The following is a 72,089-nucleotide window of genomic DNA, read 5'->3' on the forward strand; positions in this document are numbered from 1 at the left end:
GTCCCCCCATCACTGAGAAACAATGGAAATACTATTGTTCTCAGACTGAAGCCCTATCACCTAATTATATACTGCATCTTATTCACATCAAATTAGATCCTACTGCATGCTGGTATTGCTCTTAAGATGGACCTCACTGATGATGCCAGCTGCATGAGATACTGAAAGGCAGATCCAGAATTTTTACATCTCACCTGGGAGTGCACATGGATAGCGGCCTTCTGGACTTATGTATTTAATTCTATCCAATGCATTACTGCTTTTCAATTCTTAGGTCACCTACAGTCACATTGCTGGACTGGGTTCACAATGTTACTGTCATCTCCCACTGGCTTTTAGAAATGTTGCTTCTTTTAGCCGAATGTAAAGTTGTGGTCTACTGGGGGACAACCACAATCCCTAAGGTGCACAACTGGATAACCAACGTTGCATACCGTGGTGAACAGCTGGAATGCTATTGGGACCTTATGCCCAGCGGATCCTGATCGGAGTCCTTATGGGGCCTGGTCGTCAAATGCATTGCCTCAATGGGACGGCCCAAAGACCCAGCGGGATAAACACTGTACCACTAACACCTCCCCCTGCCCATATGCTTGCATCCAAAGCGTGGCCAACTCTTCCTTCAGAACACACCTGGGAACCCCAAGACATTGAGATGAAGATTCTGCCCCCATCTGGTACATCACTCTGACACAAATGCATGACACTCTGTGCTACTTACATACTTATCAATGCACCTTTCTTGCCACAAAACGTCTGAGAATAGATGGTTGAGGTCCGCCCATGTGATGTTAGGGCTCACTTGAATCTAATACCTTTACGATACAAGTGTTGATGTATATGTATTACTAATGATAACTAGAATGGACTTATCAAAATGCTTGTATGTTTGTGAAACGCATAAAAAAAGTTTTACAAAAATGAACAGGCCATGCTGAAAGACACTGCAAGAGCAAAGTTTAGCTGAATTAAGGAACAGTACTTGGGTGGCACTGTCTTTTGGATCTGCACCATAAAAGATCTGATGGCGTTGTTCAGGGAAGGTCAAGAGTTTGACAGTGGACCTTTTTTGTTTTTAGTTTCCCTTTTTTGTGAGCACATGCAAAAAAAAGGTTCCCCCAAGATCATCTGAAAGAATAGGCAAGTTTGAATTCCAGGCAATAGCAACAGAATCGCATTTTGACTTTGGGACTGAGAATGTACAAAGAATTGTTGAAAAGTATAAGGCAGTTGTGAAACACCAGATGATTTTGTTTGACAATACAGAGAATACAAATATGTGGTGGCAGAACTTGAAAAGGGTGGGTTGCTTACCACGTTTCAAGATATGGTGAATTTCACTATGCACAATGCTGCTCAGTGTGGTGCAATGTCTTAGCTTGTTGATGTCTGTGTAACATTTCAAGAATCAAGAGCAGGTTGTGAATGAGGATTCCGCTTCATTAACTCTAACAAGAGTAAACCCGATAACTAGACTAGAGGCGAAGCATTTGAACATACCAATGAGGATAACGGCCTACCTCCTGAATGGGAAAGTGGAACTTTTTTTTTATAACTTTATTTTTCATTTTGATCACAATAAAAGCATCACAATTAACAATTCTCACAGTCTGATGAAATACATAAGTTGCTAAGTTACATTCCCAATATGGTATCTGAGGTTTGCCAGCAATCAGAAACAGTATTGTATATCATGTCCAGCCTGCAGTGGATATCCGAGCCAATCAAGTTCAGGTCTCACTTTCCATATTATAAATCCGTTGAGTATGAAACACCATAACTAGGTCAGGGTTCTGTATGATATACATAAACAATTCAAACAGTTTCTCAACCTTAGTTATCAATATAAACAGCAATGGTGAGGTGCATTGAAGGAAAGGGAATCTTCACCCCACTCCAGCTGGCACTATGCCACTAACCAGTTGCATGGGTAAGTCATTTTGTTGTGAGGCAAGATAAGTTTTCAGTGGCCCCCATATGTCCCTGGGTCTTGAAGAAGATAGGATAGTCGTGGAGTACATGTCGCTGAGCGTGTTGCATGTAACCATGCTTCTTAGCCAATTCTGAGTTGTAGGGACTGTCTTACTGCCCCAGTGGAGCGTAATCTCCTAATAGGAAGCTATGGGCTGTACATTTCCAAATTTTTTGGGGGAAATTAACCATGTAGCCTAAGACTTCAATTTCAGGGACCGGGTCAAGTGGTATACGGATAATGTCACCAAGCTCCTTATGAATCACCTTCCAGAATGGTTGCAAGCGAGCGCAAGTCCATGCCAGATGGGCAAAGTCGGTGTATGGCGAACCGCATTTGAGGCAGTTATGGGGTTTGGTCCAATCTAATCTGTGTACTTTGGCGGGTGTGCTGTATACCCTGCATAGTAACTTGAAGTGTAGCAGCTTGTGTCTGCTGTTGAGGGAAATGTCTTTAGTGAGGGTGCAACAAGTGGTCCATTGGCCGTATGTAATCGGTCCGCCCAGGTCTCCCTCCCAATTTTTTCGGAGCTTGTCATCGTCTACAGGGGCAAGCTGTGCGCAGAGCTTATACAGTTTGGAAATGAGATGTGTGCCCTGTTCACTCTCAATGACCAGGGATAAGGGAGCAAATGAGTCGGGTTCTAAAGGATAACTGGGCAGTGAGGCTTTTAGTGCAGAACTGTAGGTGCCGGAGTATAAACCGGTCCACAAAAGTGGCTTCAGGGAAGTGGACTTCGTCATATCTGGCAAAAACATGACCATTGGGAAATAGGTCTCCCGCTTTCGTGATCTCGAATTTAGTCAATGTGCCCTGTACTATTGTTTCATTTGTAAGTGGAAGCCAGCGGGCATTAGGAAGTGGAAGTGCAGCCGAGTACAGGACAGTTGTGTGAGTGTAGCGCCACAGTCGTTCCCAAGCACAACTGGGTGTGGAGACTGTTTGGATGTCTGTTGGGTCTCTAGGGAAGCCTTTGGGAAGGATGGTGGACAATTGCTCAGGGAAAACAAGGTCTGATTTGGGGTGGAGATATGGAATCCTGGTGTCGGGATGATATCCTGTGTAGGCATAACAGCATTGAGCTGCTGAATGATATAAATGGAAATGGGAACTCCGTAGCCTCCTCTGTCGTAGTGGAGAGCTAGGGCCTGCCAGCGTACTCGGGCCCATGTATTTCCCCACACCAGGCGAATTAAGTGAGAATGTAGTGTCGCAAAAAAACAGTTTGGAAGGGGGATGGGCATATTGTTGAAGAGGTATAGGAATTTGGGGAGCACTACCATTTTAATTATAGAGACTCTTCCCGCAATTGATAAAAATAATTTGAGCCAAAGGTCTATTCTCTAGTGCGGAAATTGCTTGCCCATAGTTAAGGCCCATTATCATTTCCATGTCTAAGTGTATCTATATATGCCAAGATATTTAGCACAGTCAGCACACCACTCAAGTGGGAACTGAAGCTGCCAGGGGGTCGCACTATGTGTGAGGGGAAATATGACAGATTTGTGCCAATTAATCCCCAATGCAGAGTGCTGGCCGAATCAGAGTATCTCGCGAATGAGGGGGTCTAGATTAGCTTGCGGTTCTCGGACGTATAGTATAGTGTTGTCTGCGTATAGGGAGACTAGAAGGGGGCCCGTATTAAACTGTAAGCCTCTCCGCAGGTGATTTTCCTTAAAGTGTCTTATTAATGAGCCCATTGCAAGGATGAAAAGCAAGGGTGAGAGCCGACAGCCCTGTCTGGTGCCCTGTGATAGTGAAAACTGCTGTGAAAGTGTACCGTTTAATCTGAGATGAGCCGTCAGCAAGCGATAAAGCAAGGCCGTGGTGGCTAAGAGGCCCATCAGCATGCCCATGCGATGCATGACAGACATGAAAAAGGGCCACTCGAGCGAATCAAAAGCTTTTTCCATGTCGAGAAGGACTGCAGCCGCCGGTATATCTGGGTTGATTGTATGTAATACTGAGAAAAGTGTTCTAAGGTTCAGGGATGTGGAGCGGCGAGGGACAAATCTCGATTGAGCAGGGGCAATAATGAAATTCCATTAATTGTGACAGGCGCCCAGCAATAATCTTAGCAAGGATTTTGTAATCTGAGTTTAATAAGGACAGGGGCCCGTAGGAGCTGCGTAGCTGTGCATCTTTGACACGTTTTGGGAGGGGGATAATGACTGCTTCTCGCAGGGGGGAAAGTGGAAGCACTGAAGAAATAACAAGGACAGACAAGAGAAGTAAACATATCACCCATCTAATGACGGTATTTGAGTTGTCTGAATTGGCCTCTCTCACAGTCCATGTTTGCCTAAATGTCACACATTCCAAAAAATATCTCTCAGCAGGGATATATTGACATTACTCTGTAGTTTGTACAACAACTTGTAAATATGTTACGTTATCATGCAACTTACAATGTGTGTGTGATGTTGTATTGACTCCCAACATTACCCTTACCCGATGAGCAGTGCTTCAATTGATAATATTCAGTAAAATCCTATAGTGCACAACCATTGGGGCCCTGTGTCTTTCTTAATCCGAAGTGTACTTGCCTGTGTAAGCAATTCATATCAGACATGCATATCTAAATTGCTAACCTGTCTTAAGACCCCTTACATGGTGCTGGTTGCGTGAAAATGTACCCTCTTTTCACTTTTCTAAACAGATGTTTGAAGTAATATTTGACACTGTTTTTTGTCGCTGCGCTCACACGCATGGTCAGTTTCTTGGTGCACACAGCCTTCCCTGCAGAGCAGATGGACCTTACACTGACACACACAGAGTGAGAAAATTAGAGGGAACATTGCATGTTGCCTAAATTTGCTGTGAGGATGATATAGATAAGTGGTTTGAGTCCTATGAGATTACCATAGAGATGCACAGGGTACCCGAGGAGGATTAGGGGGGCAATCTCTGGAGGAACATACCCAATGAGGGGACAGATAGTCTGTCAGCCATAGGGAATGGAGACAGGATGAGCTATCCACTTAGGAGAGACACAGTTTTCAGAAACTATAGCCCCACACATGAGACGTACAGGCAGAAGCTTAGGGACAGCCAGAAGTTGCCCCAACAGTCCGGGGGTGGATTTTGCGGAGTACTTTTGCAAGGCACTGGATAGTTGAGTGAAGAGCACTGACATGAGCAATTACCAAGAGCTGTTGGATTTGTTGGCCAGAGAGCACATGTTCGGCAATTGTTTTCCAGAGCTGTGCCATTATCTAGAGGACAGTAAGCTCACTGACCCCAGGTCCCCAGGTTACTGTCAACTTCATGAGCGCAAAACAGCTTTAAGTCTTTGGTAAATAAGACAGTGAAAAGGCTGTCAGTAGTAGAGGACAAAGAAATGGTCAGGGGAAGGGCCCATGGATGGTGCGTGCTGCAGAGCTACGCAAGAACCTTCCAGCAAAATTATTTAGGCGCTGGCTTCAATTTGAATACAAAAGAGAAATATCAACCGAATGAGTATCCTTCCTGTCCTGCTGCACCTTCCACCATGTGGAAGCGATCTTTGGAAATAACTAGGGGCCATATGCATCAACACATTTTCCCATAGACACAGAATGGGTAAAACCCTTTGATGCATTTGGCCCTAAGTGCAGTCTTTATGGGAAAGCAGAAGAGAGCATCATGCATCTCTTATGCGCCTGTCGAACACTGGATCCTGTACGACGACTGCTTCTGAAAACAATCTTCAACACCAAGTGCATAAGATACTGCAGACAAGCAGTGAAGGCTTGCCTTGGAGGAGGAGATCTACAGCTGGCGTGCTGATTCGTACAATTCATGGGGATGGCAGAGGCAAAAATGAAGAGTTCCGGTGCACAATAACCAGCTTTTGAACGCGGGCTTACTATTTCCCGGAACGGGCACTCTTTGTCAGGATACGCACGATGCAAAAAGCCTTCCTTTTAATACATTAAAATAACCTCTTGTTAAATATTGGGCACTTGACACTTTATGGACCAGCAGCATCCTTATTATAAAATCTAATGACTAGGCTGCTATATGATGTCAATATCCTTTTATAAAATAGTTTATTTTTAAACATGCATAACACAAAGGCAACTTTTACTCACGTATATTTGTCACAGGGGCTTTACAAGACTGTTGTAAGAGGAAATTAAGGACTGCTCAAAGCATATCAGACAAACTGTTACTTTGTCGGAGCACGGCATAAGCCAGCTGAACGGAATACGCTGTGTAGTCAACATTAACTGTACCACAGCTCTTTTTAGTGTTGGACTCTCTAAATGATGTAACTACGGTTTTTATTTTGATGATCTTTCACCGTTGAGCGATTTTGTAAAGGTTTTAATTAACGCATACAATGAATTACTCACTGACCCCAGGTAGCATGCTACGGAGGTGGAACACTGGCATAGCAGCAGAGTCCACAAGAAGGTACTTGAGAGTGACCCCAAGAAAGGGGGTTCAGTAAGAGTGAGAGGAAGGTCCAGGCTCACAACAACAAGTGCTAGACTAAGGTGGGGGCAAAAGGGGAGGTAGATCCTGTCCACAGTGGAAGGGCCAGTAGGTCAGGGGTTGGCAGCTATCAGAACAGAGCACCCCAAAACTAACCCTGGTGAGGCCACTTCTGACCTGGAGGTACTCCCTGTGCTGTCATAGAGACGGAAGTGTTGTATGGCATTTTAGATTCCGAATGGATTTTCCTGATTCATGTCCTTATATAGGTACAATTCACGTTGCCCTTATATAGGCATAAGAAATCAAGCCCTTATTTAGGCATAGACCATGCTACCCAAATACAGGCATGGCTACTTCCATCCGTTCACCAAACGCCACAACGATTTCTTGGAAAACCAGCTTAAGCCATCATGGACTTCCCCTTGCTTGAATATTGATTTCTCCAAGAACTCAGTTAGTTTTACAATGAACATCTATTCCTTAGGGGTTCATTCATGACATTCATATGCCTGACTTTACGTCAAACATGGTATTTCTGAACACCTTCAAGGTATAAATATACCTTCACTTGCTATAGCAAAGCACGGTGGTTCAGAGCAGTTCGACAACCTACTTGCTCGACACAGCTCGCTACAGCAAGTGCCGAAGGAAGCCAATTCTCCAGTTGACGCACTGATCAGGAAGCTGCCCTCCTCTGCCGAGAATGCAGCTTCAGTGTTTCTGACTCCCCTTGCGGGGTGTTGGGAAATCGAGTCCCCAAGACAGAGATACCAGACCTCCTTCATTCTAACAAGGTATGGAGCTGATTAGTACCTAGAGAAACCTTTGGTAGATTGTTGGCAAGAACTAAAACTTATGCTAAACAATAGTTACTTCTTCCCTGGTACAGACCTAGGTTAGGTACATTGGGGAAGGCGTATTTTAGAAGCACCAGTTGAGTATTTTAGTCTATGTTATTTATGTATGTATTTTAATACGGCTTAGAAACCATACAATGCTCTTACGTAATTATTTCATAGTACTATTCTTGCTGTACGCATTATACTTTGAATTCTGTCTAATGATTGTAGCATTTCACCTCTCTTGCATGAGAAAGAAGACTGTTCAATAAACCTTTTAATGAAAACGCCCGTCTCTCTATTTCTCTGCAACTCTGTAGAAACGAAGCATGCACGATTGACTGAGTGAACTAGTTATCTATTGTTTCCATAACTCTGAGAGATATGTTCTTATTCTTGGGGAAACAAAGTTGTCATGTTTATGCGGTTGTCAGAAACAATTCCCTTCTTTTATATTCGAGAAAGTTTCTAGTGACCTCTGAGCTAGCCGTCAGGGGCCAATCCGTACTATACTGGTATTTTGCAATATATAGGTTTTGAACATGTGGTTCAATATTGGTCGGGTTTCTTGAGAGAATTTCCATGAAGTATGGAGTTCCTGACATTTCTGGATTTAAAATATGGGATTATGAATATGAGACACCTATCTGTCTTTTCGTTTCTTTCTGTGTCTCTTTCCTTTTTTGTTTAGATTGATTACGTGGACTCTGTGCCTTTTTCCGTCTGTTTCCCTTCTCTTTTGTTTTTCTTTTTGTTTTTCAGTTTGCTCTTCTTTTTAATTTTCTTGCTCCATTCTATTGATTATTATTATTATTCTGGTGCTCTTGTCTTTCCATCCTGCTTTCATACTGGGCCAAAATGATGTATATGCAAGCAATGTATTGTGTATATACATATAATAATGTGGATTTTAGTGTCCAAGGCAAGGAAAGAGAATAGTTTGTGCTTCCTGATTTCCCTTGTTCCGTATTCTCTGTTTACCCCACTCGCCTGTTTGTTTTTGCTGACTAATCACGTTTGTATATACACTATGGATGATCTGATGTGTTCTCACATGATCAGTTTTTGGATTTATTGTATGTATTTATAATTGTTGTTTTTGTATATATTTTTGTATATATATCTGTAGTGTCTATTTATGTATTTAGTGTTGTTTTTTTATCTGTGCTTTTTCAGCCCTGATGAAGTTCCGCAAGGAACGAAACGCGTTGGCTGAGGCCTTTTAAAGATTGAAATAATAAAGGACTTTTCATAAAACTACATACTTGTTGGACTTCTAACTTTGGTGCACCATCCTTAATCTCAAAACCTCTAGCTAGCTGGCACTCACTATTAAGTTTAGTATATTCGATAGAGACCTATTGACTTAAGTCCTACGTCAAATCTATAGGATATATTATTCCAATGCGCAGAGCCTATTGGGAATATAGGAACTACACTACATGGTGCCCAACGTTTGGTAAGGCACTCATTTAACGCTGGATACTAAAGTAACTCAGTCGTGCTTTTCTCAGAGACCCCTTTTACTGTAAATTCTCCAATAGACGTCTGGAGTGGGTAAAGGATAATATCTCCCATAGCTGAGTAGGATGAAAAATCCTATGAATTAGCTTTTTGGTTTGTTCAACGTTGAAGGATACTGTGTTCCGAAATATTGTGCACCTTATCTTTGTTTCCTTGAAACTTGCTTTGCAAACTTTCAGTCAACAAAATGGCAGACGATGAACTACCCGGGGCCAGAGGAACTACAGCTGATCAAGCCGATGCAGCTCTTAACTATTCAGGTTTCCAAGAAACCGACAAGGATGCCATAAGCATTCCTACAAATTTTAAGAGAGCCATCACTATGAAACTTATTAAAAAAATGGCCTACCAGTAAGAGGTGGTAGGGTAGTTTTTGTGATAGAGGCCCATGAATATCACCAGACAAAGGTGTTCTATTCTTTGATAGACTTCCCTGAAGCAAATCCAGTAACAAATGTGTTTCACTTCTACAAAGAAGATGAACCACCAACGGAATACATTCCTTTCGAGGATATAGAAATTCCACTAAATTACCAGGAGCATGAGCTCTGGTTTAAAGGCGCCCTAAAACATATAAATCACATTACCAGGCTCGGTCCACTAGGTAGACCAGGAGCAACATGGCGAGCTTTAGCCAACTACAGACCTGACCCTGACATTCAAGCAATTTCAGACGATGAATTACTAAATAATATACAGAATTTTGTAGAATTACACTCCTACTACTTCTAAAAAGAAGTGGGAGAACACCAAGCAAACTTCTTAAGAGAAGTGTTCTCAATCCCGAGGTAGGTCTCCTCACAAGGAGCTCTCTGAAAGGAGGTACAACCTCAGGAATAGGGATAATTTGAGAAAACCTGATACATATCAAAATACTGATACATGTTCCTCTCGTACCTTTCAGACTTCGTCACAGAAATCAGAAAGAAGAAGACGGTCAGAACACAAGGAAGAATGTGTGAAGTCCAAAGACGATCAACACGTTCAGAAAAACAAGAAAACTCAATTCACCAAAAAGAAAGTAGTAGGTCTAAAAATCGGACATGCCAAGGATCTTGAGGACACAACTCAAGAATAGGAAATGGGCTCAGAAAATGTTGGACAGCGCAGCAGAAGTCACCATAGCTCACAAGAACTTGAAGGATCATCTGGAGACAGTGGACTTGAATGAATTCATTCAAGTTGAAACTGTAGAACCAGGTGAGTGACTTTCTAAGAGTTATGACATTCTTCTAGCTGAACAAGACTGGCCACCAGAATTTGTCAGTGAGTGCCCACTTGGCGAAGACATCATTATGCCAGCCTTCTCCAACCACATTCCAATTCATTTAAAATATACCTATGCCAGGAAATGGGCAGTATCCCAGGCTCCTGTATTATACAAAAACCATGTAGAATGGGATGAGGATTCTCCTCACTGTAAAATCTAGTTGAAAAATCAAACAACTACACAAAGGTAGTACTCAGTTAAGCAAGAAGCTAAAAAACAGGTCAGGGAGATATTAGATCAACTTGAATACCAAGGGGTGATTGAAACATGCACCTCATCAATGAACAATCCTTTGTTTCCTGTCTCCAAACCAGAAAATAAATATCGCCTAGTATTGGATAACAGACATCTAAACTCTTGTTGCAAAACTTTTGCAGTACAAAATGCACACAGTGCAGCATTAATGAACAATGTGCGTAAAAAATATAAAACCACATTAGATATTTATAACGGTTTCTTGTGTCAAAACATTGCACCAGAAAGTAGGTATTTGACCGCTTTCTCAATTATGGGGACACAGGGTCACTTCTGTCGTCTCCCTCAGGGATTCAAGAATAGTCAGGGGTTATTTTCAGCGAGAGTAACAGAGTTACTACAAACGTATGATGACGAAGCATTTCTTTTATTTTTAAACTCTTTATTCTCGACTGCACAGTAATAATTGCATCATATCAAACTTATTTTCAATACATCACAGTCATTTTCCCGTTTTTCTCCCCATCTGAACGTATTGACCATTTGCATAATCATCATGTCACATCATGTATCTAAGAAGTACTATAATGTCCAAAACGTCTCTCTGGTAGGCTACTCCGGGACACCACATGCAGGTACAACTTTATTCATTACATTACGTCGTGTAAGAACCAAAGAAAAAACAGTAACCGCCTCCCCTCCCTCCCTCCCTACATCTCCACCCCCCACCCCACCCGTCTCCTGGTCATAGTAAACTCCAGTATGTGTCACTCCCCAACGTTGATGTCGACCTATCACATTACAATACAAGGGTTACGAATAGCCTGCGCGCTTGTGGGCTCCTGCTCCTCCCAACAACACATCCATACACACAATCTATTTTTTACGGCCTATCTGCCTGTGACGGTACCAGTGCCATCCCATCCAGCTCCATCAGCATGACCTCCCAGTCCTGTGCTATGGGATGCTTCCACTTGCCTCTCTCTTCCTCCCTTCTAAGGGCTGCACCCTCTGCTCGACCCCACCTAACTAGGTCAGTCTGCCACAGAGATGTTCTGGGTGGCCTGGGGTACTTCCATCTCATCGTCAATGCCCTGACTGCTAATAGCAGGGCCAAATCCAGAAACTTCAGTTTAGCCTTCAGTGTTTTAGAGCGTTTACGGGATCCCACTAGTCAGTACAAAGCCTCCGGCAGGTTAGTAACGTTACGTAGTACCTGACAGATCTCCGCCCAATAACTCCACAAGTGTGGACAGGCCCATAACATGTGGAGGGATCCAGCCTCATCCTCCCTACAGCGTGGGCAATGGTGGAAGGCGTCCGGTAACATTCTGTGTAACCTCTGGGGAGTTAGGTACGCCCTGTGAAGTACCATTACCTGCATGAATTTAAATTTAACATTCCGCGACACCCTCTTGGGATGCTCAAGGATAATCTGCCATGCCTTATCAGTCAGTACCACGCCCGTGTCCTGAACCCAGGTTTCCCTAATTGTAGTAAGTGGGATAGCTGCATGTTCTCTGATCCCCGTGTAGAGCCATCACACCAAATAACCTTCTGCTCCCGTATAATATAACAAGTGAACCAATTCGTGTTGCGTGGGTTTAAGTCATTGTGGAGCCCAGGTATGCCGAATATAATGGGACACTGTGGCGTGCAACAAGTATAACCTCTGGGGGGCACCCGTGACCTGCAAAAAGGAATCATGATCCATCAAAGTATCGTCCCCGAAAAAGGCACCCACCTCGTCTACCCCAGCCTCTGCCCAGGGATGCAGTTTATGCTGTGTGGGTCTACCCTGTGGTGTCTGGATACCCAGCAGGGGGATGTTCTCCTCATATGGCACTGTCGATGAGGTATATGATAGCGCCTTCTTTCAGCACAATAGGGCCGTGCGCAGAGGAGGGTGGCAATCCGGAGGGAGATTACTTCTGGGTAACAACTGGGAATGCAGTTCCCCCCATGCCAGCCTGTCTGCCGTGAAGTCAATCTCGTGTAGATTCTTGCCTGCTACCCAATGTGCAAGCCACTGGAGTTGACTGGCATAGTAATACCCTACGGAAATCCGGTGCTCCCAGGCCTCCCAATCTGGTCCCTAATTGGAGCTTATGGAGACTAATGCCTCTCCGGCCGGAGCCCCATCAAGATCGTGTTTAGTGTATTAAAAATCTGCTGAGGGATGATGACAGGCAGATTTACAGAGTAATATAGCAGGCGAGGGAGCATGACCATCTTTGAAATAGCGATTCTGCCCATAACGGACAGAGGTAAGGAAGTCCAGAACCCTACACTGCTACGAAGGCGCGTAATGGCTCTTCTGATGTTACCATCAATCTGGTCCTCTGGCAATCTAAACACCTGTATGCCCAGGTATCTGAACGTGGTCTGGGCTACCAGGATCGGATGTCTCCCAAAGCTAATGAAGGGGGGATGGAGCGACTCTCTCTGAAATAGAAACCAGTGGACTTTTCAGGGTTGATGGCCAGACCTGACACCTGCTCAAATCGGCTAAAAATGTCATAGAGTGCCGAGTGATCATCCTCAAGGTCAGGAAAATACAATAAAATGTCATCCGCGTAGATGGATATCAGGTTGTGTGTCCCTCTGATTGAGATACCCATCTGGACTTCGTGGGCCCGAAGGGCTATGGCCAGGGGCTCTAAGGCTAAGACAAACAAGATTGGCAATAGGGGGCAACCCTGTCGAGTGCCTCTGTACACTGAGTAGCTATCCGATATATAAGGGTCTGTGTATAATAGTCTGATCCATTTCAATAAGGAGTCCGGGAAGCCAAAGCGCTTTAGGGATTCGAACATAAATGTCCACGACAGGGAATCAAACGCCTGTTTGAGGTCCAGTGCTATACAGCCCGCCTGAGAGTATTCCTGAGGCGTGGCCGTCAGTAGTGCATGTAGTCTCCGTATATTCTGTGACGTACTCCTTCCTGGGAGGAACCCGCATTGGTCTTGATGCACAAGAGCGGGGAGATGAGATTGTATCCGCAAGGCAATAACCTTACTAAGGATCTTGTACTCTGTGGAGAGCATTGACAGAGGCCTATAATTCGTCAGTTCTAGTATATCCCTTACAGGCTTGGGTATGGATGTGACCAGGGCCTGCATCGTTGATGCAGGTAAGTGACCCTTCTCAAATGCCGCCTTATACACCTTGTCTAGGATGGGCACTAGGATTTCAGAATAAGTCAAGTAAAACTCTACTGAAAGCCCATCCAAGCCCAGCGTCTTCTTTCGATTAAGTGACCGGATGGCAGCGCGTATCTCGTGTTGTGTAATGGGACCGTCTATTTCCCTCTGTATGTCATCCGTCAGGACTGGAAAGGGGAGACCGTGTAGGAACTCAGCCACACGGTCTGGGTCTTCTAGTGGAAAGGGAGCATATAATGTTTTCAAGTGATCATGGAACGCCTTATTAATTCCAGACTGCATGCGGACCAGGGTGCGCGACATGTCACGTATCTGGGTGATCACCGGAGGGTCCGGACGATCTTGCACCAGGCGGGCCAGTAAAGTGCCCGATTTATCAGCCTCAGCATGTTGACGGCGTAAGTATTCTTTGTGATCAATGGTCCTCAGTGTTTCCAGTACTTCTGCGTGATCAATGTTCCCTGCCTGCAGGTCTCCCCTCTTCCCAGGGTCCACTCCACGCTCGCCTCCCTCTACAGCGTTTTCAATCGGTCCTCAAATTCGCAAAGTTTCTTATGGATTTCTTGCCTAGCTTCACTAACTGACCAATGGCTACGCCCCGCACCACAACTTTCATGGCATCCCATACCACCAATTAGACGTAGCAGAGTCCCAGTTTTCTGTGAAGTAATTATTCAAAGTGTCAGACAGTGATGCACGGAAGGGGCCATCCTCCAAGAGGAGTGGGTTAAGCCTCCAGGTGGGCACCGTGGTTGGCACCCTACCCCAAAGGAGGCCAAGCATCAGGGGTCTATGATCAGAGAACGTTTTGGCTAAGTACTACGAGTTACCTATCTTTGCCACTAGTGATCTTGAACACAGAAATCTATTGATCCTAGTGTGTAGGTTGTGTACGGGGGCATAATAGGAATACTCTTTATGATTCGGGTATAATTCTCGCCATGTATCCACCAATCCCCAGCCCTCAGTCCAAGCCGTAAAAACCTCAGTCATCTTTGATACCCCAGCCATCTGAAGGGGGGGATGTGATCTGTCCAGGCCCAGGTCCAATACAATGTTCCAGTCTCCGCCTAAGATCCAAAGGATATCCACACAATCTGATAATGCCAGACCCACTGTGCATAGAAATTTATCTTGATCAAAGTTCGGGGCATATATACTGCCAATCACTATCAATGTACCATGTAAGGTGCCCTTCACCATAATATACCGGCCCTGATCATCTACCCTCCTCTCTATTTCTACAAAAGGCGTCCCATGACGAACCCAGATAGTCGCCCCCCTGGAAAAGGCGGAATAGGACATGGAATAAATAGTACCCCTCTACTTCTTTCTCAACGTCTGAGCTACTGATACCGTGAGGTGGGACTCTTGAAGGAATGTAATCTGTGTGTGTAGTCGTAATAAGAACGAGTGGATCCGGTGCCTTTTCTGTAGTGCCCCAAGCCCATGCACATTTCAGGTAGCAAATCTATAGGACCCTACAGTTTCAGCCATAATCTCCTTCTGTCAAACATCGGAGTGACAGTAGGTCCTTCTCAGGACTTCATGTGGTTATCGACCAGGAGACATCTTTCCCTAAACTTCCCACTAAAAACTGAACAAACTTGGCACAGCTAGACAACACCGCTGAGCCAAACAGTAGAACAATGAACAAAGAAATCCAAATACAAGTGCATATGCCAATGGGGGGGTGGCCAAGCACCATGCTAGTCGTCTTAACAGTCATACCGGGTGCAGCTGGCTCAACGGTGTACCAACCCGGGGTCATGTCTATTAGGAGCACACTCTTAGTTACTGACTGGAGATATCCCTGTAATAGTTCTGTGGGGGTGCATCAAACCACGGCGTGCCCTCCTCGGAGCCCCGCCCCACGGGATAACGAGCCCTCCCGAGTCCCACCCCATGAAACCACGATAAATACAGTTCGCCTGCCCCCCAGATACTCCACTTCATATCAAAACCATGAAACAATAACCAATTATCACTCTGAAAAGGATACCATGAGTCACTGTGTAATCAGTCCGCTCCAAACGGAGCTATCCGCCACCTCAATTGTCCAGCATGTCATCTGCCGCTCTGGGTGTGACGGTTGGGAACAGGACCATGCTGTGGTCCGAGTCAGAGTGGACCGTGCTATCATCCGAGTCCATTACAATCTTCTCCGGGTCCTCCCAAAATGTGCCCACCATCCCCAGCGCTCCCAGTTGGTCTTCTTTCCGTTGCTCTCGTGACGGGCGACATCGTCCCGGTCTCCTCCCTGTTCCTAAGGGGTCTCCATCGTCCTGTCCTGAACCCCCTCTCGAGTCATCGGCAGTTGTCTCCTGGGTAGCATCCTGACTGCCATCTATGGCCATCACTTCTAACCATTCTTCGACATCCGAGGGGCTCTCGAAAAAGTGTGTCTTCTTCTCATTTACAATCTTTAGGCGGGCAGGGAACAGAAGTGCGTATTTCAACTTGGTCTTTTGCAACTTCTTTTTCACCTGCAGATATGAAGAACGTTGCTTCTGGACCACATTGGTGTAGTCCGGGTATAGGGATACCCGTTGGTTCTCATACTGTATGAGGGATTTCTCTCGGGCCTTCTGTAGAAGGACATCCCTATCTCGGTAATTAATAATAATAATAATAATAAAACCATTTTTAGAGCGCCTGGTTACACTCAAGACGGTGTGTCCCCGCGCAAAAAATTACTGCTGCTCCAAGAGAGGCAGAAATCCAGAAGCGAATGGCCTAGAAAAGAACAACACGAAGGCTTTATTTACGTGGAAAGAGATGGGTTTTAAGTCTCAATCTGAATCTAGATTAAGTATCCATACAGATAAGTATCCATACGATCAGGGGGCGAGGTGGGTGGCCCGGTCTAGGCCTACCGGTGGGGATCCGATGCGCCCGCTCCACACAGAAATGTGTCGACAGGCCATCCGCAGTGACCTGGTCTCTGAACCATTGTTCCATAAAGTCCGCTGCATGGCTCCCCTCACAGCGCTCTGGAAGGCCAATGACGCTGATGTTACTACGGCGATTGCGGCCTTCCGTATCCTCCACGCGATCCATCAGGGAAGTATCTTGCTATTGTAGTTGTTGGATAGAGTTGGTGTGGTCACTGTCGGTGTAAGGTCTGCGACAGGGAGGCCCTGATCTTTAACTCTATCGGCCAATTTACTGTGGTCAGCCTTTAGCAAAGATACGTTCGTGGTGAGGACCCCCAGCTGTAGTTCCATCGCCGACCTGGAGTCTCTTATCTCTTTCAAAATTAAATCGGCGGAGCCTGACCATCCCCAGCACTCAGCGTCTGGTGTGTGGCTGCTGGTCCTTCCTGACTCTCCGGTGCCTTAGCTCCCTTACGGACCATGATGGGTAGGAGCAGGGTCTGTCCGACCCTTAATGTGCAGGAGCTGCTCAAGCAAGGTGCTATGGTATAGAATATTCAGTTGGGATGGGGTCACCTCTCTCTGCACCACCCTGAGAATTCCTCCCGATTAATAGTAGGCCTCACAACGCAGCACGTAGGGGCAGGAGCATTAGCAATCCGTTGAACTGAAGGGAGGGGGGCGCACCCACCTCAGCATTCATAATGGTGAGAGTTTGCCAGTCATCCCATCACCATCCGCCACTCCACAAAGTCTCCCACGGCCACCCAGGGTTCTCAACTCCCTATATCCCGGGCCGGTATGGACACTATAGCCTGAGAGAAGGTCGCGGTGACCAAGGCACAGCACCTCCCGCCTATAGCCAGCTCGTGCAGCAGATGTCCGTCTCTCTCTAGTCTTTACACGAGAGTTACCAGCATATGCCCCAAGCAAGGGTCCGGTAGCAGGTTGAACTCCCAGGCCAGCGGGAAGCGCTGAGGGGGAAATAATCGGCCTCAGAGCATGGCCTTCACCGTCACCAGTTTCTGTCCCCTCTCCCTGGTAGAACTACGGTGTCACCATTCCGCAATCCCCAGGCCAGTACCAAAGCCTCTTCAGTAGCAGGAGGGGGGGCCCACACACCATCAAGTCATATTACCGCGCCGCCGTCCTCCAGGCGTGGGTCTGTGGACAGAGTAGCATGGGGGGGCGGGGCCCCTCCGGTGTACTTGGTGTCTCCCCCCTCTCGGAGTCTGTGGTCGCCTACCTCAATACTGTCCCGCACGGTGGCCCGGCCCTCCGCCGCCCAAGAAACACAGGCAGCACAGGCCGGGTCTCGCCCACGCGACGGGGCCCAGATGGAGCAAGCAATCCAATATCTGCGGTCTTCACCCTTACCTCGGGGCCAGGCAAACACTCTCCAGGATAACCAGCAGCAGCCGCCGGGGGACATCCACTCAGCAGGGCCACAGACGAGCGAAGCACCAGTAGGAGCCCGAAGGCCCGAAAGCCGATCTCTTCCGGCGTAGTGCGTTCCAGCCGTCTCGGGCTCCACTCCTACCACAGCCCCGGGCTGTTCTCAGGAAAAGGCCGCGGCAGGCCCGAGCCCCCGCAGCTGGCGTCTCGAGGCTCACTGTTCCCGCAGGCGGCACACAGGTTCTCCCGGCGGTCCGGCTAGATTCCCCCCACCACCGCAGCAAACAGGCGGACCCAGAGCTCTAACAGCAGCCGACCACCATCGTTGCTGGCTAGCCGCACCCCCCCTATGATGATGAAGCATTATCATACGTAGATGACATCTATCTAACAGACGATGACTTGGACAGGCACTTGAACAGGGTGAACACTATCATACTTGGCTTTGCCTCTGAAGAGTATAAATTCAATTATAAGAAATCAAGAATTGCCCATTTAAATGTCCTGTTTTTAGGATATGAACTTTCAAGTGAAGGCTAAAGCCTGCAGCAAACTTTCTAGAGAAATGTGTGCTGCTCCAACCTCCAAAACGCTGAAAAACTTACAGACGATTCTAGGTTTTCTGAATTTCGGAAGAACATACATTATAAATTATGCAGAAAGGGTTAAACCTCTCTACAAACTAATAAAGCCTGATTTCAAAACAGTTAATTGGACTCCAAAACACACAGAAATTTTGCATTCACTCCAAACAGACATGTTAGCAACAAAACATTTGCAAACACGTGTAAACGTATGCAACTTAGTAATCCGAATCATTCCAGGACCATACAGATTCGCGTACTTAACTTTCAATGAAGGTGAAAAAGTACCAATAACTTACAAATCACATTTGTACACACAAGCTGAAATGAAATTCACTTCAACCGAAAAAATTCTGACAGCGGTTCAAACTGCAGCAGCAAAACAGAGAGCCTTCGCACAGGGTAAGCGCATTATGGTCATTACACCTGTACGTTCCTTAGAGGCAGTGACAAAAGCGAGAATTCCGAATGTAAAAGCTTTACATCCGAGATGGATACAATGGGTTAATTCTCTTGCTGCAACAGACGTTGAATACGTTTTTGACCCTTATTTGAAAACACAAGCATTTCTACAATATGAACAAGAATGTCCTCTGCCTGCTGAAATTCTGCCTCTAGAGCAGTATGAATGTATCATTTATACTGACAAATCAGCTCAACCCGCTATGATGGGTAAACAAGCCTATAGTGCGGCGTGCGCGATCGTTAAAGGTCGTTGGCGCGATGGCAACTTCCGACCAATGGTCACTAAAACTCAATCTCTAGGAGATTGTACAGCTCGGCGAGCTGAACTACAAGCATTCAAGATGGCGCTTGAGAATACGGACCGTGAATTCCCCACACTCATAGTGTGCGATTCGTATTATTGTGTTCAATCTTACAATGAATACTTGCAAAACTGGATTCAAAACAGTTACAAAGATACAAAAGGTGGCACAATCAAGGATAAATTGCTTTGGAAACAAGTAGTTCAGTTACAACAAGGACTACAAAACACTCACGTGATACATACGCTGAGCCATCAACGTGATGGCGTTCACGTTGAAGGGAATTCATTGACTGATGAAGCCGCGAAGGCAGCTGTGCAAACGGCTTCCGTAGCTGCAATAACTCCTTCAAAAACTATAATAGACAGCGAAATAATGCAAGCTGTCAATGCCACAAGCAAAGGCAGCGGTGCAACGTTACCTAATAAGTTTCCACTCAAATACTCATACATAATTGATGCAAACTCCGTTCCTTTTACTCGGATCCCTGGAGTGGGCGACAGAGTAATTCCAAACAGGAAACGTAGAGTGGCTTTAATATACGAAGCACATTTGGGAGAGGGTCTGATACATCAGGGGATCTCTAAGACTATACTAGAACTAAAAGATATGTACACATTCACACATTCATACTTAACTGTAATTACTGTAATAGAGATTGCAGCACAGAACGCCACCAGATTCCTGACTATAGCATAGCCAGCCCAGCACAGAAATCATTGTTAAACAACATTAGCCTTTCTACGTGCAGCCGTCCCTATGGGCAAATGCAGTCCCACAAATATTAAGACAAGGTTCATTTGGATGTGGCCTCAGAGCTCAGCTGATGCTCGAACTGTTATAAAAGATTTGCAAGTCTTTATCGGCACATACGCAGTCGGCAGGCTACATTCTGACCAGGGTCCTGTATTTAGCTCTCGAGCTTACAAGGAGGCCATGGCCAAATTGGGCGTTGCATTGCGGTACTCTAGTCCATTGCATCCTGAGGGAACTTCGGTAGTGGAGAGAAAAAACCGAGACATAAAGCAATCTATAACAGCAAGGGTATTAGGCTCGGGTGACGGGTGGGTCAAACATCTAATAAGTGTCCAACGTAGTCTTAACATTCTGCCAAGAAGTTCTCTAGGGGTTATCATTCCATATGAAGTCCTTTTTGGGACCAGAATGTTAATATCGGACCCCAATTGTCAGACTTCAGTGGTAGACCAAAAAACCTTTGATGTCAAAGACCGTTTGGCTGTTTTACAGTACTTAAATGAAATAAGAGCGAAACAAAGTAGCGCGTTCCTGAACCCAACAATCACTGAAGAGAAACCGACTGTCCCAGCAAGGCCTGTCTGGATTCCTAAGCTTGAGGATCTAGTCAGAGAGAAGATCGCGGACAAAAAGGAATTTGGGCCTTCTTATAGACAACCAGTACCTGTCCTAGCAATCCACGGATCCAGAACAGTATTACTGCTGCCCCTTGCTGGTAAAAAGGAGAACAGATTTGTGTTCATCAACCTGGTCAAACCACATCATGTGGCCGATCATAAACAGTAGACCGAGTGTACTCCGACAATGTAGCAGACACCCTAATCTGGCTACTATCCAAAAGGTTCAAACTGAGAGACTCATCACCTTTAAAGAATCTGCAGTGTGAAAAGAAGGACTATGAAACAAAGCTATGGAGCTTGTACCTCTTGATACCCAAATAACAGTTCATCAAGAAACACCTGTCTACACCGAAGTAACAAGTGAGCAAGAGGTTCCAGCGATTTCGACTAATCCTGATCCAATCCCAACAATTGACTGAACTGTCTCTGGCTATTTCATTAACTTTGATACGTTTTCTGAGGATCCCAGTGAACCTGAAACTACGCCAGTAAAAAGAACTTTTAAAGAACAATCAACAGACCTTTTTCAACACCTGGAAAAGACTTATCTGGTTTCACCATGGATTAAACTTTGGATTATGTTGGGTGTGCTTTTTCTTCTACTTTGGTTGCCTCTGGTAATAACTTTGGGATTGCTGATAAATGGAAGATATGTTAAAAAGGACACAGCAAGTAAGAACATCAACTTACTACTCAAGCCACACAAATCATCTCATCATGAACAAAGAGACTTATCATCAGTGAACATCACAGCTGTTCCTATACCTGGTGGTATAGCTTGGGACAGAACTGACTATGACATTTTTGGCCCGGCAAAGCTGTTGAAGATTCCACACCAGTTCAAGATTTCCTTGAATGACTTTGTTTCATCTAGTACCTTTTCTGATGATTGGGACTTCGAGGCTGGTAATAATATGATGTCAGACTTAGAAATGTCTGCAAAATTTACAAAGCATGAATATTTAGAAGGTTCATCAGATTGCAAACAAATGTATTGTTATAATCACTATGGTCATCCTTTCTTGCACAAATCTGCAAATCCTACAAATGTACTGATGTATAATCAATGGGAGCATTGTCCTACGCCACCAAGGGTAGCTCAAAAACATTTTTGGGAAAATTTCCATACTTTTCAGGTTTTAATACTTCAAATTCAGAATCATTTTACATTAAAAATGTTAATAAGACAGGAATGAAAAGTATGTTGACGAATACTAAGCAAATTTATTCTGCAGCCTTTTATGTTCAGCTGTCTTGCTGTCTTCTCTGGGTTTCGACTTTTGGAAAGACAACATTGAGACAAAAACTGTCTGGGGCACTAAACACTGGCAAGTGCAGAGATTAGAAGCCTTATTTAGAGCCTGCATCATCCCAGAGCAAATTATGTTTTTGAATGACTCGGTCCATCAGACATCTTGTCTTGGGTTATCCAATATTAAAGATCTAAACAAACCGTCCATACCTACACCTATACCTGATAACAGTAACACTTCAGAGGGGGAGGTCGACGTACATACTATTATTTTGCATCACAACAGAACAGATCCAGATTGGAAAAAATGGTTAATCTGGCCCACAGACACAAACAACTGTCAAGATAGATTCCTGAACAAAACACAGGGTTTCACATTCACTAGGCCAGATCCAAGATATGTTCAGAGACAACATCCAGGAATAGTAATAAAATACAGTGTAGGGAAACTGTGCCTTGAATGGTTACATAGATCTACACTCAAGGATGTAAAACAACACTTATCTTTACTTAAAGATGGCGCAGATCTAAGGGACTTCTTGCAAGGACCTACTAAACCGCGTCATAAATGTTTTATATATGCCGGTATGTATGCTGCTTATAATGAAGCATGGATGCAGAGACTGCAGAAAGTATACGAGAAATTGATCGTATTAATTTAGAGAAAACTCTCTCTGTAGTTGACAATGGGTTAACGACTCTATCGCCAGGATATATTCTTTGGACAGCATAGTATCCTCTGCCATTGATATAATGGAACAGGACTTGATCATGCTGCAACATGGTCAGTCGCAATTACGTTCTATCATGCTATTAGGCTGGAAGTTACAAAACCTTTGTTCAGGCTATGTGCCTTGGCATTTAATCAATACTACGTCACTGTTTTCAGAATTCAATCTCACTGATAAACAGATCAAACTGGCACAGAGGGGAGCAGACTATACAGTGCTGAGCATTGAAAAACTGAAAAGATTGCCCTTTACAGTTGCTGAAAAGCCAGCCACTGAATGGATTATACACGGAATAATCTCTCTGCCTGTTACAATTTTCCATTTTCAGTATTGCATAAAACATATACCAGCAGGCACATATGAAAGGTTTGGTAAAGAATACATCTAGATATCCTGGGAATTACCGTACACACACAGATGTTGGAGTGGAGGAAAAGAGGTGTTTCTTAGTGATAAAAATTGCGAAAATGCACTAAGCGGTTCTCTCCTTTGTCAGGGTATTAATTTACACGGGGCCTGTGATGGTTCCTCTACCAACTTATCCTGCCACATGCAAGGTTATCTGGCTGCAGTGATTGATCCACTTTTTGGACAACTTTCAAATGGAAGTTACATTATGTTGAACGATCATAGCTGCACTGGCATGTTGCCAGGTTTACCCTATCTCGTAACTGTGTCAGCCAGGGTCACTTGCTGTATGCAAGTATTGTTTCCAAAAACCAAGACAGACCGGGAGTCGCCATTATGGCCTTCACTGAAAATCTCTTCTATACGAATTGATACTTTAAGCAGAATGAAAGCCATTCTTTTACAGAAAACTGTGCCACTGACTTCGGCCAAAGAGAACATTGATCTGCAAGTCGCAAGGACTTCTGCAGAGATACATGCCCTCTTAACTACAAATTGCCCTATACATTTCTCAGGAATATTAAGTCGTATTTTAAACATGTCTGATACGAGTGGTATTGTACATGTATTTAAGACAGTTTTTTCAGGACTGTTAGCACCTTTTAAAGCAATCCTAGGAATATTTCCAAACTTCGTGCACTCTGTTTTTGGCGGATTGCCTCTCATTTTGGGACTTGCTGCAGGGTTATTATTTTTGATCCTACTGCTTCGATATGGCAAGCCAATCCACAAGCGACACCCAGTTCACAGAGGAGACAACACTGCTGGCAATGAAGTGTCGTGAGTGCATCGTCCAAATTTTGGGCTTAACTCATTTAAGAGAATGAAATACCACATGGTTTCTGTCATTCAGAACAATTTGGCAAGATTGCATCTTACCTGTTCTACGCTGCCAGCTATGCGGAGAAGAATGCGTGTTAGACATCTGTCTTACACTCCCATCAGTCATGCCAACGGATGTTGATACTTTGCTTGAACCAGTAATGGCCCATGCACTGTGTTGTCCCCAGCGGCTACCAATTCTGATGACAGCATTCATTGAGATCTCACAGACGCAAAATGCTGACGGTGAGGTACGAGAGGAAACAGGCACACAGGTATCATCCACTACGAACATTGCTAATACGACCAATGCTGAAGGCGATGCTTCACATGTATGTGCGGTTGATCTTCTTAATCCAACTTTCACCTACAATGGTAGACAAACTCTTTACAGACTTAGAAGATTTGATATTTTCTCCAAACAATAACACTGACTTTAGATTTGGCACACAGTATTCTGAGAGACTCTGAATTCGACCTTCATTTTTCAAAACAAATTTCTAACTTTGGGACTCTTTTTTTCTATGATTAACTTTTTCTTTTTCCAAATTTGTATTTTTCATTTTTTGGCACAAAATAATCTGCTTAAAGTAGAAGTATTCATAGAGAACTAGAATTCTTTGGAAAACTTCCAGAGACAATATTTGACCTTGTCCACATTAAACAGTTTATGTAAATCTGACATGAAATGGTTTCTGCACATTTTTTTCTTCTGTATTTACGAGCCATTTCATAAATGTATTTTCATGATTCATTCAGACGGCATTTTTACAAATGTCAACATATATGCTTAGAATGAAACATTGCTTTAATGCGTACAGCACAAATGCTTTTTCATGTACAACAGTACGAATGCATTTTTATGTGTTTTGGGTGGGTTTTAACACATCATGTTTAGATATGTTTTAACGTGTTGGAGTGGGTGTTGTATGGCGTTTTAAATTCCGAATGGATTTTCCCGATTCATGCCCTTATATAAGTACAATTCACGTTGCCCTTATATCGGCATAAGAAATCAAGCCCTTATTTAGGCATAGCCCATGCTACCCAAATACAGGCATGGCTACTTCTATCCGTTCACCAAACGTCACAACAATTTCTTGGAAAACCAGCTTAAGCCTTTAGGGACTTCCCCTTGCTTGAATATTGATTTCGCCAAGAACTCAGTTAGTTTTACAATGAACATCTATTCCTTAGGGGTTCATCCATGACATTCATATGCCTGACTTTACGTCAAACATGGTATTCCTAAACACCTTCAAGGTATAAATATACCTTCACTTGCTATAGCAAAGCACGGTGGTTCAGAGCAGTTTGATGACCTAATTGCCCGACGCAGCTCGCTACAGCAAGTGCCAAAGGAAGCCGACTCTCCAGTTGACACACTGATCAGGAAGCTGCCCTCCTCTGCCGAGAATCCAACTCCAGTGTTTCTGACTCCCCTTGCGGGGTGTTAGGAAATCGAGTTCCCGAGACAGAGATACCAGACCTCCTTCATTCTAACAAGGTATGGAGCTGATTAGTACCTAGAGAAACCTTTGGTAGATTCTTGGCAAGAACTAAAACTTATGCAAAACAATACTTAATTCTTCCCTGGTACTGGACCTAGGTTAGGTACATTGGGGTAGGAGTATTTTAGAAGCACCAGGTGAGTATTTTAGTCTATGTTATTTATGTATGTATTTTTATATGGCTTAGAAACCATACAATGCTCTTACAGTATTATTTCATAATACTATTCTTGCTGTACGCATTATACTTTGCATTCTGTCTAATGATTGTAGCAGTTCACCTCTCTTGCATTAGAAAGAAGACTGTTCAATAAACCTTTTATTGAAAACGCCAGTCTCTCTATTTCTCTGCAAATCTGTAGAAACTAAGCATGCACGATTGACTGAGTGAACTTATTATCTATTGTTTCCATGACTCTGAGATATATGTTCTTATTCTTGGGGAAACAAAGTTGTCATGTTTATGCGGTTGTCAGAAATTAATCCCTTCTTGTGTATTCGAGAAAGTTTCTAGTGACTTCTGAGCTACCTGGCACTCACTATTAAGTTTAGTATATTTGATAGAGACCTACTGACTTAAGTCCTACATCAAATCTATAGGATATATCATTCCAATGCGGAGAGCATATTTGCAACATAGTAACTACACTACAGAAGGCTGGAGACCTGCACCAGGCATACACTTACATTACACAGACAGAGTGAGTTACCCTTGAAAGTCTTGGCTTGCCAGGCAACTGTTAGGCCTCAGGGCACAGGCCCTAGGCAAAAACCAGCCACAGTATACCATCCCTGGGCTGACTGGAGGAAGAGTGGAAGTAGCATGCCTAACTCCTGGGGATGTTACCCCACCTCTCTCAGAAATCTCTGAGGTCAGAGAACCCCAGATGGCCTCGGGCCTGGCTGTTGACACTGACAGCTGTCAGTGGCTTCTGTTGCTTGTGGTCCATATGGGCAGAATTTTCATTGGGTTGGAGACAGAAATCTGATCCGAGGATTGGAATGGGTCATGCCACTTTGTTGGCCATGGTGGTACTATCTGCATGCTGGGATGCATCTATGACAAGGTATGGTTAGATGCTACACAGATGACTTCCACACGTGTAGAGGACTGTTTCCCATGGGTCAGTACAGTAGCTCAGTTGAGTGTAGACATTGTGATACAACTGAGTTCAGAGGAGCATAGACCTGACAAGTGCCACTGCAGAAGAGGTCCATTGCCATGGTCTATCGGCTACACAGGGAAGCCCATCAAAGTATTGATTAGTCTACTGTGCTTTTTTGCTGAAGAAGGGGGCATTTTGGACTTGGTACTCCCTGCAGAACCACCCCAGACTTTTGGCCTTCATCCCTCCTGTTTCTGAACCCATTGGCTTGCAGTGTATCACTGCTAACCAGTGCTAAAATGCTTGTGCTAGCTCCTTAAGACATGGTAAAATTGGCTTACGCCCAGTTGCCACATTTAATTTACTTGTAAATTGGCACTATCTGTACACAGGCCCTGCAAATTATGAAGTACTTATTGTGCCACCCACTTAAGTAGACCTTTAAAACATGTCTCAGGTCTGCCTTTGCAAGCCGTGGGCAATTCTAAACTGCAATTTTGACCTGGCAAAAAAAACTTTTGTCAGTTCGAAACCTTCCGTTCTAATACAAATACACGATCCATAGGGTAGCCAGAAACAGCCCACATGGCAGGGTGTAGTGTAATTAAAAGGTTGGACATTTACTTTTAGGTTTTACATGTCCTGGTAGTGAAAAACTCTTACATTTGTTTTATCTGCTTCAAGGCCTACACTCCCATTGGATATCATTGGGTTACCTTATTATATTTCATTAGGGATACCTTTTGCTTAGGACAGGTAAAATGTTATATTTGTTCTCTAAAGAATTAATATTTTAAATCCTGTTTTTTGGTAAAGTCGAATTTTAAGACACAATTCTGAAAATGCCACTTTCAGAAAGTTAGTGGGAAAAGACAGCTAGGTATGCACTCAATTAAACCAAACTATATTCTAGAGCTAAATGAAATTTTCTTAGTATATCTATTTGGTGTGCACTTGAAGAGGAGGTACAGCCCTCACTCCGAGGATATTGAAGCAGTGGAATGGGCTCTCCTAAGACAGGAAGAAATACATGCTAACAAAGTCTTTTTACTTCAACTCGTGCAATTTGCCTTGTTCCACAGTTATTTCAGGTGGAAAAATAGATTTTTCTTTTTTAAACCAATGGTACATCCATGGGCTTTACTGGAGCCCCAAGCTACGCGAATATCTATATGATGCAATTCAAACAGGCACATATTTTATCTGAGTCTGACTGGTCCGATCACCTGATCTTGTACAGGAGATATATTGACAACATACCTATAGTGTGGCAGGGAACCAAGGACAAGTTGATTGACAGTCTCAACATTTTGAACACGAAACACCCCAGAATTCAGTTTACACACACGCTTGACCAACAACACATATCTTACCTTGATTTTCTCATTGAACTATCTGTCACAAGTATCACTATGTCTGTTTTTAAGAAACCCACTGATCGCAACAATTCCCTCTTATTTTCTAGTTTTCATCCCTCATCATTAAAACATCATTTAACTTACTCCCAGTCTCTGCGAGTGAAACTTATCACTTCTCACACAGAGAAGTTAGCCAACTCTATGTTAGAAACGAGAAACAGATTTTTGTCCAGAGGTTATCCTAAAGAAGTAGTAGACTCTGCTGAAATGCGAGCAAACCAGATGTCTAGGGATACAGTACTCAAGAAATAAGTGAAGCCACCACTTAATAGAGAAGTCTTTGTGTCACCTTATTCTACTTCCTCAGCAGCTATTAAGTAAGCAGTACTAAAACTTTGGAATGTATTGCAGTCAGAGTCTGACTTTTGTGGATTGTTTACTAACCCTCCTATTTTTTCATACAAACAATCATGCAATTTGAAGGAAATTCTTAATCAAGGAGGGTTTGGTATTAAAACACAGCATAAAGGCATGTGTCCTCGCTTTAATTGCTCGCATTGTATCAAAGTATTTTCTGGCAATTCGATTCACCATCCATGGTCAGGCAAAAAGATCAATTTAAATTTCACAGTGGACTGTAATAGCCGCTTTGTGATTTACATGATACAATGTCCCTACGCTTTACACTATATAGGTAAAACTGAATGATCCTTATGGACTAGAATAACAGAACACCAAAGCCACATCCGCACTAAGACAAGCACTTCTTCATTGGCAGTCCATTGGTATCTGCTCAATCACTCTATTGCACAGTTAAGATTCACAGTTCTAGAAGTGGTACCTATTAGGGCCGACAGAGATATGTGAAAACATCTTTCACAATGTGAATCATTTTGGATCTGATATCTGGATACCCTGGTACCAAGGGGTCTTAATGACAAGATCGAATTTGCTTGTTGTTAGGTCTCATAAAGATCAGCGCATGTGCTGCCTCTACGAGGCATCATGTAATCTGTATAGTAGGTGAAACTCCACCAATTGCCGGTAGTTTTGTCCTGCCGCTTGCCATTTGTTAACTCTGGCATTTATATTGTTAGCAGGCTTATGGTTGGCTTACGCTCGGATGGGGCACTTCCGTTTTGTATCCATTTCGCAGGAAGCAGCACCGACCAACTACAGTTTTGTTCCGCTGCTCGGCATAATGTATTCGTGTAGGGACTACTTCCTTGTTTATTGTCCACCCGTTCTCAAGTGCCAGTGTGCCCGAGGGTTGGGCAGCGCATGCTGCTTGGTTATTTATAACCAGGGGGCATGTCTTATATTTAACCGCTTCCAAAGCTGAGAAGAAGCGGCATGCGATGCAAGGGGCCATTGTGTACGTAAAGCATTTCTTTTCCAGAAAGCACACTTATTCTCACTTAATATATCAGCATGCACCCACGTCTCCGACATCGCACTTCATGGTACTTTATTTTTCCCCAGTTTGTTAAAGCACTGTGCCTCCCTCACAGCGACACCGCCCCTGCAGCAGTAATCATTCAGCAGAGCCTCAGATAACTCCGTTCTAGTTGAAAGCAGCCTGTGTCCATTTGGTTACATCAAGTGTTTTAGCGTGGACTGCTCTGACAGCATTTGATGTATTTTTAAGCGCAGATTGGAGGGGATTAGGCACAGGTAGCCTACTCCTTTGCCTTTTCCACAAACTGCTTTTCCGTTTTAAACTTTATGCTTGGACTTTTTTGCACTTTTTACCCCTCTGTTTCAGCAGTCTGCTGCCTCTATCTGGTTACAGTGAGTGTTTCAGGGTGGTACCCTCCACCCCCTTCATCCCTGTGTCACTGCTTTTCAGTCACACACACACTGACGGCGGCAGCAGAAATTCTGGTTACTCAGCAGCTGGGGAGCCAGTCACCGGCTTCCAACTGGTGGGGTGTAGCAAGCAAGGCGTGTTTGGAAGTTAAGAAGAGATTCCATTGAAGGCATAGGGGGGAGGGGAGAGTTCTTCTGCCCTGACTGTTGTTTGGTGCTTTAATCGTTTCCATTGTAAATGGAAACGAATAGGGAGGGGAATGGCTGCACACAGGCTGAAGCATACAGCTCCACGAACAGCTTGAATATAAACTCTCATTTTACACAGAGCTCCCCTCGTCCATGCAATGCCAGGTCAACCATGACCAAAGGTGGCCGGGGAGGAGAGTGGGCGGGCTCTGCAGTTCTTACCATGTCAGACCCAGTGACACCAACACCGCAGGGCTGTCTGTGTCTTCTAGAGGAAGAAGCCGCCATAAACCATGTGCGAGTGAGTGAGGTCAGAGAGGAGCCATTGCATTTTTCACGCAACCCAGTGACCTTTACACGACCAACACAGGCAGACATGACATGGTGCTGCTGTGAAACCAGACATGCATGGTGCTGCTGTGCAATCAGTTATCTGCTGAGAGGCTGACGAGGCCCGGGCATCAGAGCTCAGAAACACAAACAGGGAAGGAGCAAGTAAAGTCACAAATGTCCCAAGGAGAGGACGATCCTTTATTTTACTGAGCCTTCTTTATTGTTCAATTTAAGAAGGGAGCACCTTCAAATATATGACAGCATGAGGTCAGCTGTACAAATGCTATGCTTGTTTGACCTAATAGCATACAATTTAAGCAGGACTTCTCAAGCCACTGACGCGGTCCCAGCCCTTCCATTATATCCAGCGCAGTAACATGGAATATTTTACTTTTACTAAAATGCACCACAGCTTTCACCTTTTACAGTGGCAGTGAGTTGTACATCAAGCAGGGTTAGTCGTTCCATTAACGGTGCCCCAGCTCTTCCAGTCTTTCCAACACACAATCCCACACCACATAATTCCAGTACACTCAAAATCACACAATTACTATCCACATAATTCCACTGCACACTGTTCCACATATTTCTACTCCACACCATACATTCTCACACCACACAATTCCGCAAATAACAATTATAATTCAACCCACATAATTCCACTCCAGACCACATACATCCACTTCACTGTATAACACATGGGTAAGTTACATTGTCATTTACAAAGCCAATAGCTCTAGCTCTCCCAAATGCCAAACCTAATAGCATTGCACAAAATAAATTCAGCTTCGCAACATGCCACATAATTCCACACCATATAATACAACTCCACAGTATACTACATAATACGACTCCAAACCATCCCATATATTTTGACATCCACACAATTGAATGCCACTCAATTCTGCACAACATGAATACACTCCACATATTACCACTCAGCACCACATAATTACAATCCACATAATAACATTCTACTCCGTACGACCTAAGTAGACCCCACATTAATCCACTCTATGCCACATATCAGCAACTCACAAAAATGCCCTCCACACCATGACACATAATTCCAATAAACATAATGACACAACGCCACACAAGTCAAGGACACACAATTCAACTCCACACACTTCCAATACACACCACATAATTCCACACCAAGCAACATGTTTCAACTCCACAATTCCCTAACACACCACATAGTTCCACATCATACCACAAATTTTAATCTCACACCACATAATTCAACTTCACCACATGCCACTAGATATAGCTCCATAACACACAATCTCACTCTACATAATTCCAGTGCCCTTAATACCATTTAATTACTATCCATATAATTCAATAGCACACCGTACCACATTTTCACTACACAGCTCCACACTACATAATTTCACAAAAACAATTTCAATACAACCCATCTCTCCATCACCACTTCAACCAGCCTTATCCTCTCTCCCTCATACACCCACTGCTCCTCTCATTTCGCCCGAACGCTGCACTGCCACTGCCACCTCTCAATCTACAATCCCACTGCCCCCTCATATTCCTGTTTATGTGACAAGTTCCGTGCCACCGCTGTTTAATGCAAAGATAGTGCTGTGATTTTCACAGAATTGCAATGTGTCACCGCTGTGTAATGGAAATGATAGCGTTATGATTTTCACTAAATCTGTCAATTTAAAGTACATGAGTCATCTAGACATTCTATTGTCTAGTTTTCATTTACTGACATAGTGGTTGATATGTTATCCTGATGTTACAGATCATTTATTTTCTGATGTAACAAATATGCAAACAACATGAATATACCGTAACTCTGTCACTTCTGTTTTATTGTATTGCGAGCACAACTAACCAGTACTCTTTGTTAGGTCATTATATTATGTGTTATCAGTTTAGGTTCTTTTCTTGTATTTTTCACCTTATCCTTACTATGTAGTTTTATCCTTTTTTCTCTCTTTTTTTCTCTCTCTATTCTTTTTATTCTTCACATATTTACAACACTTTCTTCCCGGTCTCAGCAATTGCATCAGGTTGTCCGTGGTTTCACCATAGGCTTTCTAACCTCACATAGGGGCCCATTAGGATGGCGGGTGGATTACCCCCTTTTGGCCTGGCGGGGGCGATCCGCTCGCCATATTAGTATGGCCGGGGGGTCCGCGGCTGACGGAAAGACCGTCCGCCGCTTTTCCGCCCCGGTCGCCTTGCGACCGGGGCTGAAAAGGGTTCATATGTTGGCGGTGTCCATCAGACACTGCCAGCCATATTACAATGGTCTTTGACAGATGCCTTGCCGCCACGGAAAGGCATGCGGAGCCTGCTTTGGGGGCCTGATGCGGGCCCCGATGGACTCCGGGGGGTGGGGGGTGCACATGGGGGTACCTATGGTACCCCCCAGCAGTTCCATACACAGCATGCCTTACTGCCATTGTGGTGGGCGGTGCTGAGTGCACCTCCCGCCACAATGGTAGGAATGCTGGATGCGCCCGCCACTGTGGCGGGCGCATCCTAATGCTGGCCACTGGACCCCCGCCCTTATGGGGGGCGGTCCCTTTCACCGGTAGGATGACGGGCGGACAAATGCCCGCCCGTCATCCTAATGGGCCCCATAGTATTTTTTCAGTAAGCATTGTTGTGATGACATTTGTTACACTGCGTCACGTTCTGGCTTCTGCATTTAGAATGACCACCCACTACGGTTCATTTTTGGCTATACACTGTGGCTGATCAATCCCTTGGACGTCCTAATAAGGTGAGGTTGTTAACATGGGCTTCTGACGGTCTTGTCCCTCAGCTTTGCGGGATCGGGTCGGGGTTTATGGCATTTTATCTTCATGATACGATTTACATGCGGGTTTGCACTCTGCAGAATAATGGAGGATGGCCTGAGTTATTTTTATGTTATTCATAAGGCACAGAATGTTGGTGGTTGGTTTATTTTAATTCGGCATTGGGATAGGTTTCATTCACGCACTGAATGGGCCTATTTAATTAAATGTATCCTTGGATTGAATTTTTTTACGTTATTACCTTTGTTTGCATTTACATTCTTTAGTATACTAGGCACGCCATTGCATGGAGCTATGTATGCAGACTTTGCATAACAGCTGCACCACGCTTATTCCCGGAACCGTGTCATACCCGTGTATCTGTATTACTACACACAGCCAACAGCCGTGAGGCATCCCCGAGTGGGTGGCCCTCCTTCTACACACCGCCCTGTCGGTGTGTTTCCATAACCAAACCAATACAACATCTGTTTCTGCCCTTTTTGGTTGGATTTGTGTTCTCATCGCCTGGGGGCAGACTCTTCCTGGAGTTAGGCCTCAGCTCGCTATAAAGTTAGACTCTTTTGTGCCCTGCCGTCCGGCGGGGGCTGAGCTGCGAGCGCCGTCTCTATTTGTCACTCCTTCTTATTAGACTGCTTCACTCAGCCGTGAGGTATCCGAAAGTGAGTGGCCTTCCTCCTACACACTGCCTGGTGTATCTCCATTGCCAATCGTTGCACCCTTTGTTCTTTTTGTCCCTGTCAGCACTGCGACGCTGCTGTTGTAGGTGTGGGTGGGTGGGACTCAAAGCTCGTTGGTGCCGCTCCCCCAGCTCCCTGCTGCAAAAGGTGAGCTGCCCAGGGGTAGCTTAGCCTTATATCCCCCTCCCCTTCCTTCTTCCCTTTGTTCTTGGGGAGGGGAAGGGCCTTGGGCGCTTTTCGCCATGTGGCCATTCCTGGTAGCGCTAACCTGCGCAAACCGGATTAGTTCCTTGTGGGGCTCGGTCGGCAGTTGAGGCGCCGGCCCTTGAGGCCCCCTTTGGGGGCAGCCTCTGCTATAACGGCTGCACTGCGCCCATTCCCGGAACCGTGCCATACCCGTGTACCTGTATTACTACATACAGCCAACAGTCGTTGTTTTGGTGGTGGTTGTTGGCCGCAGTTTTATTACTTATATGTCATATTTGTACAACTCCCCTGGACACCTTTCTCAGGCAGGGGACATAAATCATTATCATATATTATCATAATTGGTTATCGCTCAGTGTCATTTGGACATCATAAATCGTGGGTCATAAATCATCGGGCATCATAAATCATTCTGTCACAAATCTGTCATCATCTTGTTGTCATACATCGCTCTGCCTGATCGTCAAATCAGACGTCACAAATCATCGGTATGTCATAAATCATTCGGTCACAAATCTGTCATCATTTTGTTGTCATAAATCATTCTGCATGGGCATCATGAATCATTAGCCATAAATCACTGGTTTGTCTTTTGCTCATTTGCATATCCTAGGGTCGTAAATCACCCTGACAGCTTGTAGATTGTTCTTTGTTGTTTTCCACGCCCCTTTGCGTGTAGGGGGGTAGCCGTTTCCTGGAGCCAGGCCACAACTCTCTACCTTGCTAGCCTCTCCTGCGCCCTGCCGTCTGGCGGGGGCTGGGCTGTGAGTGCCGTCTCCGTTTGCTACCCCGCTTTTTTGTTGGCGTACTCACCCAGCTGTGAGGCATCCCAGAGTGGGTGGCCCTCCTTCTGCACACCGCCCTGTCAGTGTGTTTCCATAACCAATCCAATACATCTTTTGTTTCTGCCATGCCACCAGGTAGGCTTCCATCTTCCTGCGGCTCCCCCTACCCTGTGTCGTCTCTCTGCGCATCCGTTGGTCTTTCTGTGGGCCTGCCCCAGCTGCAGTACCACTCGAGCGCTAGGATACCCACCTCTAGCTGTGTCTCCGGAAGGCTGATGTCTGGTAGGGTCTGACCGCAATCTTCCCCACAAACACCTCTATGTGCTCTGCTCCGCCCTTGCCCGCGTGTGGTGGCACGCTTGTGTCTTGTTCGGAGTCCTATGGCACTGTATTCTCTCACCGTGGGTCACATATGAAATCAAACAAAATTGGGAGATAGTCACATGTCACTTGTGGATCTGTGATACACATAACTTTACAAACATCATAAATTCTTAATAGGGTCGCCGTACATCGTGTCTCCCTTCACCAATTTGCCTCTGAAATTTATTATTATTTTTTTTTTTTGCTTAAGCTTCGTAAGCGGGCCCCAATCAAATGAACTCTTGGAAGCACATTTTCCAGTGTACCCCCTACTTGCGCCTTCCCCTGTGGTACTTTCTGTCACCTTGGACTTTTTCCTTTATATCTACCCCCTCACTCCTGCCTGTTCTTGGAAGGATGAAATCCTGAGCTGGCGTCGCTGGGGTGCAGAGAACATACCCTACGCGTTTGCAAGGTGCTTTTGCGCCCGGAAGGGATCCTAGCGCTGACTCGCAGCTGACTATTGTGACCCAACTCCATGGTACTGATTATATATTGCTGTATAAATTCTTGAGCCTTGGACAAGACCTCGCAAAGATCTTTCTTTCTCTTCCCTCCTGCACATCTGAACATGTGTAATGGGCGTAATTATATCCAATGGTGAGGCCACCCCAGCTCACACTCTTACCCTTGTCCCCAGGGGGGCGGACACTACCAGAAAGCTGCTTGTGACCTGTTCTAATGAGATACAGCAATCCTTCCCATTTAGTACATGTTGCATTGGCAAAACGTTTGCTTAAACTTTGTATATGCCTACTCCAGTGTCATATTTTACGAATAATTTTCCTTTAACACTTTTGAAATTGCAGTTGCTCCTTCTAGTGTACTATACACAAAACTGATCGCACATTTCATTGTGGTCCTTCCACATAGGACATTTTCCCTTACTTGCCACCCCACTCAACAACTGTACTTATTTCTGACTTGGCAGGATGGAATCACAGGTTGGCCCCACCGGGGGGCCAGAAACCTAACAGTCATATTTGCGAGGCGCATGCTCCTCCAGGATATAATTGCACTGGATAACAGATGTTTATTGTTACCCCCCCTCTGGTACTGATTCTATGGACCTCGGGTACCAGGGGGAGCTTTGCCTTATATCCTCCTCCCCTTCCTTCTTCCCTTTGTTCTTGGGGAGGGGAAGGCCCTTGGGCGCTTTTCGCCGTGTGGCCATTCCTGGTGGCACTAACCTGCGCAAACCGGATTAGTTCCTTGTGGGGCTCGGTCGGCCGTTAAGGCGCTGGCCCTTGAGGCCCCCTTTGGGGGCGGCCTCTTCCTAACAGGTTATACACCTTCATCTCAAGCGGTTATATGCTGGTGAGCTATTTAATCGGTTTGAGTTGTTTAAGCCCAGTGTGGCTTGACAGACTTTCACATGTAGGTTTATTGTGTATGTTTTCCAGATACTTTCTGAATGCACAGTCACAGTATGGTTGATAGTTGATTCTGGTTCCACAACCGTACAACCCCGCTCATTTTGGCCATTCCCTTCGAGACATCAGTCGTTTTGACCAGATACCAGTGGGGATATGTACTTACGTTTTTTGTTTTACAATCAGGTTGCTCTACTTAAGCTTCTGAGGTATGGATGCACTTTTTATCATTGCTCTGTATCAGCACTAATCCAGATGATGCCTACTTGTTTGCACTGAGTCTTTCTTTATCTATCTTTCTTTGCACAGTCAATGAGTGCACCTCTGGAGAAGGTCACTTCCTGTACTTTAGTTCTGAATAGTGTTTTCTTGCACCCACATGTTGTGCTCTATCATTCAGACCTGGTAACTTCCATTCTTTTTTTCAATTGGATCCTGCGTACTTCCTTTACGCAAACTGCTATTTATAATTACCAATTAAGAATGTACCAATGTATATAGTTATCAATGCTTATTTTTATTGTAGATTTCCCCTGACGAAGGGCGGAGTAGATCGCCCGAAATGCATTGGGAATTGTATATTGTAGCAAGAAGCTCACATTGAGAATTTCTACTATTAATGATTTGATTCATTTTGATTTGGATGGACTGAAAACAAGCTCAATTAAAGAAGAATTTTCTTGGGCACATCATCATTGTAATGTGATCTTGTATCATGTTTTCTTGTATCATTTCTTAATTAATTTTGATTTCAAATGGAGTAATGTTCATTAGTAAGACTTGTAATTATTAATTAGTACGATTAGGTTTTGCACTCTTGTTTGAGTGCCATAGTGTAGTGCACTAGGAGGCGAAGTCTTCACAGACGGAGCTTTATTACTCTTTCAGAAAGTTGACATTTTCCTTTCCTAGCCATTTGGCTCCTACAGCCAGTATCCGAGGGTAACATGACTAGGTGTATTTGGCCATTGGGCTTTGTGTATTCCCCCTAGACAGATTCACAAAGGGGAACTGTGTGTTGGCAGGATGGTCTATCCTGACCATTATGGGAGGGGCGGCGCTATCACTTATCAAACTTGCACTTAAAATGAGCTTTTCCACCACACACCCATAAAGAGCATAGGAGCATATATAAGCTTGTGTTGCATTTGCAAAGTGCAACATGGTACATGTGGTATGCAATCCTCCATGACAGATTTATGAATCCACACAAAACAACTTTGCATGGCTCTGAGTGGCTTCATAGATCTTGAGTAGCGCGACGCAGCACAAATCTGTGCGTTGTGTGAATCTGCCCTGGGTAGGTGTCCCATGCACGTTGCCTGGTTGTTCCCATGAAACTTCCATGGATTTGATACGTGCCTAGATTTGTAAGAAATTTGAAGCTTTGGAATGTGTAAAAATCGTATTCCTTCCCAGGGGAAGCCTTACGAGGAGAAATATCTTTATTTCTCCACATTACTTCCTCTTTCTATGTGTGCTGCATCCTGTAGCATTCATGGAAAGCGGAATTTGCCTCCCGGGATTGTTTTTGTGCAGGAAGATGTCCTTTTCTGCACCAAAACAATCCTGTCTACAATGCAGGCACCCGTGCACCACGGTGCAAAGGTGACTGTGTTGGCTCTAGGCAGCCAGAACAGTGTCAGCGCAGGAACAAGGATAGAATGTGTTGTATTCGTTTAAATATGGTCCTTTTCTGCCCTTTCCCTGTCACACAGTGCAGCGCAGTAAAAAAGTTAATTGCTCTGCTGCACTGTGTTTTTTGTAAATATTCCCCACAGTCTTTTGAGACTCTAGTCATCCTGGGACCAGAGAAGGAGGAAGGAAATTCCAGAACTAGATGTGGGGGGAAGTCTAGAAGTTTTTTTCACTTCAAATCTGGAACCAGGTATAAATATTGGACCAGCAGACCAACTCTTCAGTACGCTCCTGCACCTGTGGATACTACAGAAGAAGGCCTGCCCTGCTGTCTGTGAAGGAAGATTGGATCTGCTTCCTTCATACCAGGCTAACCAAAGTGACTCCAAGGGTCAGGTGACTGACCTCCTGTTCAGAACTCCAGGGGCATAAAAAGCTTCAGATGGCCTCCCTGCACCTACCCATCTGATCTGCTGCACTGGACCTGTTGGGATCTGCAACTAGACCTGCCTGAGCCCTGCAGGCCTCTGCCGGCATGAGTTCCTGATACCAGAGAAGCGCCTCCCATGTCCAGTACCATTAGTTTGCCATCAGTTGAGCTCCTCCTGGAAGAAAAGAACTTCTGAAGTTTTGGTTTCTTCATGACCACGAATGGGCCTTTTCGTGCCCAGAACTTGCAGCATGTGTGTCTTCAAATGCAAACCTTGTAATCCCGACACTTCGGGATACAGTGACCGATAGTGACAACTGGCAACGTGGGATCTGTACTTCACGCTACTGCATCAACAGCCAGCGGTGACCATCAACATGAAGCTACAGCAACAACGCCAGACTGGATCTTTGCACTATAGTGATGACCATTTGCAACACTCTTCTTGCCCCTCACAGTCTCCTCTACTGCGATCTAGTCTTTTAGCGCCAGACTGCAAGAAAGTAACTCTTTCAGCAGGACTAACCTGGTTCCAGTGGCAGGCCTGCACTTCATTTCAGTCAGACTAAACTTGTGACTTCCCATGGTCTAGCATAACCAGATGGCTGCGAGTACCACTTTGTACTTGTAGGTGCTATACTTACCTAAAATATTTAAAATTGCAGTTCTCCCATTCTGTAGATTGGTGTTTGTCGATTTGGACTCAAATAATGTATTATATTTGATCCTATTTTGCTAAATTGGTGTGGGATCTTTCTTGTATTGTGGATTCACTTTATTACTGTTAGTGTGCTGAATAAATAATTTACAAACTGCCTCTAAGTTAAGCCTGACTCGTTTTTTGCCAAGCTACCAAAGGGTAAAGCACAGAATAATTCAGTGACTTTTGTAGTTCCCCCTGACAACGGTTGTAGCTGTTGCTTGAGAAGGGCTCACATACCACCTCAACCAACATCCCAATTTCTCACTGTAGGGCTAGAAATAGTAGGTGGCTTGCTCTAGCGCTTGACAGTGACCATACCCTTAGCAAGATCACTTTGTTTTGTGTGTCGATGGAAACATTAGTGCTGTGGTGTATTCTGGTCCTACGTACTGGCATTGGAGTATGATAGCCACAAGAGTACCAGCATTGGGAGAGAGCAGATACGTGTTACGTATAAGGAGAGATGGTGCAGTTTTTCTCTTTGCCATTTGAGCAGTGCAGCTCTGCAAATATACTTGTTGCACTGTGCAGTTTGAACCCTTTATAAAGTGTTCATTATGTTCTCTGATGCCAATTATGGAGTTGATCAGGATATTAGCTTGTCATTTTGAAGACTTCCCAGCAAAATATGGTCAATGAAAACTTGTGAACATTTTCGAATTAAGCAATTTTAAAGGTTGAAATATGTGGATGCAATAGGAATGACGTTAATTACACCACACATTTTAAGAATTACATATTTCTGAAATGACTTATTCTGCAAATATAACATGTAGAGTATATGATCTTTTAGACCATTATCTTTTCCATTCAGTAGAAAATTCGGTGTGTTCTTCACTTTAGGTGAACAACTTTGACCACTGTTACCAAGACTGGCCAGTAAACAAAGGTTGAAGGTGTACTGATTCGGCCACAGGCTTAATTTTACACTTCAAGAAGGAGAAGGTCCAACTTTGCTAAAGTAACATTTCATCAAATAGTGTTGATGCTCACTCCTAAAACATGTGTTAATCACTCTGCAGGTGTGGGGCTTAGTTTTGATAAATAAGTAGCCTTCCAGAGACAAAAATCTAAAATATTCCTCCACAAGTACCAAACAATTCCTAACATTGACTTCGACACACCTGAGAGAGACATCCTATTCACATTGCACGTAGGTAATCACAGAGGTCATCAAAACTGCATCAATGGTGAGACTTCAACTCCCTTGTGTCATACTTTGCTTCTTCTACCTAGGACACCTATAACAGTTAACTCCATAATGTTCCTATTATGCTATTACTTAACGGATATCTTCATTGCCCTGAGTCTTAGGGTTCCTCGGCCAAGTCCACAGTACATCTTCAATCTCTAACCCCCAGATTCATCATTGTCCTCTTTTGCGAGTCCTTAATAGCGATTATTATGGAATCGCTATTAAAGACTAGCAAAACGGGATGCATGTAGGAATCGCAATTTATTTTGCGATTTCTACTGCTTCCTTATTTGCGATTCGCTAATTGCTAATCGCAAATAAGGAATGGCTTTCCCATTCATTCCTATGGGCCTCATTCCTTATTTGCGATTCGCAATTAGCGAATCGCAAATAAGGAAGCGATTTCAAGGGTGCCAGGGTGTCCAAAGGACACCCTGTAGCACCCCTGAAATGCAAATGTACACTGGTGTTGTGCACACACAAGTCCAAAGGACATGTGTGTGTGTAACATACAACTTAGAAAAATGCACTAAAGTGCATTTTTCTAAGTTTTCGCTATTTACCACAAAGTTACACTTCGCGGTTTCGCAATTGCGAATTCGCAATTTTAAAAAGGTTCATGAATAGCATTTAAAGAAACTCTAATTGAGATTCCTTAAATGCGATTCTTCGCAATATAGCGATTTCTAGTATAGCGATTTTTGCATTTGGGATGATGAATCCCAAATGCAAAAATAGCGCTCGCAAAGGGCCAGATTCTCAGAATCTGGCCCTTTGCGAGCCGATTTCAGTATGATGAATCTGGCCGTAAGTTCTATAGGCACCTCCAATATAACTTTAACTTCTTTTTATAAAAGTGGAAATGTGAGGTATCTGCAAAACAGTAGAAGAAAGATGATCTCTGACAAGTCTTTGTCGGATTCACCCCCGGGCGGTATATTGGAGGGGCACCACCTCGTGAAGTGAGGACTGGAATGAGGAGCACAGACGAAAGAGTGAAGGTGATCTATGTGTCAGGGTTGTGAGAATGCCTTCCAGTAATACATAAATGTACTTGCACTTTGTCTGTGTGTGTTATTAGTTTGCCGCCAGAGTTAGAGGTTCCTTCACGTGTTTTTTTTTATAAAGTCTATTATAAGTCAATGCTATTAAGTGAGAAATCTGTGTACATAGGAGCATTACGAATGTGCAGCATTGGAACTGCAATTAGGGCAAGGACCACAAGGAGACTGTACTGATTTCTTCAACTTGCACTGTGGTCTTCATTAGAGCTTTGTCCTAGCACCCTTTCTGTTTCTCCTGTATGTAAATGGATTAAATGCCACTCTGCAAGCCTCTTGGAAGGATCTACCTAAGATTAAGTCTACCTCAGTACAGGCTCTGCTTTAAGCAGATGTTGCTGTCTTGATGCCCTTTACTCCCAGGGGTTTGAGGGCCCTAACCAACAGCTTTGTTGCCTTTCTTGACAACTTAGACTTGGAAGCTAATGTCTCCCGAATCAAATGGATGATATGTTGTCTGAAAGCAGTTAAAACAGGTTATTTTTGGATTAAGCATAAGGGAATCAAGCAGGTCACCAATTTTCCCCACCTCGGAATTATGTTTGACTCTAAATGTTCGTAGTTACCTTGTATAGCGAACTGTTGCTAATGTTTAACCATTCCATGGGTGCCTTGTTCGATTTCACCAACGGAGTAGACAATATGACAATTTAAAGCTTTAATGGAGGTCTACATGCAGAAGTGTTTACTTGTTTAAATGTGTGGCTCCGTAATTCAGGGTTATTGGATCCAACTAAAGCTCAGGCAGAGGAGAACCGATTTTGTCACCATTTTCTCAGCCTCCACGCATTGACACAGCACCTCTTGTTACATGAGGAATTGGGCTAGGACTATGCACCCAACTCACATAAGGTTGCACCGTTACTGCTCGGTTTCTGTCTGGTCCAATAAACATACAATCCTGAATTGGGAGATTATCTGAGATCGTAGGAACTTTGAGAAGGATACTTCAATCCCCTGGCTAAATTATGTGTGATCCCTCTCCAAAGCCATAAGCTGGAAGGAATTGTTTACTTCTCGTGACTCTTTGACCAAAGAGGATATTCCCAAAGCTAAACAGTTTTTATAAGCCACAGTGTGTCATCTAGGGGTCAAGAGAACTTGAGAAAAGGTCTGCTGCATGATTATGCCATCGTTCAAACATCACTTTATCTGGAACTTCATTTGACCTAGGGTTTGAGCCCTTGGGAAAGTGCTCTTTTAGCCAAATTTTGGCTGGATACTATTAGATCTCTGCTTTGCTTTCCTTAGAGCCAATATGATAATTGCATCCATTTTTGTCAATCTGTGTGATGAGATTTCTGTACAATCTTTGGATCATTTCATTTTTTCCCATAAATACTATACTTTTCAAACTAAAATGTTTTTAAAACCTGGTCTTGAGCAATATAGTTTTCATCAATATAAGCCCGCTTTATACTTCCTTGGTTTGTTTCCACGTTGGTATTTTTTTTAAATCTGCTGTACGGAAACGAAATTCATTGGCGGTTTGATAGTTCCCTTTTTATTGCTGCTCATTTCTAGTGTATCCATATTTTTATGTACTTTCGATGTTTGCAAAGCTTTTATGATTGTTTTTCAATAATCGAATAAAGTATTTTAATTGATTTATTGGTTAAACATGGTGACAGGCATACAAACGCATTAACATCTATTTCTGGCTTTCTGCTAACTCTCAAAAGCTATTTGTAGATCACTATAGGGCCTCAGGGTTGATAATTAAGCAGCCTTTCAGAGAGAAAAATGTAAAATATTCCTCCACAATTACCAAAAAAGTCCTAACATTGTCTTCGACACACCTGAGAGAGATATGCAAGGAACATTGCACGTAGGTCATCACAACTGCGCCTAGGGGCGAGTCTTGAGCGCTCCTGTGTCATGCCTTACTTCCTACACCCAGGTCACCTATAATGGTTAACTCCATAATGCTGCCATTACGTACCGGTAATCCTCATTGCCCTCAGCCTTAGTCCACAATCAAACTTCCTTCTGTAAGTTCTATAGGCGCCTCCAATAAAATGTTAGGTTGTTGTCTAAAAGTGGAAATGTGAGGTAGGAGATATTTTTGTAGGTGTCTGCTAAAAAGTAGAAGAAAGACTATCTTTAACAAGTCTTTGTCCAATTATTGCCTGGGAGGTCTATTTGGGGGAGGGACCACCTCGTGAAGTAAGAACTGGAATGAGGAGCACAGACGAAAGAGTAACGTTGATCTATTAGTCAGGGTTGTGAGAAAGCTTTCTAGTAATAAACAAGGTCCTTGCACTTCACCCCTGTGTGTTATTAGTTTGACGCCAGAGATAGAGGTTTGTTCACATGAGTCAATGCTTTTAAGGGAGGAACCTATGTACATAGGAGCATTACAAATGTGCAGCACAGGAACAACACTTAGGGCTTTACAAAAGCGCATAGTCCAACAGTTCGCAACTTAGGACCCTCATGCAAGGGCGGGGTACTCCTACTCTGATTTTTTAACAGGTAAATGAAGGATTACATGCCCAATCGGTTTTTAACGCACTGTAGGATTTTCTTTTATCCCAGGTCTTTTCCCCCATGCATTTCGGAATTTATCAAGGGAAAACATTGAGGATATATTAATGATCACTCAACTTGTAATTCGGATTCCTAGATAGGTATTTAACCCTTACTTGCAATGAGGGCCTAAGTGCAGTTTTCATAAAAGTGTGCAAACTTTGCTATGCTGGCAGATTTGGCAAATATTGGTGTAAAAAAAACTTTATTGGGTTTTGATCAATGGAATGTATACATTTCTCTATTGGTATTAAAATTGGAAGGATTTTCTGTCACTAAAAGTGGCACAGCAACAGTGCGCCCAGGCAAAGTGGTTCCACTTGATTTTGTTTTCAGTTAGTTCACACACAATAGGGAAATTGTGTATGCCCAGGCAGCACGCTTTAGTTAACCAAGATTTATGCGAGATTAATTTGTAATAAATAGGAGTGCCCCTTCCTATCTAGTTTACAGTAAAAAAAAACGATTCACAAAATACATTCCAGCTGCATACCGGGTTGCGGTGCCTTAAATGGGATTACAGACCTGCAGGTTCTCACCAAAATGAGTCTGGGGATGGGGCTCGACTAAAGGCAGCTATAGTGTCATCCTAATAACGAGGTATATTAGACTACTGCTGAGCGATACTGGACCTGCGCTGTATGATGTTACCCAATTGCGCTATACGATATTACTCCAGCATGTCAGATCTTGGTCACTGCCATGTAATTAGGTGTGGCTGGAGTGGGCCAGCAGAGTACATTGAAGTGGGTGCTTCTAATAGTATTCACTAGAAATTACCGTTTAGTCTTATCAGTATATCAGTGCTGCAGAGAATTGACAATCTGCCTATGTACACAATTTAAGTATATTCTTTTATGGTAAACCTTTTATAATAAACAATTCTTGCAAAAGAAGCAGAAGAATGTTTATTCTCAACATCCAACAGGTTTTCATAAATAGACAACAGATTCATTGGGTTTGTCAGTGATTGTTATAAGCCACATCTACTAATTGAGAATGACTGATTAGTCACTGAGTTCATAATATATACCCCTTCATGTCTTATCTTAGTGAAGCCTTGGTACAAAGTTTAAAGCAAGTCATTTTTCACTGCACATCAACCGAACACAACACATTTTAGGACTCCTGCAAGAGTTTGCCAAATATAGTAAAACATGACACAATGTATCAATGTCCAGCTAAAGCACAAACATTATATTTTGTTTAATATTATCAGGGATACTGAATTCATGTGATTCAAAGGGTGCAGAGTTTTCAGTATTGTTATGGATTTGCCGCACTTGGCACATAACAGCTTGTCTGCCAAATAATTTCAGATTTTAACAAAAAGTAGTTTCTAGCTCAAACAGAATAAAAGATTAACTGGTCACCTTTAATTTGCTAAGTGCTGTAGTTAGGTGTTTAACTTATACTAATGAGTTGAAACCTTTGACCAGGCACTTCTCACATGTGTACAACAGTGCCAAAATAATACTGTCAAAATATATGTTGCATTATGCCACATAATTTGCCTTTTCTTGCCACATAGTTTGATTTTTCTTGCCAGATAAACAAGTTAACCCCACTTCATAATTTATTCCTTCTCTTTACATAATTGAAATGCTCTTCCTCTGTAACACGGAGATAAATGCATAAGCAGTAGCACTTTGTAATCATTCTACGTATTTTTACTAAAATTAGTTTGAAATGTGAAATGTACAGCCCCAGCTTCAGAACACCTGACATTTCCTTTCTATGTCTTTTCAGCCTTTTGGAATTTGGACTCATTTCTGGGATAAAGAAAAAAGTAAAATGGTTCCATGATCAGGAACTGAGCAATGTGTCTACTCACGCATTCTTGGAGATCACCTTCAACATAAGCTGTATTTCATCTCACACCTCAACTCTATAAAAAGCCAAGACAAGATCTGTTCTATTTGCTTTTAAGTGCCTCTTAAAACACCACAAGGCTTCCACCTAGAGCCTATTCTTAATATAATTCATAGCAAATTATCACTAACACTTTGCTAGGAGCAGACATCCTGAAAGTGAAAGGTTCTACTTTATCAGGTATTCTCCACACAAAAATGTGTAGTGGGGTTTTCAAACATGAACCGAATACAACACAGAAGCAGATCTGTGTTGGGTTTGGTCTCTCTAAGCAAGCTTTAGCCCCATAGGAAGCCTTCATTAAAACTTGCAAAAAGGTGTGAGAATCATCCTCAAACTCTCTTGGCCACTTGGAATGGACAGCAAAATCATGGAAAGAGAACACAACCCATGGTCAGCCTACCTATTAGAATTCCTCTCCAATCTTAGGGCCTAATTTAGACCTTTGGGGACGGGTTATTCTGTCGCAATGGCGACAGATATCCTGTCCTCCAAAATATAAGTCCCATTATATCCTATGTAGTAAAGTTAGGAGTCCTAACTTTACTACTACTTAACTTAGGACTTAGGAGTCCTAACTTTACTACTACTTAACTGCGCAAAATCCTAATATGAAGAGTTTTGGTATTCATAGGAGGCATTTAGGAGTCCTAAAGTTAGGAGTCCTAACTTTACAACTACTAAACTGAGAAAAATCCTAACTTTAAGACTTTCGGTATTCACAGAAGGCATTTAGGAGTCCAAAAGTTAGGATTCCTAACTTCTGTGAATACCGAAATGAGTAAGTGCCTTCTGTGAATACCAAAATGTGTAAGTGCCTTCTGTGAATACCAAAATGGTAGTAAGTTTAGGGCCTTATTATGACTTTGGTGATCCAGCAGCGGAACTGCCCCATTCAGAACCGCAGCCATAGTGCCCCACAAGTCTAGGTGTCTGTTGATCATCAGACTCGTAATAAAGCCCTAAGCAAAAAATAAAGATGTCTTTAAATTCCGGATTTATTTTGACACATTTGCTGCACTTAAAAGACAAAGGTCACATGTTAGGCTCTGTCTTCTGACAAACTGTTACATTTTTTTTAACATGCGGATAGGTGTTTAAAAACTCCTTTCACTTTGCCAACAAGTAAAGGGAATTATGTGGCATTCTGCTGGGATACAGGGAAAGGCTGCAGGATGTCAATTTTTTGTGACGCACATCACACTACAAATACATGTAAACCAACAGTACACAGTCAGCATTTAGGAAATCAAAAACGAAGCACATTTTTCTTGTAATTCTGAAGGGTGATGGAAACAAAGGTTTTAATAGGATCATAACAAATCAAGACTTGTACTTAGTGATGAATATTCACTGAAACTCGTTTTCCACACAGTCATTTGTCTATTTCGTTTTACCAGTAAAAGGGAATGTCTGTGCAAACTTAGTGGCCATTTCAATGGATAACTGTACTGTCTGTACATGACAATGCACTACTAAAGGATGCTTTAGTTACGTTAAAAAAATCACCCGCCTCGTGCTGGTTCAAAAAGGTTTGGAAAGCACTGGTCTAAGGAGTCTTGCAGGCCTTGTGGCTATAAAGAGGAAACACTGATTCGGATCTGTGCGTATGCCCTAATTTGACACCTGTGTGAAGAAAACTTTTAAGAAATCCTTTTAATTCACTACAAATACAAACCTATAAACAGGCTGTAATTCACTTTCCGAATGGTATGTACTCCCAATTAAACTGCAACCAGGTGAAATTCATGGATTTTCCCGCACAGGCCCCGAACACTTAAAAAAGCCCTTGGCCACCCTCTTGAAACATTCTTGCCTATTTTTGAAGACATCAGGATAGCTATTATGTAGTCCAGTAGCTCGGCAGATTAAAACCCAGCTTCCAGGCAGAACGTTGCACAGAACTAGTAAATGTACAGTCGAAAAAGCAATTGCCTCTTTGCACGTTCCAGAGTTGAGTCAAAATGAAGTTTAGCACTTTGTCAGGTTCATTACCCCCAGGTCCCTCCTGACCTCGTATTAATAACAACATGAACAGGAAGTTCCCATTATTCTAAAGGACAAACAAATTCCAATATAAACAATTGCCCACAGAACAAGCTGCTGATATCAAATCATTTTATTCTCAGCGCTTTTTTCTGCTTGTTGGTTGAGAATGTGGCTGTAGTTTATAGTATTTTGATGTATGTGGTGATTTTTGGATGTATGTATGCTTGATAGTATGAGTGACTATTGTAAATAAAATGTTTTTATTGTTCTTTGCTGTTCTGGGCTGACACTATATTGATTTTGTATATCTGTACAAAATCTAAAGTAATGAAGTATAAATATTTATATATATGAGAATAAAATGATTTGATATCAGCAGCTTGTTCTGTGGGCAATTGTTTATATTGGAATTTGTTTGTCCTTTAGAATAATGGGAACTTCCCGTTCATGTTGTTATTATTACTGACTTCCCTGGTGGGTCGTTCCCCGGTATCCTTTCATTAGGTTCAGGGTTCCCTTTTTGTTCTGTATCCCTCCTGACCTCGTCCCATTCCTTAAAATATGGAGATAACCATCTCCACGACAGGAAAAAAGAAAAGGAGCATGCTGGGATACCCTACCTGCTCCCTCCCACTGGGAGTACATAAGCGGTACCAGCCCAGCATGCAGCCTGTTCTTTTTCCTGTCTCCGACACATTGTTTGCTTGTATGCTGTGATGTTACTCACCTGCACCTGCACCTGCTCCTGCTGGGCTGGGGTGGCATGCTGGTCCTTCTCTGCTCCCCCTGCCCAGCTGCCTGGCTTCGCGGGCTAGGTGCTGTTTCCTGGTGTGTCTGCCTCCCGGCCTGCCTGGCTTGCTGGGTTGCATGGCTTCTTCCTGGCTAGTGTTCCGGATTGCCGGCCCTTTGCGGCTGGTGCGCCGTCTCCCAATGATCTTCCGGGTCGCCTGTGCGCGTCTCCCCGAGCTTGGCCGGGTGGGAGATGCGCTGCTCCTGTTGGCGGCGCGGCGCTGGATGGATTCAGGTGCCGGCTGGATGTGTGGGGGCCTTGTTCGTGGTGCTGCGCCACCCGCTACGGGTGAGTCCCGCTTTGCGGTGTTGTCTCTCTCTGTGCCCTACGTGCGGATTCTGATGTGTGTGCTGGGCTGATGTTGTCACACTGTCCATTTCTTCCGCTTGGTCGCTGCCCTCGCTCGCATTGATGAGCTGTGCTTTGCAGGGATGTGGTGACCGGCACTTCGCCGTTGGTTACGGGCTGACTGGGGTTTGGTTCCCTGGTGTCCCGGGTCCTGGGTTCTCGATGCCGGCCGCATTCAATGGCAAAATAGCGCCTTGTTTGGCCATGTGCTTTCCGTTTGAGGGAGCCTGGCTGGCTCAGTCGGTGGGGTGTGTGACTCTTACTCTCAGGGTCGTGGGTTCGTGCCCCATATTGGGCGAAACTGGGTAATTTTTGCCTGAATGTTGCATTGACTCTCATACTGGGGAGATTAATCTTGCTTTGGAAATGCAATTTCTCCCACATATTGTCAATGAGCCGTCTGTGTCCTTAGCTATGTTGGCCGCTGTGCCCCGCTTCCGATGGGTGTGTTTGCCTGGCTGTCGTTTGTCTTCCCCAGGTGTTTTCCCCTGATGTTGCGGTGGTGTGGTCTGCTCTGCCCGGCGCTGATGTCCTGGAGGGCGCCTGGGCCGTTTCTTGGGGGGCGATGAGCTGTTGGGGCGCTCCTCCTGCCCTCCTGGTGAGTACCTGTTTTCTTTCTTTTGCAGGTTCCTCCTGGGCCTGGTCCTTGGCTCCCTGCCTGTGGCCGGTGTGGGTCTAGCCTTGGCCTCGGCGGGGAGGACTTCTCTACCCGGCGCTGGTGTTCGGGTGGGCACCTGGCCAGTCTGTTGGGGGTGGGGGGGTGCTGTTGTGGCCCTCTTCCTGCCGCCCTGGTGAGTGCCGTGTATCGGCTGTCCCTGTTTCTTTCCTGTTCACTGTCCTTGTGCACTGTGTGGCGGTTCGGGCTGTGTATGGGCGGGTTGGCCTTGCTGGACATGGTTCCGTCTTTTGCCTGCGGTTGTCCGTGACTGTTGCTGGTGGGTGTCATCCTCTGGGCGTCTCCCTGCCGGTTGAGTAGGGTGTGTGCTGTTTTCATGCACTGTTTCATCCGCTCGTGTCCGCAGGTCACTTGGTCTCCTGTGCTGCCTTGGCTCTTCTGCTGCTGGGGTTGCTGTTGCATGCTTGCTGCCTTGGTTTGCCTTCCCCGTGCCTCCTCGGCGGATTGTGTTCTATTGGTCGGGGCGGTGGGCTGGTGGTGCGTTCTTCCTGCCACCTTGGAGTCCTTTTCTCCTCCTCTTGGAGTTCCGACTTTGGTGGGGTTATGGGGTGTTTCTCCTGTGGTGGGGGCCCCCTGCTTCTTTCGGGTTGGCCCCCTCCTTTTGGCTGTCTCTGGAGTTCTCAGATTTTTTTGCTGGGGGGTCCCCTGTTGCTCGGGCCCCCCTGCTCTGCTGTTATGTTATGTTATGTTATTTTGTGGCTTTTATAGCGCACGGCTACTCAAAAGAGTGTCCCGGCGCTTTATTAACATCCTGGGGAGTAACACAACACGAACAAAAAAGATAAGGAAGAAGAGGAAAATAAAATCTAAGAGGCAAACAGCCAGGTTTTTAGGCCCTTCCTAAAAGATAGCAAGTTAGAATTGCTACGTAGCGCGAGGGGCAAAGAGTTCCAAAGCTGAGGGGCCCGGAGCATAAAAGAGCGGCCTCCCAATCGGGCCCTCCTCACACGGGGAACAGTGGCAAGAAACTTTGATTCCAATCTCAGGGAACGAGAAGGACAATATTGCTTAAACCTCCTTTGCAGATATTTAGCCCCGGTGGAATAGAAGGCCTTATGCGCGAGGGTCAAGGTTTTGAAGGCTATCCGCTGTCGGATAGGCAGCCAGTGAAGCGACTTTAATAGGCCTGAAACATGAGCTCGCCTATGCAGACCAAAAATGGCGCGAGCCGCCGCATTCTGGACCACCTGCATCCGTTGCAGGAGGTATTCGGGCAGGCCAAGATATAAGATGTTAGCATAGTCCAATCTTGAACCAATCAAGGCCTGCACCGTAATCCTCCTATGATCCTCGGAAAGTAACGGAAAAAACTTCCGAAGCATGCGGAGAAGTCCAAAGCAAGTGCCCGCGAGGGCAAGGATCTGAGATCTTAAGGTCAGACCATTGTCAATTTTGACCCCCAAATTCTTCGCTAACTGCGAGGGCTGCCTCGGAGGAGACATGTCCGCTGGCCACCACACCTGCCAGTCCTGGTCGGATTGACAGCCGAAGAAGAGTACCTCCGACTTGTCTGAGTTGCACTTGAGGCTGTTCAGTTGGAGCCATATGAACACAGCCCCAAGGCACTCACGGATACTCTCTCCGTCAAAATCCTCCCCTTTCCGGCAGGTGAAGAGCAGCTGGGTGTCATCCGCATAGGATACGATCTGGGCTCCAAAGGACTCAGCCAGAGCCGCCAGAGGGGTCATAAAGATGTTAAACAGAGTCGGGCTCAATACAGAGCCCTGCGGGACTCCGACTCCCAGTGGCGGCATCTCGGCGGAGGCTGAGGAAACCCAGACCGACTGTCGGCGACCGGATAAGAAAGATGTAAACCAGCTGAACACCGTCCCCCTCAGACCGATCTCATGAAGTCTGATTAGCAAACCCTCATGGGAGACGGTGTCAAAGGCCGCCGACAGATCGAGCATGATCAACATAGCTCTTCCACCCAAATCAAGCGTCTCCTTGATGGCCTCGGATACCTCCAGCAGCGCCGTCTCCGTGCTCAGGTTAGGGCGGAAACCCGACTGAGTGGAGTGAAGCAGGTCGTTGGTTTCCAAAAAATTGGAAAGCACGCTATGAACGTGCTTCTCCAGGGTCTTGGCTAGAGCCGGAAGAAGAGAGATCGGCCTATAATTGGCCAAGACCTCCGGAGCCAGACCGGGCTTCTTAATCAAGGGGATGACCATGGCCTGCTTCCACGCCAAAGGGACCTTACCTAGGCTGAGGGAACGATTCAGGAGAGGGTTGACCAACGGGTTAACTACCTCCGCCATCTTCGCCAAAAATTTGGCCGGACATGGATCAAGCGGTGATCCAGATTTAAGATTGGCCAAAAGAGCCAAGGATGAGGCCATAGATATAGGCGGAAAGTCTGACAGAACAGGGCCCGAGGGGATCGATGGAACAGGGCCAACCTCGGGGCCAGGCAGGGCAGCCGCTGGCCGTGGTGGAAAAGACTCCTGAATCATCTTGATCTTCGCGGTAAAGAAACATGCCAGATCCGAAGCCCACTTCTGAGTGGGAACAGACTGGGCCACGTTCGACCGCGGGACGATATATTCCCTAACGATCGTGAAGATCTCTTTACAGGAGTTCAAGGCATCCTCGATCCTCCTGGCAAAATAGCTTTTCTTCTCAACCAGAATCGCTCGGTGATATGCTTTGACCATAGTCCTATATTCGAGCCTAGCCTCTAGGTTATACTGGGCTCGCCAGGTCCTTTCCGCCCCTGGTGGGTGCGCTTGTGCCCTTGGAGGGGTGTGCGTTTCCCCCTTTTTTTTTCTTTTGGGGTTGGGCTGTTCTCTCTTCCTGCCTGCTCCCTGCTTCCCTGTGTTCTTTGTGTTCCGGGGACGCCTCTGTTTTCTCCTGTGTGCCTTTGGCGTGCCTCTTTGGTTGGCTTGTCCTTGTGCCTTGGATGGGGCTTTTTCTTCCTGTTCCCCTGGCCTGGGTGCTGTTTTGGGGGTTCCGGTTGGGCCTTGACGGGCTCGTGTTCTGTCCTTCGCCTGCTGCTGCGGCTCCCTGTGCTTTCTGGTTCCGGGGTTCTTGCTGGTTTTCTTTGCTGTTCCCGTCTGGCCTCTCCAGTCTGGCCTCTCCCTCTGGCGCTTGCCGCTTGGGTGGGTCGTTTGCCGCTTGTGCTGTGCTCTATGGCTGTGTTACCCTGTGGCTTTGGCTTCTGGTCCTCCTGCTGCCTGGCCGTCCCTGGTGGGGTGTTTTTCTGCTGGGCCATGGCTCGCTTTCTGCTGTCTTCTGGCCTTTGGTTCCTGGCGTTCCTGTGGGTTTGGTCCTGGTACGTGCCTGTCGGGTTCCTGAGGTTCCGCTGCTGGTCGCATCTTGCTTCCTCTCGGGTGCTTTGCCTGGGCCCTGCTCGGGCCTTCTGGCTTTCGGCGGGTTCCTGTGTCCTCCCCTTGTTTCCTTGTTGGGGGGGGCTGTTGGGCCCTTCCTCGTTCCTGGGGGCTCCTTGTCCTGGTTCGGGTTGGCTCTGGGCCGGGCTGGTTGTGCTCCTGGTGGGTCCTGTTGTTGTGGGGTTTGTTTCTCGCCTTCTGCCTGGTGGGGTTTGGTTTCCTGTTGTGGTTTCCTTCTCCCCTCTTGTTTCTCTGGATGGTTTTTGTTCTCTGGGGCTCTGCTTCACTGGCCGCTGTTGCCTCCGGTGGTGGCTGGGTCGTTGGCTCTGCCTTGGGTGGGCGCTTGTTCTTCGTGTCCAGGGCTCCTGTGCCCCACCCTGTCTGCCGGTCCTGGCTGTGCTGTGCCCTTTCCCTGCTGGTGGGTTTTGGGTGTCGGTCTCCCCGGTTGTGTGGCCTCTCTGCGCCTTCCTTTCGCCCCTTGGTTCCTGCCCTTCTGTTGGTTCGAGCGGGGTGGGTGCCTGTCTGGGTGCCGGTCTGCCTGCCTGCCTATGGTTGTCGCTGTTGGGCGCTTCTTGCTCCCTTCGGGTGCTTTTGCTTGCCCCGTGCTCGGGGTGTCTGCCTTCTGCTGGTTTCCCCCCCTGGTTCCCGAGGGGGGGGGGGGGGTTGTTGTGCCCTTCCTCTGTGCTGGTGGGCTTTGGCCTTTTTGGTAGTGTTGGCTCGGGTTTCTTCTTGCCTGCTGCCCTGTTTCCCCTCTTGTGCCCTGCCCTGTTGGCCGTGCCTTTTCGCTCCTTGTGGGGTTTGGGTGTCTGCCTCCCCTGGTGTGTGGCCGGGTTTCTGCTTCCCACCCCTCTCGCTCTGCCTTGGGTTGCCGTTGGCTTTGCTTCGGGTTTAGGGCTTTGGGGGGGCCTGGCGTTGGCCCTGTGCTCCCGCGCGGGCTGTTTTCGGCCTGTGCCCTTTGCTCTCTCGTTGGTGCTGGGGTGTCCCTTCCCGCTCCCTTGTTGAGTGGTGCGCCTTGGGCTTCTTCGGGCTCCTCTCCTTTGCTTTCGGTGCCGGGGGTTTTTTCCCGTGTGCTCTGGGGGCCGAGGCTCTGCCTCTGTTGGTTTTGCCTTTCCGGTCCCTGTTTTGGCGTCCCGTTCGCTTTGCGTTTGGGTCACTGCTGCGCCTCTTGGCTTGCTTCTGTTGGACTTTGTGCTGTGGGGCCCTTCTTTGCTTCGGGTCCTTTTTTGGTCCCTGCTGGGGTCCTTTCCTGGCTGCTCCTTCTCTTGGGCTTTGTCACGGTCCTGGGCTGGTCCTTGGCCCTTTCTGGGTCCGCTCCCTTCGGTTGGCTGTGGCGCTGGGTCCGTTGTGTGGGCTCTGGGCTTCCTTCCTCTGGTTCTCCTTTCTCGGGGAGGTCTGGCTGTGGTTGGCTGTTGTGCCTTTCCTGTGCCCCTTCCTGGTTGGGGGTTCCTTTTTGCCTCTCCTTCTGGGTCCTGGTGGTGCGGTGTTGTGTGCCTCCTGGCTGGCTGGCCTGCCTGTTCTACGGCTGGTTTCTTGGGGTTGGGCTGTGGGCCTTGTTGTTGGCCTTCTGCCTTTGGGGTTTCGCCTTCGGTGGTTCCGGGGTGTCTCCCTTTTTCCTCCGGGGGGTCGGTTCCTCCTTTCCGGTTCTGGGGTTTTGGTTTCCCTGGTTCCGTGTGGGTCTTTGTTGTCTTTCTTGGCTGCGCCCTCGTTTTTGGCCCCGGTTTTGGTAGTTTCTGGGGCGCCGGGTTCTTCTCCCGGTTGGTCTGCTGCTCTTCAGAGTCTCTGCAGGGGTTAGCCTTTGATTGGTCCTGCCCTGTGGCCTGGTTCCTCTGTGGTTCCCTGTTGCTGCCCTCTTTTCGGTTCTGCTGGGGGCTTCCCCTGCTGTGTTGGGGTCGTCCCTCTGCTTTGTTCCTTCCTGTTCCTTCGGCTCGTCCGCCCTGTGCGGGCTGTTCTTTTCTGCCCTTGTCCTTTGGGCTGGATTGGCCTGTTGGTGCCTGGTTGTTTGGTGGCCTGGGTCCGGGGGCTTCGCCCTTGGGGGTTTCTCGCTGGTTGTTTGCCCTTTCCTGGCTCCGTTCTCTGTTGGGGTGCGTGCGCTTCTCCTGGGCTTCCTTTGGTCATGGGGGGGGGCCTTGGTTTTGGCCCCTCTGCTTGCTCCCTTGGGGGCTTGGCTCTGCTTCTGTGCCTCCCTTCTACGTGGCGGTCCCCTTCTGGCCTTTGGGGTCTTGGTTCGGGCCTGTGGGGTGCTGTTTTTTGGGCTGGTGCCCTTTTTGTTGGTGGGGTTCCAGAAGGCCGGGTTCTCTGCTTTGGTATTCTCCATATTTTAAGGAATGGGACGAGGTCAGGAGGGACCTGGGGGTAATCTCCCCTTACTTACCGGTAATCTTCATTACTCCTGGTCCCGTTGACCTCGTCCCATTCCTTACTTCCCTCCCTCCCTCCCTTGCGGCCGGCCTTCCTGTTGTTGGCTTGGTGTTTTCAGGCTGCATGCTGGGCTGGTACCGCTTATTTACTCCCAGTGGGAGGGAGCAGGTAGGGTATCCCTGCATGCTCCTTTTCTTTTTTTCTGTCGTGGAGATGGTTATCGCCATATTTTAAGGAATGGGACGAGGTCAACGGGACCAGGAGTAATGAAGATTACCGGTAAGTAAGAGGACATTATTGTTGAAAGATTCAGCCTTCCAGAGATCTATCTATCTGGGCGGTATTTTATGAATTTGCTTAATCGTAGCGTCAAAGTCTATGTATTGTTGATTTTATATTTTTACTGTAAATATCTGTTTACTCGTTGTATTGATTTTAAATACCTAAACAATACATCGATTTCTTATGAACATGAACAACGCAAAATGTGAATGCGAAAATGTTTTTGTATCTTGCCTGTAAGTGGTTCATCAAGGTGTGGCAAAAAGGAATAGCAGCTCACAGAAAAAGAGGCTTTTTTGATACAGGCCTGAAGCAAAGTGAAAAGGAGAATTAAATGAGAAACCTTCCGTTTTGCAAATTACATAACACTGCAAAGTCTATAATTCTGTTATATGTACTAGTTCTGTCGTAATGTGGTCTAATGGTATTTAACTGAACTGGTCTCATTGAATCCTGTGAAGCAAACGTTTGGGTAAGTATGGTAACAGAATAATGGCTAACAGAATTACCATGTAGTAAATATCATTGGTTTAATTTTAACAAAAACAGTTTCATTATTAGGCTAATATAGGTTTTCAAGTTTAACATACACAGATGTGATTGTGATATGTATTGAAGATATTAAGATGATATATTATTAAAGAGGAAGTATTTAGTAATTCTATTAAGGGTTATGCTTTAGTTTTTTTTAAAGCATGGCCTGCTCTTATAATAGCGCGTATGGATTACTTACTATAATATTAACACTATAGATTGACAAGGGCTCGAGTCTAGTTTTTAAATGTTGATAAAAGCTATCTTTTTTATTTTGAGGCAAGAGGAATTATCTGACCGCATTGTAAACTTCCTTTACACATTTGTTAATGAGAAATATATAGGAGGTGTTAAGATGATGTATTCAAACTAAGAGACCCAGATGTATGATAGTAGAAACAAGGTCTAACAAGTAATGCTGATTCTGTCAGTGGGAACAATTGTAATATAGCGGATTTCCAGGTCTGATGAAGAGCCTGAGTTTAAACCCATAAAAATATGATATTTAAAATTGTGTATTTGACAGATCAGATGTGTTTCACATATTGAATTATTTAACTAGAAAAGGATGCACTTCCAACTTCATGTTGTTAACTGTTAATGCCAATAAGGAATTGATTATTACAAATATTATTGGGTCATAACACAGTTCAAGAGAAACTCTTTTTAACCACTTCTAGTCATGGCACAAACAAGAAGCACTTCCAAACAGAATAGAACTCCAAAAGAGCATTAGCAATAAATTAATAAAACTAAAAAGATGAAAATGGATTGGGGAAATGACAATAAAACATTTCCTTTGAGTTTTAAGGTAGAAAGCGCCAAGAAACAGAAAAAAAATAACTAATACAGTCAATCTGAAATAATTGCAATTTCACGTCTCGCTCAATGTGGTAGAATGCAGGTAAGCCTTGCGGGTCACACCACTCTAACATTTTAACTTGGGACTCTGATCCTTTTATGGTTCTCACTTTTGTCTAGTAGGTCAGGGGCCAGGGCAGGAGAGTGAAGCCCTTGGAAGTCGAATAAGGCATTCCGACCGCTTCCAGGTGCTGAGGGTATGCTTTTAGGTCCAAGTGTCTCTTCAACTAGGGCTCCCCCATGGTCATGTGCAGTCGACTCCCACCTACATATATGGTTCTACCATACAGGAAGGATCACTTCTTCAGCACTTTGTGTTACTGAGGAAATGAACAAGGTAGGATCATTTCAGAGTATTTCTATTCTCTGGGTATAAGAGGAGATAAAGAGTCATTCATGCTTCTTTCCCAGCAAGTCAGACAGAATACTTCCTTCACCCAGGGTTCTACCAGGTCTAGGAATGGCATTTCATCAAAACCACTAGCTAGAGATTGGAGATTTCCTTGGGCCCAATGCTGACAGAGTTCCCACCAAAACTCAACGCTATGTTTCAGCTCTTTCTGTTTTCCCCAACTCTAACCTTTTCCAGAGGCCTCTGTTAAAAATGGAGGGCCTGGCTCCCTACTTAGGAGTTCTGAATCCCCTTCCCAAGTCCATCCCTAGGAAAATTAGTAAGCAACCATTTTCCTGATGTGGATTCTCCTGTGGGCTGAGACAAGAGCCTGGGGGACAATATAAGGCTCCTATCACTTACATCTCAATCTGGTATTTTCATGTGAACAGGGATGTCGTCTTTGCAGCCATTTGTGATGCCATCTGTTCATGTTCCCGCACATCAATCAATCAATGAATTAGCATTTTTATAGCACAGCGCTATCACCCTTAGGGGTATCTGGGCGCTTAGGGTGATGTATCTCTGTCAAAGAGCCAGGTCTTGTGTTTCTTTCTGAAGCCCAACAGGGAAGGTGCTGCATGGAGGTGGAGTGGCAATTCGCTCTAGGTCTTTTGCGGTGAGGTAGTAAAAGGAGGGGCCCCCACTGTGGATGCAGGCATTTGTGAGGATCTTGAACTGACATATTTTCTGGATGAGGAGCCAGTGGGGGGTGATGAGGGTTTGTTTGGGAAGGTGCAGGATGAGTCAGGCTGAAGCATTCTATGGTCTGGAGTCTTCTGTGAAGCTGGGTGGAGATGGTGGCATAGAGAGGATTGTCCTAGTTGAGGTGGATGGTGATGAAGGCCTGTGTGACGTTCTATTTGGTGTTGACTGGGATCAATCTGAAGATTCTGTAGAGCTTGCACAGCATTTGGAAGCAGGTGGAGGTGACTGCATTGACTTGTTTCACGGTCAGTTATTTGTCAAGTATGATGCTTAGGTTGCATACGTACTCTTTTGGTGTGGTGTTGGTCCGAGTTCTGCTGGCCACCAACTATTATCCCATGAGTAGGAATTCTTTCTGAAGATCAGTACTTCTGTCTTGCCAGAATTGAGTTTGAGGCAGTTGTCCCTCATCCAATTGTCTACATTGGTCATGGCGTCACAGAAGTTGGTTTTGGCATTGAAGGGGGCCTCGGACAGCAAGAGGATAAGTTGAGTGTCGTCTGTGTAGGAGATTATGTTGAGGCTGTGGGATCTGATGTCGGCTGCTGGGAGGGGTCATGTAGGTGGCTTTTTCTTGCTAGGTGGTAATTTCAGTGTCTGCACTTCAACAAGCTTTCTGTTTTTATAAGTTGCTCTGTTGTGTTTTGGCAGTCCTACACTAATTACTGCCTCTGTAAGAAGCCAAGTCTTAAAACTGACTTATTTCTGGTTAACCGTCTGGTGTCAAAAAGGGTGCATTTTAAAAGTTACATTTGTAACATAGATGTCAAAAATCAACTTTCAAGTCTGAGCTAGATTTTCCAAATAATATTCAAGCAAGTGTGTATAATTTTTCCCGGTAAAGTTATGACAATAGACCTTTTTATAGTCACTGTAGCAGGCTATACCAGCCATTAAAGGCTTGCTCAAGGCTTAAAAACCTGAGCTGAAAATAAGGCCCTTCAACATGGCCACTATAGCCCACTGTGGGTTATAAGTCTATTAGGACATTCAGCCCCAGGAGCGTATAATGTCGTAATTAAAAAAGGCCTCTTGAAGACCAAAAGGGTTGAAACCATCCCCCCTTTGCTTCTGAAGCCTTTGTTTTACAGCCATTCCAGAGGTTGTTCAACAGATAACAGCCGATTGCAGGGCCACCACTGATAGCTGTTGAACATTCACAGCAATACCTGTTAAAGGATGCTGAAGTGAGCCCCTGGTTATCCGTCGGCTCAGTTAAACTGCTTTTCCTCATTCCACCAAGCCTAGGCACCTAGGCGTTGAGTAGCATTCCTCCCCCTCCTCTCTGAGTGCAGTCATGCGTTTCCCTTTCTCAAGCTGTACTGCTTATGTATTTACTCAATTGTTCTCCTTTAATGAGCCATGCCAAACAATAAATTATATTTATTTATAGTTGTAACTATTTTAAATAACTTAATTAAATACCTTCATCTAATTTAAGAATGTTTCAAATGGGATTTTATTTGAATCATGTATGGTGTTGGTCCAACTCTGAGTACTTTACAATTGTTTTAGTTCCTTGTTTGATGCAGTAACTTTAGAAGTGCAGTATGTGAATATCAATGGCCTTAATTTTGTGCATGGGTGCTGATCCAGCGCTCTCACCAAAATATTGCACAAATGACACTATCTAATTAACCAAAGCAGAATTATATTTTCATTAAGCTTGCAAAGAAAAATAAAACAAAAATTTTAAAAATTTTACCTAAATTTTCAAAAAATTTCTAACACCCCCCTTTTTCAAATTTTTTTTTTTTTTTTTTTTTTTATACTTAAACCTTCTAACAGTTTTTCTTCGACCTAATGTCACAAATTAATTTTTCAGCTAACAGTATTTCTTCGACCTTGTGTCATCTAACAAGATTTCTTCAGCCTTATGCCAAAAACAGAAAACTAAAATTTAACAGGTATGTACTTCAATCATTGTCACTTTTGTTTTCAATCTTTTCCTGACTGCAATCCATTACAGGTATCACTTCCATTATCTTTCTTGCCTCAATCTGTTTCTTTGATCTGTATCTCAATTTGAATTTTTAGGCCTTCATTTTCTTCTGGCCAGTTATCACTTTTTCTTAGTAATTTCTTCTTTTGCTTGGTCACATTACATTCTGTTCTCCAAGCTCCTTTTCTGAATTTTCTTATTTCAGAATCTTCATCACTTTCATCAGTTTCAGTGTCAGACATTTCCATTCTGGACTCAGGTATTTCTTTACTCAGCAGCTTCACTCCGTTAGGAACGTCATCTTTGTAGCTGGTACTTGGCAATTCATTTTCTTCTTCAATTACCTTCAACTTCCCAGTTTCAGAATTCCTGTTCCTGCTTTCAGAGCTACTCTTCTGCCTTTCGATACTCTCCTGGTCTTGTATCACAATCTGATCACATTCGTCTTCTGCTTCTTTTTCTGGCAGATTTCCACCATTTTCTGAGTCTTCAGTCACAACGTTCAAGTCTTCTTCAATCAAGGCTTGTTTTCTATTCATGTTCTCCAGATGTCGACCAGCTTGTCGATCTTCAAGATCTGGATTCTCTTCAGGCTCTTCTTCAGAATCTGAATCATCAATTGTGACATTATCCTCATCAGGATCTTCAGGTGTAGTTACACGAAAAGTATGGCCAGTGTCAATCCACCTCTTCAGTCTTTTGCACTTCTCTGCTTTTGTCGTGACAAGACTGACTAGCCTCCTTTTCTGCCACCTTGGCACTAGAGAATTTCTTTTTAGACGAACCTTTTTCCTGATCCTTTTACCTGGTAACAGATCAAATACTTGCTCTTTTTCTCTTGTTTGTACTTCAGTTTCATCTTCATCAAACACAGAAATCATTTCATCTGATAAATTCCTGCAGTTCTCCAATTTGATGCTATCATTGATAGTCATCATTCTTTTCTCTGGTATGAATGACTGTCTCATGACCTTGTCCATCATAATCTCACGTGGACTTAAATCTGTCTTTTTATCAGTAGTGTTTCTCAGAAACATCAAAACAAGTGGAAGAATATCTGTCCACTTTATACCTGCAGCTAGGCACATTTTTGCATCTCTGTCTTTTATAGTACCGTTCTCTTGCTCCTCAACATCTGTAATTTCTATTTTATCTGTACATTGGAGCAATCTGTTTTCGATATGTTTTCTGCCATCTGATAACTTTGCAACAGTAATTTCATCATCATGTCTCATCTGAAATGTTTCAACCCATTTTGTAATCAAACAGTAAATTACAAAAATGTAGCACAGTTTATCATGCAGTGACATCTCACAGAAATCCATTTGTAATCTGGTCAATGAACCACTTTCCTGTAATTCAGTTCCCAATCTCATAATTGTTCTCTTAATTGTGTTCACTTGTTGATATGTCAGACACCTCTGGTAAAGAAATTCTGCAATTTTATGGTATATTCTGTCCATATCAGTAATCATGCTATTTAGCAAAACTACTCTGTCATCTTTGTATATCCAAATCTCATCTTCATCTCGCTGTCTAAAATTTGCTCTTAACCATGTGTTTCTCAACCATGTGTTTTTCTCCTCATGAGTTGCATCATCTTGTAAGTCTTTGATTACCTGCCATGTTTCAACTACTGTTAGTATTAGTGAACTCAAAGCATGTTCATCATTCATTTTGTATGCTGCACATATCACGGCAGCAACCCTTTCTGCCAATTGAATATCATTAATCAATCTTTTAATTAAATTTGCATTTCTGATAAGCGAACCTGTAAAAGTCAATGTTTTAATCTGTTGATCAATTGCGTCCTTCATTTTAATGTCTTCACTCAAAAGAACATCATTTTCATACCAATATTCTGGAAGTGCATTTAATCCTTTTGGACTGTTTTCCTGTTCTTTATTTAATCCTGTATCTGTTTTGTCTGACTGTTCATTAACAAAAATTTGCAATGGCAATGAAGCCATGTCAATCTCTTGAATCATTACCTGTCGCTGTATTTTTAGCTGTTCATTCAGCTCATTTATCTCAATCTCCTTTTTAATTGACCAGAATTTTGACTCATCAGGCTGTATCAATTTAATCAAATCAGTATCAGACTTCTCACTTACCAGAACTGAAGTCATCTCTGTTTCTCGCTGAGTTTTAATCCCTACTAGTTCAATCTCGAGTACAATAGAATAAACCTTTTCAGTTAATGGGACTTTTAAAACTGCGGAATTAATTTCATCTTTTCCCAACACATGGACTATCTCTATTTCCATAATTTTCATGGACTCCTTTAAATCATTTGATGAATTTATATGATCAGGAATATTAATTCCAGATGTACCAAGCATCTCATCATGCTTTTCTGTTGCATCATTTTTAGTAAAAGTCTGAGCTGGCACTTTATCAATCTGATCTGACACTTTTGGCGTTGCATTAATCTGCTCTAGGGTTTTATCAATTTTACACTGATCTCTATTTTCTACTCTGACATTTTTATTATTTATTTTCACTAATTTTGGAATCTTTAATTTATTCTCACATTTAGCTACAACCCTTTTCATTTTCTTATATAAGGAAGACATTTTATTTAATTAATTGGGTAAATGTACTCTTTAAATTTGCGTTGCAGTGCTTGCTGATCAATTAATTAATTAATTTAACACTATCAGATGTAGAAAATTCTTATAACTTGGTCAATTTAATATTTCTCCTAATTTACCTGTATTACTAAATTTAATTAACCTGTAAAGAAAAATATCAATTTGCAAAAACAGTAGCAATGCAAAATTTTATTTTATAACAGTAAATAACAACATATAATCACATGTGTTTTAAATGTACTTATTTTTCACTTACACACCTTCTGCAACATATACCTGTGGAAAAAGAAAAACCTAACCTGTTTGCTTTTAAATTTGGGCAGTAAAATGTAAATTAACTAAAACATTATTGGTAATAATCTAATCAATAAATCAAATAACAGACCGAACCACCTAAATAGAATAAGGACTGCATATACTTTTTAATATTATATTTCTGCGCGCGCAACTACCTCTGAACAGAATTTTTGCTACACTGCTGCTTATCGTTTATATGCAGCTTAATGGATACTATAATTACACTAGGAATTAATACAATAACTAACAAAAATGCTTGGAAATATTTATTTATTTATTTAATTTAATTACTCTATAAAATCCTTTTTCCCTAATATTAATTCACTCTAAAAACATTCCCCTTTGAATTTTAATTTATCTTATATATATATATACTGCAGTACAAGATGAGTCACAACCAGCAGCCAGACAGGATCGAAGAGAAACCTATAAAGAACAACACACATTACTTCCTTAATCCCCAAGCACTCATCAAGCACACCTCCCACAGCACAATTCACTTTCAATTTGTCAATATACACAACACTCATCTAGGTGGCCCACACTACTGCAGCTCTTAACAATACACACAACGCTGGCTGACTGCTATCACAACACTCATCAGTTGCCTTCAAGCAGCCCCCTCGCTATATATATCACTAATCACATACTTCTCTTGGAACAACACTATCACAACGAGGGAAACCAAAGCGAGAATTTAATTTTATAAATCAAAGTGTCAGCTGATTATTGTCCCTCTATTTATTTCTAACTTTGGAATACTTTGTAAAATATTACGAGCAATTACTCCTCAGCCAATCAGAGCGCTGCTCCAAAAATAGTCACACTCTCAGCGCAGCCTCTGCTAGCAATGTATCTTGCTGTTACAACAAATCCTCTCTTGCACTTAGCCCCTCGCTATAATATAGAAATCTAATACAGCGCAAACACTTCTATTCATGTGGGCGCTCACTCGTCTGCACCAGCCATAGTATGCTTCTCTCTCTAAACACCAAGGGGCCAAAGCGGTGATCCCACTCCTAATCAAATTTTAAAATACTTTCTTGGTAGGTAGCAGTCTCAAAACCCACACTCGAGCCTTAACCAATCAGGTCGCGGCTCCCTTATGACGCTGCGCGTCATCAGCCAATGGGTGTACAGCCCTTCGGTGACGCTGCGCCAATCAGTGTGTTGTTTTGTGCTGACGCGACGGGACCTCCACCAGTCACAGGGCGGCCCCTTCGCAACTACTTCTACATTAAGGGATGCCAGCAGGTCATGTAAATATAGCGCACCTCCGCACAAAAGCCTCGCTAGAACCCCGCTCAACGAGAGCGCGGCCCTCCTATGCAACTCACGCCAGACGCCTAGTCCACACACAACTCACGGAGCTCTGCCCAATCAGAGCGCGGCTCCGTGAATGACGCGTCGGCACCCCAGCAAATAGCAGCGCGGCTTTGGCTATGACGCGACGGCGTCCTAACGAATGGGAGCGCGGCAGCTGACGCAAGCAGCCGCTGCAGCTCGCAGCTCTCCCACTCGGCTCCTCAATAGCCCTCTTACAATAGCGCTGCCAAATTAAAGAAAAAGACTACGTTGGGGACACTTACAGAATACAAGATACTACCAATGTGCTTAATCTAATTTTAGCACCACGCTCTAACTAATTAGCGCACTGTCCCTGTAAGCTCAGCCAATTACTACACGGCTGCAGCTAATTTTATCACTGTTGCTACTGTAGTCTCTCCTCGCACTGCAAGCAACACAACGCTCACAACATGCTAAATGCAGCGCGATCGGAAAACATTCACAAAAGCTAGGAACCAATTTAAATTACTACTCGCTCCTCAGCCAATGAGAACGTTACTTTGCTCTGACAGTTCAGGGCACGACAACCAATCAGAGCGCGGCAAGCCCTGACGTAGGCAGCTGCTGCAGCTGCAGGCTCTCTCCTCACACGTTCTCACTCCTAAAACCAGCCCCTCCCTTACAATTTTCGATCGGGGCACAATTTAATGGTTTTAAACTACGGAGAACAATATAATACTATTTTTAAAGCGTGGAATGTTTATAAAATCAATACTAATCGCTTTTTACTTATTTTAACAAGTTTAATAACGTGGAATATCTTAATTATTGCCTAATTAACACAAAACATTCTAAAATGCTCCTGAATGTTTTAAAATAGCACAGTTCACCTTTTTATACTTTTCAACTATGCTGAACACTTTTGAATCGAATTTTATTAGCGTGCAGAGCCTTTATATGTATTTAAACACTGCACAATATCATAAAAGTCTTAGAATGATACAGACTTTATCCTGAACTTTCCTAAGTACCTTAGAATTACTTTTGGTACATTTTAGTCAATATATAAAACGAAACACATCTGTCTGCTTCTCTAATTAGGATAGTTTACATACATTCAAGTATCCACACTTCGGAATAGACGGCGCTATTCACACTAAGGATAATTTCCATTTGTCAGTAGAGCAACTCTTACCCTACCCTTCTAACACGTAAGAATATGAACTCATTTTGCTCTGAACCCACCGCGAAGTGAAAGTTCTAAGAGTTCCACTTGAACATACCTTACAAAACAATCACGCACTTTCACACTGAAAATTCCCTAACTTCAGTCACACATGAAATCCGTACAGGACTCTCACCTGTTTATAGAAATCATGCACCGTTAGCAAAATAACACCGTTATCCGTACAGGGCTCTCACCTGTTTATAGATATAAAACATGTACCCGTACAGGACTCTAACCTGTTTATAGATAATCATGCACCGACATTACCCTGCCCTTCACTCAAGCTCGAATATAACTAATACTCTTATCACAGTGAGTTTTATGGAAGGCGCTTTGTCCCTATTCTCATGCTGCTCTAATTTCTTAGAAAACCCTCACTATTACAAGATTCACACCTAGCCCTAAAACTGTGTTGCACGGCGACAACACTGTATTGCACGGCGACAATACTTCTGGTACACGGCGATACCAACAGTGATACTCGGCGATATCACAGAAACAGATCAGATATTCTGCATGACTACCTTCTCATCACACAGTTTTTGTACCGGTACACACATAGCACAAAATAAACAAACTCAACATGTGTTAAAACTTAATCCTATGAATTTACCAACATATATGTATCATGCATGTAACATGTATGTCAAAAACAACATATATAAACCGTCCGATGGCTACCAGAAATTGATCCAGCGCTCTCACCAAAATATTGCACAAATGACACTATCTACTACCACAAAACTTACACTACAACACTAGGCCCATAACAACAATAGAGCACTTGAATCATGAGGCGATAAGATCTAAATATAGTTGTTTAAACCATCTGCAATAATCAAGACCAGCTTGTCATTTTTAGAAAGTTTATTTTAACACATCTAGAAAAACTTAGGTTTTGGTATTTTATTAAACAAGCATTAGAAAATGTCATAAAGAAAGATTTATTCAGTATTAATAAAAAGAGCATAAATCAAGAATTATTATTCATTAGCAGGAATAAGTAAAATTAAGCATTTCCCAAAATCCTAACTATATTTCTGTCTCTACCCTCATCACCTAGTAATAAAGTAATTAATAAAAACTCCTGTCCTCACGTGTAAAGTCCATCAGCATAACATCGTCCTCCAGAATTTCTCGAGCGTAAGCCAACTATGTGTTCTCTGAACCTATTCTTATACCCTAATTTTAGCTGAGCTAACTATTTTTCACATTCCAGCAGACGAATTCTAGTTCTCCATTGGCTGAGCCACCTCGTACCACAGTAAACTGTGACACCTCCTTCTTACATGCCCGGGCAAATTCACTAGTCCATTGTTCATTTAGAAGTCTTGGCAGCTCTCCTTAGACTGCTACATTTTGTAGCGACAGCTTCCTTTTTAACCTTGAGCTTAGTCAGCTCTGAACTCCCGTGGCACGTTAGCAAACGTTAGCAGATTTCTCCAAAAAGTCATCTTTTTAGCAGTTCATTCCAAAACCTTTCAAAATAAAAGCTCAGAGGCCTTTTCCATCCTTCTTGGAATTATTTTCACTTGAGCCATTTTCATCATTAGGCCTCTTTCAGAAAGCGTCAATTTTCTGCGCCACCTTCCCTGCGTCACTTTTAAAAGGGTACTATTTTCCTGCAGCCATCTCTAAGCTTCACTTGTAAAACTATTATATAAACAAACACAAAGAATAATTAATGAAAGAAATACAGTTTGTTTTGTTGCCTCCCATCATTGCTAATTATTAACCCATTAGTCTAAATTACCTAGCAGTAAAGCACAAATAAAGCAGCATTTTATATCTACCTGTCTTCATAATCCATAAAACCTTATGTGCACCTAGAATAATAGAAATGACATCACATAGACAAGGGAAGCAAAATAAGCACATGCCTTTATTTTAAAAACAGCTGCTATTAGTTATGACATGACAATAGACAAGATTAATTTATTATTTTCCACATACATAAGAATGCAACATAATGCACATTTATGAGCACACATGTTAGTTTCCCACGTGTTCTGTAATGTAATGTAACTTTAAACTAGGTTGAATTAGCATACACACAGCACAAATTGTTAGCATTATTAATTTATTTATGGAAGTGTGACTTCACGGGTTTAAACAGATTTCTGTTTTCTATCCCGCTCCATCAGTGCTTAGCCCTCCATAAACCCATGCCTAACCATCCCATAACCCCCTCTTTGCTCCTCTGTAAACCCCTCTCATTTAATATTACTAATGCCCCTTTTTCAGTCATGCCTTCAAGTCTCTCCCACATTTACTACTAAGTAGCATATTTACATGTGTGAGAATTTCCCCAGAGAAACAAATAAGAGTGGTGGAGGCGAATATTCACACTCCTAGGTTTGTGAATGGCATTTTGTGGTACATTAGTAATGCTATTATAGTTCTGCTAAACATTACAAAATGTTGTTTGTGATAAGTCTTATTTGTCTTTCTTCTTCGTTCTCAGAAATATATATCCGCAGTTTTCATCTCATCTGCCATTTCATCACACACCTTACTTTGCTCTTTTAGCAATAGAAGTTGGTTATTAAGATTCGAAGTCTGCAAAGCATCTCTGGCTCTTTGTAGCTATGCTGGAAACATAGAATGATCTCAAGTTGTGGCAGCCTTATGTTATGATGCTGTCTTTGATTAGTTATCTTCCTTGATCACTGTTTCACCTCACATGCATTAATTATGTTACAGTTTGTTTTCAAATAACCAGTATGACTGCTTCTGGTTCTCTCTTAAAACATTTGGGGGGTCATTAGGATGACGGGTAGACATTGTCCGCCCGCCATCCTGTCGGTATTCGGGACCGCCCGCCATAAGGGCGGGGGTCCCGTGGGGGGTATTAGGATGTGCCCGCCACAGCGGCGGGCACATCCTGCATTTTAAGCATTGTGGCGGGCGATGCTCTCTGCACCGCCCGCCACAATGCTAAAAATGCATTTCAGCATTTGCATTAACAAAGTGGCAGGCACCGCGCGGTGCCTGCCGCTTTGTAAATGCAAATGAAGAGGGGTACCACAGATACCCCCCGTGTGCACCCCACACCTATACTTCACTCTGGGGGCCCGCAGGGGGCCCCCAGATGAAAGACCGCATGCCTTTCTGTGGCGGCATCTCTGCCGCGGAAAGGCACCTAAATACAACCATCGTAATATGGCTGGCGGTGTCTGATAGACACCGCCATCATATTATTCCTTTTCCACCCCGGCCGCAAGGAGACCGGGGCGGAAAAGCGGCGGACGGTCTTTCCGTCCGCCGAGGTCCCCCCCCGCCATACTAATATGGCGGGGGGGAAACAAGTGTGGATGTCTGGCGGATTGCCCCCGCCATCCCAATGGGTCCCTTGGTCTCCTTTCCTAGTAAACTCAATTATGATGATTCACAGAGATTAATCAAGTAACTTTCAGTTTTTCCTTTTGCAGATGATAGTTCTTATATATTCCTTACATACTTTGCTGCACTAAGGTAGCCACTTGTGTGCTGTTTCATACATGTCCTATGATGGTTTAAGATGTAATATGGAGTCTTTCCCTCAGCTGCTGCTTCTGTCTATGTTTTCAAGGAAAACGATTATTATTGCACTTATCACTTTCTTTCCTTTCCGCAGGTGAGTTCTGGAGATGACTTGATGTTGAGTAAAGTGGCACTGCAAGCATCTGGATTCCAGACCCAGGTAATTACTTGAGTTGCTGCTAGATTCTGATATTGGCCTGAATTGCCTAGTAAAGGGTGCGGTGTTCTAGAGTGACATTTATAGTTTTTGGGTTCCAAAATGGCTGCCAAGATGTGCAAATCTTGTGCAACCTTTTCCAGAAGGTTATGGCCATAGGAGTGAACAGGATACCTTCATGCACCATTGCTCCATTTGCAACGGCCACATGCATTTGGCCTTAAAACTGAATGGGAGAGAATCACACCCAATGTTACCAACATTGCAACTTCATACATTTCAGTGCTAATGGCCTTTCCTCAAATGTGTTAAACATGATTACTGATTTACGTGCATTATCAAGATCAAACCACCCTACATCTACATGTCTTGACTCTTTCCTTCCAGCTGAAGCAGGCCAGAATGGGAGTATATCCAAAGTGTCAAGAACTGTAAAGGAGAGCCTTGTGGATGTTTGCGACAATCCTTCACTTAACCCCTTCCATGCTCATGACGAGCTCAGCTCGTCATGCAGTACAGTGCTCCTGTGCTCATGACGAGCTGAGCTCGTCATGACCACACCCGTTTTTATTGCTGTCCAGCACAGCAGAGGAATATGTGCAGCATCCATGTGGTTAATGGCAGTCTCAGCAGTTTTTCTGAATTAATATGATGTCATTGTAGAAGTTGGGGCAGGCTGGCTCCCAGGATCTTTCTTTGGGACCAAATCTTTTTTAGTCTTTTAAATAGTAAATTTTCATCCCACGATTTTAGAACTTAAGATTTGTTTGATTTCACACTCTTTTTCCCAGTCCACCTCAATTGGTGTTGAAGTTGAGTCCAGGTGTGTCATTGGATGGTATAATTTGAGCAGTGATTTATCTAACACTGAGCTAATTTGTAAAGTGGTCAGGAGTTCCAGTTTGATAGTGACGTCATGCAATAGCATTCTACCAGCGTACATTGAGCACTAATTAAATATGTAGGGCTGCGGACTAATGTTATGGAAGTGTGTGTTCTCTGGAGCCTTCAGCATAGGGGCTGCCAGGAAAGACTTTGTTCCACTCCGACATTGAGCAGTTTCTTTGCCATTCAGAATCCTTGGTGTTGCTCCAGAGTTTGGCCCTCTGTTGTCCACACGGAGTTTTTTGCTTCAGCTTTTTTTCTGCTCAGCAGGGGTTTCTTTCCAAGCCATTTGACAGCTACTGTCTAATACATTACTAGTCTGTGTTATGGCTGCAGAAATACTCTTTGGACTTACCTCCGGTGTCTAAAGGAGCCCTACGTTTTTATGGGAAAACAACATTTTCCGGCATTTGCGACAAGAATTTTAGATTCTGTTAACCCTTTCGATGCTGATGACGTCAGCGCGCACAGCGCGCACCAACGTCATCAGGAAGCGCTAGACGTGCTGGAAACCATTTGTTTCCAGCGCGTCCAGGATCAGGAGGTGAGTTTGGGCCTCCGGTGGGGTGGGGGGGCATTTTGTTGTGCCTTGAGGCATCGGGGGGGGAGGAAACAGTGTTTCCTCTCCCCTGATGTCCTAATGCAGGGCATTCCTGGTGCACGATCGCGCACAGCGTCGCCATCGTGCACCAGGAATGCCCCCACTAGACACCAGAGATGTCTTTTTTGGCAAAAAGGAAGCAACCCCTTGGGCAAGGGTCGCTTCCTAAGGGGCACATAAAAAAATCTGACTTTTCTGCCCCCCGGGGGACAGATCGGCCGTTTTGTGGCTGATTCTGGACCCGGGGGATGGGGACAGAAAAGTCCACTAGAGCCAGGGAATTTGTTTTTTGAAAAATCGGCAGCGACCCCTTGGGAAAGGGTCGCTTCATTGGGCCCAAAATACTTTTAAAGTATATTCTGCCCCCTCTGGGGCAGATCGATTTTTTTATTTGACCTTTCTGCCCCCCCTAAAACTCCACTAGACACCAGGGAATCATTTTTTTTTTTAAATGGAAGCGACCCCTTGGGCAAGGGTCGCTTCCAGGGGGCCCAATTTAAAAACTAAATTATATTCTGCCCCCCCCTGAGGACAGATAGCCTGATTTTTTGGCGTTTCTGGCTCCAGGGGGGGGGGGCAGAAAAGCCCACTATTGCCAGGGAATTTGTTTTTTGAAAAATCGGAAGCAACCCCTTGGGCAAGGGTCGCTTCCTTGGGACCAAAATATTTTTAAAGTATATTCTGCACCAGGAATGCCCCCACTAGACACCAGAGATGTCTTTTTTGGCAAAAAGGAAGCAACCCCTTGGGCAAGGGTCGCTTCCTAGGGGGCACATAAAAGAATCAGACTTTTCTGCCCCCCTGGGGACCGATCGGCCGTTTTGTGGCTGATTCTGGACCCGGGGGGGGGGACAGAAAAGCCCACTAGAGCCAGGGAATTTGTTTTTTGAAAAATCGGCAGCGACTCCTTGGGCAAGGGTCGCTTCATTGGGCCCAAAATAGTTTTAAAGTATATTCTGCCGATTGTTTTTTTTGTTTGGCCTTTCTGCCCCCGGGGGGGGGCAAAAACCCCACTAGACACCAGGGAATTCATTATTTTTTAAATGGAAGCGACCCCTTGGGCAAGATTCGCTTCAAGGGGGCCCAATTAAAAAAATATATATATTCTTCCCCCCTGGGGACAGATAGCCTGATTTTTTGGCGTTTCTGGCCCCGGGGGGGGGGGGGCAGAAAAGCCCACTAGCGCCAGGGAATTGTTTTTTTTTAATTTGGAAGTGACCAGTCGCTTCCAGGGGCCATTTTTTTTGTATATTCTGCGCCTCCCGGGGGTAGATCGTTTTTTTTATCTGGCCTTTCTGCCCCCATGGAAGGGCAGAGAACCCCACTAGACACCAGGGAGTGTTTTAAATTTGAAATGGAATGCGACCCCTTGGGCAAGGGTCACTTCCTTATGGGCCTAATTAATTTGTTAGACTTCTCTGCCCCCCCTTAGGGACAGATTACCTATATTTTTGGCATTTCTGGCCCGGGGGGTGCAGAAAAGCCCACTAGTGTCAGGGATGTAAAAATAAATAAATTGGTTGCTCCATGGGGACATATATTTGTTTATGTGTATTCAGCCCGTTTATTTGGCTTTTCTGCCCCCATTTGTGTAGTGACATAGCCTGTGACATAGCCTGCTATAATGTGTATTGTTTTTATTTCTTGTGAATTGTAATGTTTTATTTCCCCCTTTTTTGTTCTAGTTCAAGGCTCTTTAGACTGTTGCAGGTTGCTGTTTGGTTACTGGTGGTTCTGCTGTTTGTGTAGTTGTATGTGTTTGGTAAGAGACCTTTTTTG

The sequence above is a fragment of the Lissotriton helveticus genome, chromosome 9, assembly GCF_964261635.1.
Source record: "Lissotriton helveticus chromosome 9, aLisHel1.1, whole genome shotgun sequence".
Taxonomy (NCBI): Eukaryota; Metazoa; Chordata; class Amphibia; order Caudata; family Salamandridae; genus Lissotriton; species Lissotriton helveticus.